Raw genomic sequence first — 71479 nt, forward strand, 5'->3', positions numbered from 1 at the left:
TTCTCTAGCAGTTTCAAAATCTCAAACTGAATAGTCTATGATTTGAATCACTCTTAAAATTTATTTATGTTGGTACCTACTATCAACAGACATTAGCTGTTGGCAGACTGCAATCATCCGTATGTAGATCTTTCTCATTTACAACTACCCGTGAGAAGAATGCACGAGAGGGTTTCTGTATCACTTGTTGTAGGTTGTTTGATTGTTGAGAAGTCATAATTCTCAAGCATGTGTAAGTAATTCTACTGTATAGGACACAAAATTATTCTAGCATGATCAAGAATATGCAAATCCCTTTACACAAATATATTCATTTGTGCTGATAGCTTCTTTGTACTTTTATGGCAAAAGTTGATCGTGTTCTATCTTCTTTTCATTAGAAGCACCAGATTGTCCATAACCATTTTTGTAGTATTTGCATTAATTCTGCAACTCCGTAACAGTAGAGCAGCTCATACTTGTAGAAGCTTGAAATCACTGAAAATCAGTTGTGGTAAGATATGTACTTGAGAAGTCATGTCTTTCAAGTGTTAGCAAAGTCCCAACAGCAGAAGTTTACAGTTACAGATAACATCTAACTCTGTCCTGCACTTAGGACTTCAAGTCCTGCAGACACCCTGCAGTGCCTGAGTTACTGGGGTAGCAATAGTCCCTACATAAGACAAGCGTGCAGTTAGACCAACATGTATCAAACACTGAGTTTCACGGTGATATTCACAAGTTACTTAGGCATGTGGTTTTTGTAACTTTGTATTTGTATTAGAAGGAAATGGTTTAGAAGCCTGCTGTGGTAAAAGGCTGTGGTCTAACTGTCCTCAGCTAATCACCCATTCTCATCGCAGCCCACCTCCTCTGAACCAGTTGTGACTGGTTCAGTTTATAGGGTTTTTCCACTAAATAACCTAACCTTCCTGCAAACAAATGCCCCAGCACTTAGAAGCCTTAAAAATCCACTTTTCCTTTTATTTGAGCTAAATAAATAAGAATTAAAATCTTAGTAGGAACAGTATATGTTTATATATAAACTTCAGGGACATGTGAGCTGTTGCAAGGTGTAAAACTGGCAACTAAGCATTTGAAAAACCCCTGAAACTGAGAGGTGACGGTTTAGGGTTGCATGTAGGCAAGGAGTTTGCTGTGGTTTTTTTTTCTCTGTTTTTCTGAACTGCATGGACAACATCTTTCAGTTTTGTGCAGAAGACACAAAAAGTAGATTTGGGTATCATATATTGAGAGATCTTGGTTCCTTTACACAGTCAAGCATTTGTCTAGCAGAGATAAATGTAGGGGAGATCCATGCAATATCCAGGTAAAATCCATGATGCTACTGAAATCTACAGTTACTGCATCCCAAAAATACCTTTGTAGCTGTTTTAGCTCACCTTAATTGGAACCAAATCTTAACAAATAATAGCATGGGATCCCAGGTATTTCTCAAACAGAGTTTTACTGAAGACTAGAAATCACATCTTTCTTCACATTGAAGAGTAACATGACATTGAAGGCAGTAATTAGTTGCTTCAATATGCAGATTCTAATGTAGTTTGTAAGGTATGCTATTAGTAAAACAGCTGTGGTTGTTAGAACTCAACTTCATATGTTTTCCTTCCCTTACAATGGCGATGAGCCCTAGGAGGCAGTCCAGTTGTAACATTTCCCCTCGGCTTGGCTTATCTCTGTTTTACAAAGCTTAGCTTTCTGTTTTATAACACAAAAGATGTAACAAACTAGCATTTATTGTTCAGTGTAAAAGTGTTCCTATTTAATACACTGAAAAGCAGAAAAGTGATGTTTTAAGGACCTTTGATTTCCTGAGAAATTTATATGAACAGAGAAATTAATCAGGTTTTCTAGACACCTTTGTACAGGCTGTGGATATGCTGGAGAACAAACACAGGCCTCATAAAGACAGCTGGAGGAAAGCTTTTATTGCCATCATCATTACAGACACAGTGAGTGTAAATGCTGCAGGGACATATCTCCAAAACCTAGAGCAGTGTTGCCCAAAACCAAGCAAGCGATTTATCCCAATATGTCTACTTCCTATTTTTCCACATAAATTTGAAAGGAAATGATTTGTGGAACTTGGAGATTAAGAGTTCAAAGTCTCCGAGAATTTTTCTTCCTTTGTAAAAATATTCTTTCAGAGGGTCACTTTTGAGGTTTTGCTCAGTTTTAAAAGGTGTCTTTAGACGAGGTGATGTTCATGATCATTGTGGTTGTTTTCTTTTTTTAAAATTACAATGTGCAGATTTTCAGACTGTGTCACAGTGCTGGTGGATTTCTTCAATTTCTTCACATGTGCACCTTAGCATTGCTTTTATTCTCGTCTGACTTCTTTATTCAAAATTCTTTTGTTCACTTTTTAAAGTTTTGTTTAATTGTCTCTTAAAGCACACCACTTCAGAATAATTAATTCCTGATTTGTTGGGTACATGAGAGTTGCAACAAATCACTGAGAGTAAAATGAACCAATACCTGTGAATTTACTGCGCAGGAATGCTCCTAATTAAGCCTTAAATGCAATGACAAAACACATCCATGCTTTATATGTCAAAAGCCCTGTTATACCCCTAAGCTTCTGGATGCATAGCTACTTTTGACATGGCTACCTTCTTCATTTTGCAACACGGACTTGGATTAAAATGCATTATTCCTATTGCCTATCTTTATTCAATCTTCAGAAAAAAATTAGGAAAACCAGACTGATATAAAAACACTAGCAGTAAAGCAAAATGAGCCCTTATTCGCTAATGCCAGAAAATTATTTTCGGATTTTTTTTTCCTGTTACCTCTAACACTGAGAGTAGGGGAGTCTATATGGGTAAGCATATGGCAAAGTAAATTGAAGATCAATTTGTAGCCCTTTCTTAAACCAGCATTTATGCTTTCTTTCCTTGGTACTTGGTTGAAGCCCACATTCTGTAGATGAAGAAGAGTATGAGAAGATAGTACATGGAGCTCTTCAGAAGAAGGATGATATATACTAAATATGCTGTCCTGTGCATTAACTGATCTGTAACAAATATAAGACCGAAAAGTCTTGTTTAATGTCAATATTGTATAGCCTCCTAAAAACTGGATAGAAATGAAACAATTTAGTCAGTTTACTGCTGCAATTACATTGACACCAATGCACAGCATAAATACGTACGATATCTGACTGTTCTTTAAATGGGTTTGCACTGCTAATGAGTTCTAGACCTAGTGGGTTTCTCAGCACTAAACTGACTCTCAGTGCCACTGGGTTATTATTCCTTGTAAAGGCAAGAGCATAATGGTAGTGCTTCCAGCACTTACTACGATGTTTGTTTGAATCCTTCTTGTTGCTTTTTTGAACATAAGTTCTCATGATTCTTCCTAAATCCCGTTCAAGCCAAAAAAATGTCTTTGTGCAAAGTTCTGGGTAATTGGTAGGCTGATGTAGCATCAGCTGAAGTGTTTAGCGTTTAGTACTCCAAGGGTTTAAAAAGTGGTGCTTAATGCAGGCTAGTAATCTAGTAGCCTAAACAGCATCTGTAGCATCTTAATAAAGCTACCTGGTAAAAGTAGGAGAGCACCTTATAAGGAGTTAGTTAAGAGTAGCGCTGAAGTGTTTTTGAGTTGCAGACCTCAGACTTGAAAAATTTCCTGTATACTACTAAGAAAGATAATTTTCATAATGTTCAGAACATATGTAGCAATATCTAACTATTGCATCACTTTCCCACATTTTAACACATTAAATTACCTCTATTAAAAACTGTTCCGCAGTCCTCTTCCTGAGGAGCAGTCTTCACAGAATCTAGTGGAAAGAGAGTTTAAATACCCCAATTAGGCTTTTCTTTAGTTTTAACAAACATGAATTGAGGAATAGGGGAAAAAAGAGGCTGTACAGGAACAAGGCTGGGGACATTGAAAGTTAGTATTAAATAACAAAAAACGAGCCTTAAGATCAGTCTGCAAAGCAGATATTCACAAGTAGGATTCATTTACAGAGAGAATTGGAAGAGGAGATGTGCTCAAAGAAGTGGCTGGGAATTTGTTGCCCTAAGTGGGAGATGTTTCTTTGCCCTTTCAGGAATGTGTCCATTAGGCTGTTCCTTGGCGAAGTCTCTTTGATTTGTAATGGGAGTCAGTTTGACCATCTGACCTTGTCAGTGAAGCAGCTGAAGTCTATTTGCCTACTGTTATTAGAAATGCAGAATAATTTACGTTGGAAGAGACTTCAGTTAATATGTTAGTGGTTGTTCAACAGTTCAACAGTGGTTGTTGATCATACAGAGGACTGTATGATCTTAAATTTCCCTATTGGGAATCCTGGTGCTGTTTTTTCTCTAAAATACATTGGTTTTGTTCCTGAAGTAGCAAATTTGATTTTGTTCTTGTTTATGTTCTTTGTGTGCATTGATATAAACATTAAAGACATTTATATTTCACCTCTACATACATGCTCCATCTGAATAAGCTTGAAGTGGTTTTTTGTCAGAATATATTTTGAAGGTTAAAATGTAATTGTTGTTTATGGCCATGCTCTCACTCATTTGGGTTAGGTTAATTTATAGTAAGATAAGCAAAGGTAGGTATGGAGAGAAGATTAATCTAAACCAATTTGGACCACTTTTCTTATAGATGATTTAAACAGTTTGCATTGAGTGTAAGTTACTTTTTCTTTAAAATTGCATTGTCTTTCAGATTTGGCTTTGCATAATCAATCCACAATTAAAAACAAAATCTTATTTTTATACATGGCTATTAAGTTACTATTTCTGGATTGTGGGCAAGTAATATTTTTAAACTTTGTTCTACACCCTCAGTAACCTCATTTTTAACTGCTTAGTTTTTTATAGCTGTGACTAATGTCAGGGGGTGTCAGAGGGACTTACACTCGTACACTATGGGATGTAATACTGTTTTCAGAAGCTTCTGTAAGATGGAAAGTAACAGACATGTTTCAGTGCAGATCTTTTGGAGCTGTGCTAGTTTACACCTGATGAGGTTCACTACTTTAAAATAACTATTATTTTTCTGTTACAATGGGATGCTTATTTGAGGACCATAACACAGGCTAGGTTACTTTTCCTGGGAAAACTTTTGGTGGTTTCTCCAGTTGTGTATTTTAGCTATTGTGCCTAGGAGCACAGATGTCTTCAGAAACAGTAATAGAAAGTATTACTCTAATTTTATTGTAAAGAAAAATGATGTTTATAATAGTACATCAAATTGCATTTTTAACATGTAGAATATACCTTGTGTTGGCAGTGAAGCCTTTTCCTCTTCATGCTCATATTTGCAGTAGTATTTCTTGTCTTTGTTCTCTGCTGGTACAGTTAACCAACTGGCAATTGAGTATTCATCCTCTTTCGTGGACTGCCAAGTATCACCTTTTACTACATTGTCTGTTACCTCCTTTTCGTCATCAGTCCATGTCACCCTGATAACTTCTGGGTAGAATTTCTCAATAAGGCAAACATATATTATCTGATTTTCATGTTTTTTCTGCAGGATTTCAGAGTTTGCTGGTGGAGAACTTCCTTTTTCTGGATGGATTATTGGAGGAAGAAAATTAGAAAAACAGAGATTTTGAAGATCAATAGTGTACAGCAAATAAATACACAGCCAAAAATACAAATTCTGAAGAGCAACAAAATAAATGCCTTATTAACAAATGTTAATATGCTCATAACAAATGTAAATGTTCTTTTGAGAAACATTAAGAAACTGAAATACTGTTGGATATATAAATAACTGCTAATCTCACTTGAAACTGAGTTAGAAATCTTCAGGTGCCTACACAAGAGCCTATATCCTGCAACCTTCCAAGCAGTACTGCTGTCAGAAAGTGTATCTGCCTGTTCAAGTCTCTGACAACTATTAAATAATAGCAATATTTCCTGAATAAGCTCATTTATTCAATAAGAGGAATTTAATATTGCTTTACAATATTTATGCAAAAACAAGTACATTAAAATTTTGTCCGCAGAATATTAGACATAGACCACCTACCTTTAAAATCCTAGCAGTCTTATGTCCCCAGTATAAGTCCCCACTGCTATATAATGAACATCTGCTATATCTATTAATTTTTTAAAAGCCAATATTAATTTTGTGATATTTTTTAGGGGGTGAGGGAAGGGAAGACAACAATGATTTATAATTGCTCTGGTTTAAAGACATTCCATGTATTTGCCAGGTGAAGATTTTTATCAAGACAGGAAAATGGAATCACAAAATGCCCTGGACACCAAAGGTTGGCAATGCCATTCTGCCGTACTAGGTCTTTTTAAATGATTAATTAAGACATCTGAAAATGAAAAACCAAAACTAAACTAAAGCAGAAGAACATGTTATAGCTGGATAACATTTTCAGATCTAAACAGCATATCTAGCCAGAGTTATCATTGATGTTGTGCTTTGGTAAACATGCTCAGTATGAACATACATGAATATATTTTAAATTAAAAGTGAGCTGTTTCCACAAGCTAATTTTATGTATTCTCCATTTCATTTGCCTCTCTGGATTAAGCCTGGATCCTCTCTGGATTAGGAGGAGACAAAATCATCCAGATTTTGTCCACACTGAGATGACATTTTGATATTATTTAAGTGGAGAGTAAATTTAGGGGTCTGATTTAGGTAAACATGAGCTTCTGCAGTGAGTGCATAGGCAGTGCTCACAGGCAATCATTTTTGCCTATGCTTAGCTGCAAGTAGAGGCTGGATACAGTTTTCAAAATTGACTTTTGTTACACAGAAAGTACAGCTTAATACTATTTTTTTAAGGCAGCAGAGGTGCTGGGATAAGGTGTTGCCTTATCCCGCTTCTTCCCTTGAATTCCTATGTAAATCTCTGCCATTGAATTGGTGCAAGTAAATGCATGGGGTTTAAGTTGTGGTGTGACTGAGTGGTGCAATTTTAATGCACTGGGAGAAAATACGTTACTGTAAACATACATTTTTTGCCAAAAATCTTCCACCTTTCTTTAAATGATCTGGCTGTTCTAGAGAAATCTTCTACATTGCATTCTCCCTAAAACAACTTAATGATTCTTTGAAGTATTTCAAATTTGGTGTTTAAAAAGAAAGATGACCCGTCTACCTTCAAAAGGGTGTCTACCTTCCTGATATTAAGAATTTCTTTCGTTTTAGAGATGTCATTAAAATGACAGTGTGGACCAAGCTCTGTTGTAACAGAAATAAAGTTGCTGACAACTTTATCATTCTCTAGCATTAATTTAGGAGTTAATTTGCATCAGTCCTCCCAAGGATGGAAGATTAAAGTAATTTCTAAAATTATTTATTTGTTCCAGAGTCATATATGTTCAGAAGACCATGAAGTAGCTCTTGCCCCAGTGACATTGCACTCTGCAAAGCTTCATGACTATTTTAGAGGTTTCTTTTAGATTTTCGAAGCTTAGTAAGTTGTTCTGACTAATTTCAGTACATATAATAGCTTAGTTTTACATTATTCTCTTAGGCTATCAAGTCTAAATAGAGACGCAAGAGAGTTTCTTCCAGCTGCTAGTTCATACTGCTCATTTTAGAGACTTCTGTTATGATGGAATAATTTCCACCTCTGGAATTGCTGATGTCATTCCATTTACTGTAAAAACACCCTAGGTGCATAGCTTACATGAAACATCTAAATCATACCACAATGCTGAGGAAACACATTGCTTGAGTAATTGCAGCTGTGTGCATGCATTTAAGAGTCTCATGTACATATATGGGTAAATGGATGACAGTGGAGAATGGAAACAAGTTTTGCATATATATATATGTGTGTGTGTGTGTTTGTATGTGAGAAAAAAATATTTGTATGCACGTTTCTGAAAAAAAGGATGAAAACTTGTAGAATTGGCTGTAGGGTTTGATGTATTTTCAGGTTGATCTGCAAAGTCATTGAAGTCAGCAAGACAGTTTACACTGGCTTTTCTGGGCAAATTATCTGATTCTTTCTGAAGAATTTTAAAGTAATGAACTCCTCCGTCAGTTTTGGTTTAGTTAAACATTGAAAAATTTTGTGGTTTACCTTGTTAAACAGTTTTCTAAGGCAGGTTTTAAGAGGTATATAGGTCTTACTTTTTCACATAATATATAGGTATAAGCAGATATTTCTTAAGCTATTTTTCTCTCATGTAACAATGCAGCAAGGCTGCAAAACATTGTTCAAACAAAATACTGGAGTTAGGTTCATAACCAATGAGCTATTAAAAAATTAAGCTCAAAATATGTGTTTATATAGATCAGCTGTCAAAAGTTTTCTTAATGAAACTCCTCTACAGTTTCTTTATAAGTATCTATAAGTATCTATAAATAAGTATCTATAAATAAGATTTATAAATAAGGTCACTGTGTTCTTAAACTGAAATTTTTATTCACACGACTTGGATTATACCACAAAATGGAGTAATTTTGTACTGACATTCAAAGCTCCTCTGTTCCACTTCAAGCCAGTGGGAGCTGAGGGCACTCAGCACACTCAGCTCATAAATAGCATTCTTGTCCTTCTTGACAGCAACTTCAGGGAGTATAACTGGTAACAATATAGTATAGTCCTGACCTATGGTGAGCCTTTCCAGATACCTTAAAGAGCTGTCAGCCTTCTTTCTGAAGCTTTCCCATTACAAAACTTTTAAAAACATGACTGTGAAAACACTTACTGGAGATGATGAGTTTTGCACCAGAACCAAATACCAAATACCCTCCCACACTGGTACATTCCTTTACTGAAGCTTCTATCTGAAGGATGGGATGATATACAAAGGGGCCTGGGCAAGCTCAAGAAGTGGGTCCATGGGAATTTCATGAAGTTTAACAAGACCAGGTACAAGGTGCAACCCCTGGGATCAACACAGGCTGAGGGATTAACAGATCGAGAGCAGCCCTGCTGAGAAGGACCTGGGGGTGCTGGTGGATGAGAGGCTGGACATGACCCAGCACTGTGCACTCACAGCCCACAAAGCCAAATGTATCCTGGGCTGTATCCAAAGCAGTGTGGCCAGCAGGGTGAGGGAGGGGATTCTGCCACTCTGCTCTGCTCTGGTGAGACCCCACCTGGAGTGCTGCATCCAGCTCTGGGGTCCCCAGCACAGGAAGGACATTGACCTGTTGGAGCAAGTCCAGAGGAGGCCAACAAGTTGATCAGAGGGATGGAGCACCTCTCCTATGGGGAAAGGCTGCGAGAACTGGGGTTGTTCAGCCTGGAGAAGAGAAGGCTTTTGGGTCACCTAATTGCTCCCTTCCAGTACCTGAATGGAGCCTGCAAGAAAGATGGAGAGAGAGTTTTTTACAAGAGCATGTAATCACACGACAAGGGGGAATGGCTTCACACTGAGAGCGGGGTTAGATTAGATTTTAGGAAGAAATTCTTTACTGTGAAGGTGGTGAGGCACTGGAATAGAGAGTACAGAAAAGTTGTGGATGCCCCATCCCTGGAAGTGTTTAAGGCCAGGTTGGATGTCGCTCTGAGTAACCTCATCTAGTGGAAAGTGTCCCTGGCCACAGCACTGGGGTTGGAACTAGATGATCTTTAAGGTCTCTTTCAACCCAAGCCATTTCTACAATTCTATGATTTTGGCTGGAAAAGTACCAGGCTTAACAACTATAATACGAACAATAAGATTCTCTTGATTTGGCTACGTGAATGTAGAATATTTGGATTCAATCTCAGTTAATCCTGCTACTCACAAAACCCCTTGTCCTAAGTCCTGGTTTTCTCCATTTCTTAGTGATCTTCAAGTTCTTAAATGTGAAGTAACTGCAACCCTTTTACTCTATTAATGAGTCAAAAGCCTTGTCCTCATAAAGAAAAAATCCTACAGAATTAGAGTGATGCTTGGAAAGAATTTATTTTAAACTGCAGATAGGAAACTACCTGATTAGGTAGGTAAGGGTTTTCACTAGAAACAACAAGCTTATCATGCCACAGATATTTCCACTGAATTATAGGCACGAATTACTTAGTCCTTCTGGCATAAATCATTAAAACCAATCTTGGCTTGATATGTTAATATAGGTTTATGTATTAACCAGGCTTAAAACACTTGGTAGCAATAGCTCCTCTGCCTTGTATTTGTATAGTTGTTCACTCAGGATTATGGCATTTAAAAGGCACATGTAGTGGGAAAAAATACTTTTGTCTTCCACTTCCTATTAAAATAAATGTCTCTGCAAGAAAGGCAAAAAAAGGATGACTTCTTCATTAAGCAATTATGAAGCAGTAATTCACCATAATTAATATGGAATAATTAATTAATTTGATAAGCAGTTATAAAGCGATGAGAAGAACATTTGGAGGTACTAATTTATTTCTATTGCCAAAGTATTGTGTATGTGACAAAATAATTATGAACAAGTTATTTCACTTTTACTAGCCTAATTAAAAAAGATTTTTTGCAATGACCATTGCATACTGCTCTTTGTATCTGTATTAGAAAGAGGTGTTCTTTTTTTATGCTTAATTCTCAGCTGCTTGATTCCCTGCTAATTCCTTCAGTACAGCTGGAGGAAAGAGTGAGGTCTCTGAAAACTATTACAGACCGTTTTCCACCAGATTTCTAGAAGAACTATGATCAAAAGTGGCTCACAATAGTTCCTTTTTAGACATGTTTATGATCCTAAACCACTGCATTACAAATACCACAAGGCTCAACGTAGGAATGGTGAGCGGGGTAGGAAAATCCTGCACAAGGAATGGTGTTGACTGAGGCTCTAAGTGGGCTGAGTGCCCTCTGAGACAGTATAAAACTCATCTAGGACCACTCCAAGCTCCTATAGCTTATTGTATGAACAATATACATACAACTTACAACATACCACTTACCTGAGACAATGAGTTTTGTACCTGAGCCAAACACCTTGTTGTAATAACCAATCACAGTGAATAAAGCCTTTACAATATCAGTGCAGCTCAGTTGTGTTTGCATGGGTAAATAGTACTCTTTATGGAAAATCAGGTTTGCCATATAATCAATTTTTAGACCCTAGGATAGTAAAAAAAGGAGCAGTCACCTAAAATAAAATTAAAAAAAGAATGGAAAAAATGTGGAATTTTTGGAGGGCATATATGTTGTTAAATGGACAGGATTCCTCTCAACTAATTGGTGTCTTCTGAAAGTTTAGGTGGACGGTGCAGATGGAGCACTTTCACTCCATCTCTGCTTTCTGGAAACAGGCAGCATCACCATAAGATCTATTTGATCAGATGCTGGTGAGGTAATTTGCTTCTTATACACCCACATAAGATCAGACCTAGAACTGGTGAACATTATGCAGAGATCTGAGAGCATGAGACTATTGACCAATATTTTCGTTAGCACTAACATGAAGCAAAACTGCATCAATCGGAATCAAAACTCCCACTAACAAGATACACCATGTTCAGCTGGTCAAAATTAGGCAAACTATTTCCATCTCAGATGCTTAGTGGAGCCAAATTGTAGGCAAGTATCACAGCACCTAGGGTTTACTTGAAGCAAAATATTTTGAATAGTAGTAATAACTGATAATAAGCAGTTTCTGCAAAAGCTAGGAAGAGAGAACAGCCTTTCAACTACGCCTATCTTAAAAGGTGCAACTTACTGTTCTGGGCATATCTCAAATAACTCTTTCATTTGGTATAGTCAGATACAGCCTCACCACCTTCACAGTAAAGAATTTCTTCCTAAAATCTAATCTAATCCCACTCTCAGTGTGAAGCCATTCCCCCTTGTCCTGTGGCTACATGCTCTTGTAAAAAAGTCTCTCTCCATCTTTCTTGCAGGCTCCCTTCAGGTACTGGAAGGGAGCAATTAGGCAACCCAAAAGCCTTCTCCAGAAGATTCTTTGCTTTTCAAAGAATATGTGTAACACAGAGGTTGGACATACTACTTTCAGAATGAATTCGGAATATCACAAAGGTCAAATGTGCATATTTAGAGACAAAAAACATCTTTCTGTTCTCCAAATGCTTTCTTTGCCATATTTAAATTCATTTTTACATAGAAAATCATAATGGGATAAGTTATAGGTCTGTGCTTCAATAGCTGTTGTGTTTTCCCCATTTCATGCATAAATACAGAACAATTACACTGTGTTCTGCAAATGGAAATGCTGTTTAAGGGGGAAATCCTGCAAAACATTCAGAACAGTTAGAATTAGAGAGAATTAAAATAGCAGAGCATTTCATGCCAGCCAATATCTAGCTGTATTGAAAAGCATTTCAGAAGTAGTCAAGTTTTACATTTTGTACTTACTTGAAACTATAAGTTCAGTTCCACTTCCAAATATTTTGACATCAGGATCCCACAGTCTGATAATGCTTAGCAATATCTTCTGCACTGCACTTTTCTTGCATAGGCTACAGAAAAAGTCTCTCTGATTTAGAGGCTGGTGATAAATCTGACTGAGTGCTATAACTGAATTTTCAACATTGACTAGAGTGTCATTTCTAGAAACACTTTAATTTTTGTAGTGAGTAAAAAGTTCTGAAAATTTTTGGTCAGAGGAATGGATAGAAAACATTTTAAATTTCTCTGTAACTCTCCTCAGCAGTTTGTAATTTTACGTAATTATAGCCACCTTGATAATGTCTTGTAGTTTCTGAGTAACATAGTGTAGGCATTGATATATGCTTTATACTGAAAACAGCATTCATCCTATTGATTTCATAGCTTCACCAAAATTAAAAATAATACAAATGCAAAAGTAAACCAGTTTCTTTCAGTAGTGCCAGGAACTAGAAATTTATTACACTGAGGGAATTTTTCTTCCCAATCAATTTAGACCAGACCACTTCTGCCATTAGGAAATTTTTTCATTTCTCACATGCTGTTCTGGGAGTTAACTTTCAAGAAGTTCACTTTTATTTCCTAGAATAGGATGAAACCATCCCAGTATTTAAATTTTTCACCCCTCCTCATTTTTCCATTCCTTTATAAGTATTCAGCATTTTTTCCAGAGGCAATCTCTATTCATGAGGTTAATATATTTATTGATGATCTACCTACCCAACTGGAGCACCATGCACAGTTCACAAACAAAACATGATTTATCAGGGAGAAATTAATTTTCCTCACAGTCTTTCATTCTTGATTATCTGAGTACCTGAATGATTCTGTGAAAATCATTTCAGTGATAATGGTACTTACCAGAGACAATGAGCTTTGTTCCCGTGCCAAAGTATTTAATCCAGGTGTTTCACACTATGTTTTGACTTTACAATAAGCTGGCATGCTCTCTTGATATAACACTGATGAAGAAAATCCAAATTTTTCTCAGTCATCCCTGGGAGTTTGCATGAAGACCTGGTCCTTGGCTGCTGGGAAGTTGTCAGGAATTTCAGATGTCCATCTTGATGTTCAGCCAATAGCTAATGTCCTTCAGAGAAAATCTGTTTCCTGAAGTGGTACAAGATAGCCCCTCCACTTAATGTCTTAGAATTTGATGATGGTTTTTCTTCAATTTTAGACAACAAATAAGAACACAGAGTTCTGAATTAAAAAAAACCACGTATCTTCAGGTGAAAATCTTGCTCTTTACCAATGGTGTACATCTGCAATTACATGACATCAAGTACTACTAGCATGAAGTTCATTTCTCACTGTCTGAACACAGAAGAGGGAAAGGAGGGAGAGCCAGCACCAAAAGTATTGTGAAAGTGTCTGTGTGCTGCAGGTTGCTTTTTCTTGCCCCAAGTACAAGGTTATTGCCTGCCCATCTCTTGGAATTGCTCCAGGCTTTGCTACAGCAGCTCACTGGCAGCTTTTTATATACTAGCTGGTGGGAGAAGGAGGCTTTTCCTTGCGCAGATTTTTCTTATAAAACAGCCCAAGATAACATCAGAGGAGTCACCACTACTGTCAATCAAACAGCCTGCATGCTTAGTTTGGCATTTAAAATAAATTGAGTTAGAGTACTTCTGGGATCTCTTGTAGCATACTGACTGCAAAATTATGTTGAGAAATTACTATTTGCGTCTAGAGGGAGGAACGAGAGGGTGAAGGTCTTTCTGCTGAAGTAGGTGTAAAAAAACCCAGTGGTCTACTTCGTAGTCTTCTGGACAGAAACATCCTAATCACAACGACAAATCAAGGGCAGGAGTGATATAGACAGAATGATGCTGACTGGTGCTTTTCCTGCCATGCCCTTACACATGCAGTGAATGAAACCACCTGTCTGGGTTCTGGCCAGACAGGATTAATTTTTGCAGTAGACAGGAGAGTGCATGGCTAGGACACGCAAGTTATTCTACACCACCTCACCTTATTGCTGGGTGTGGGGGAAGGGAGTGTCTTCCAGATGAGAAGGGGTTCCTTCTGGTCAAATACCAGATGGTCAAATACAAATGTGGTGGAGTGAACAGTTGGATAATGCTGGTTCTGGGCCAGAGGTAGCAGTCAGCTAATGCCAGTTCCAAACAATCACGTGGGAATTGTGTTGTATGTTGCACACTTCATTATTAACATTGTTGCTGTTACTGTTTGCTTTCTTATCTCATTGTTGTTTCCAGTAAGTTGTTCATATCTCAACCCATGATTTTTGCCTTTTGTGCTTTCAATTCTCCTCTCCAGCCCTCCACAAGGGAGGAGGGGGAGCAAGCAAGCATAACATGGTTTGAAGAATTTCAGTGGGAGCGCTACAATGGGGAGTACCATTCCTAAACCATGACAGCCTTATTTGGTGTCCAAATGGAATATGAAATGTTGAGAAAACAACAGGTCTGTCCGCAGTCGGTTGAAAACAAATTTTGATCCAGGAGATTCTTATATTAAATATGAAGTCACTGGTTACCATTTTGCTTGATCTGTTCATGTGGCTGTGGTACCTAACCCTGTATATATTCCTGTATGTGCTCCTTGCAGTGCTCTTTTTCAGAGCAGGGAGAAGGATCAGGGTTGCTTTGTTGATGTACTGGCAGATATCAGCTAATGGCATGACAACGTCAAGGGCGATGAAGGATTTGTACTCAGTGTTGCTCTCCTACCCTTACCTTGGGTGGAACCTTTGGGAGTCTATTAATAATTGTACTAGCTTGAAAACAAACCAGTGGGGGTTCACAAGTCAGAATGATAATTTAATAGGAAACTTGAAATCAATGCAATAGCAAGAACACTGACACAATCAGGATACAACCTGGTACTCTGTTAGTCAGGGTGGTGGTAGCAGTCCAGATTAAGTGGTTGTGTTGAAGCAGTGATCTGTAGAAGGGTCTGGTCTTCACCTGAAGGTCCAGTGGTAGCTCTTGTCCTCTGGGAATCCAGTAGGCAAGGCTGCTTGTGGTATTCCAAAGGGGGGAATTCTTGGCTCCTCCCCCTGGGCGGAGCATCTCAGAGCGGGATGATGTAATTCTATGAGTCGTGCAGTGGGTCCTTGATGGCCCATTAGCAGAGATAGCACCCAGCGGGAGTTATCAGGGCTGTGTCATGGAAGAAATAAAGAACACTGTCCCACCTGGTTTTAACAGATGGTGATAGAATACTACTTTTGGTTGCATTTTACATTGTAACCTAAGACAATAATCATACACAGTTTGTGGAAGAAAAAGGAGAGGATGGTCTTCCCAAGATTTTCACCCCTTTTTCCTGCTTCAGGCCTATTACAACAGCTTTCGAAAATTTTGAATTTCCCTTGGATGTTAAGGAAAGCATGTTCTTGTTGCTAAGTCTGCTAGGTCTCCTCAGAGTGGCCCACACCATGTTTAGAGTCAGGACAGAGATATATAGGGAGGTTATTCAGAGATCTAACTCGAGGGTGGAGAGTCGTGAGCGCCATGGAATGTAGGAGAAAATGGGCTAGCTTTTGGAGGATTATTCTGCTCCAATATTTTGGAATTTCACCCTGAACATCTACACGACCCTGGCAGGGGTGTAACTTACTGCAATGTGCCCTGGCTACTCTTTACTGGATACAGTTCAATACTACACAGCACCCTCAGGAGGAAGAGGAGGAAAACAGACCAAGAGGCACTGTGGCCACTCAAACTGCAGCTGAATGAGAGGAACAACCCATGCTGGTAGAAGTTGCCCCCATACAGAAGAAGAAATTCAAGACAAAATCAGTTTGTTTAGTGAGGGATGAATAAGAATAGGGCTCTTACAACAGGAGGAAGAGGCAAGGCCAGAGATAAACACCTAATCCCTACCCCAGGTGAGCTGTGAGATGTGCAAAAAGATTTCAGCTGCCAGTTTGAAGAGCCCCTTGTGACCTGCCTGCTCTGATGCTGGGAAATCGTGGCCCACAGTATGAAAGTAGATGGTAGTGAAGCCAGGCAATTGGGATCCCTGTCCCGGGATCTGGGCATTGACAAGGGGATTGGGAAGAGGACACTTTCAGCTTCTGGAGGTGACTCCTGTCAAGCATGAAGGAAAGAATTCTTTCATTGTCTCAAGGATGATCTAATAGGGTACCCAAGTAGGTGGGATGCCATGGAGAAAGGTATCCAGTACCTGAGCAAATTAGCTGTGCTGAAGGTAATCTGTAGGGATTCAAATAACAAGCAGTCCCCTGTCCAGTGTACCCAATCCATGTGGCAGAAGTTTGTATTGAGCTCACCATCATTGTACACCAAGCCTTTGGCATCCTTTTCATTGATGTCAATGAAAGAAGGAGAAGAAACATTGCTTCAGGTGATTACCTGAATCTGACTATATGTTCATCTATTTTCCTCCCTACCAACCTGTGCCTTGGCTGTGGAAACACTGCCCAAGACTGTGGACAGACTTGGAAGATTCAAGCATGTTAGAGAGGAAATGCCTTATGTCCCGCCAGTATGGACCACAGTCTCTGCTATTGGGAGCATGCACTCTCCTGCTGGAGAGAGGGGTACATACCACAAGGTAACCTCGAGGTGGTTTTACCTGTGTGACCACAGAGAGGACATGAGGAAGCACCTCTGCCCTAGCAGCACAAGTACATGAGTGTGTTGGTTTAAAAAACAGCTGGAAGAGTAAACCCTATTTAAACTTCTCTTTTCTCCCCCAACCACCTCCGAGTGAGAGAGAGACTAAAAGCAGAGATTCTGAGTTAAGGACCATTTACTTGAGAAAAAACATGGAATGAAATAAGAAAAATGAGCAGTAACACTATTAAAGTACACAAAACACAGGTGATTTACATACCGAAGGTTGTTCACCAATCAAGGCCCTGCACAACCTGAGACAAAGAAGAAAGTGGGACCTGGCCCCTCTTCCCATGTACTGGGCCACACAGGACGTGGGAAGTTAGTTAGTCTGAACGGGAGCTATGCTGCTGAAAAACACTGGCTCCATCAGTTGCAGCAGAGGTCCCAGTGCAGGGGTCTCCCTTTCCTCAGGGCGGTGATTGTCCCAGTGGTGGTCCTGGTGGGCACTGCAGCTTGCAGTGGTGTTCTCGGCAGCTGCAGAAGTAACAGCAACAGCAGCAGCAGCTGTGGCAGTAGGAGCATTTATCCTTTTTGAGTTTCCGATGGCCATGTGTTTAATGGAACAGTTTATTCTTTCCCATGACCGAGGTAAGATTGACTGCTTCCAGCTTCCGATGGCTCAGCATTTTCTGCTGAAACCAAGCTCCCGCCATGATGTGAACAGTATGGAATTAAACAGTGTTAGAAACTCCACCCCTCTTTTTTTCTTCTGTACCCAGGACAACCTCTGCAGGAAATTCCTAAAGGATAAATGCCCCTCCAGTTTACAGTGGGCAAATCCTCAGACAAAATAGGAGGGGTGATGCTACTTCTGATCCTCTTGAAGGGACCTCCAATTCATGATTACAAGAACTAAGCAACGAGTACCATGACCAGAATTAGAGGGGCCTCTAGCCAGGTGGAGGAAAGGGACAATCAGATCTATTGGACTGTGTGGATCTGATGGCCCAGCACAAGAGTATGAAGCTTTAAGTTAAGGTTGACACTGGTATGCAATGTACCCTGATGCTATCAAGATCTGTAGGGACAGAATCTATTTCTGGGAGATCCCAACAGCTGACAGTACTGGAAGCTGTAATGAGCCTGACTGGGAATGAATGGCAAAATCACCCCTTTCTGATCAGCCCAGAGGCCCTGTGTGTCCTTGGCATAGATTACCTCAGGAGAGAGTATTTTGAGGACCCAAGAGGGTATCGCTGAGCTTTTGGGATAGCTGCTGTGGAGACAGAGGAAATTAGACAGCTGAATACCTTGCCTGGTCTCTCAGAGGACCCTTCTGCTGTGGGACTGATGAGGGTCAAAGAACAACAGGTACTGATCACTACAACAGCGCATTGTCAACAATACCGCACCAACCAGGACTCTGACTCCCATCCATAAAAAGATTCAGGAACTGGAGACCTGGGGAGTGGTCAGTAAGACTCGCTCACACTTTAATAGCCCCATATGGCCAGTGCATAAGTCCAATGAAGAGTGGAGACTGACAATGCACTATCATGTCCTGAATGAAGTCATACCACCACTGAGTGCTGCTGTGACGGACATGCTGGAAATGCAGTATGAACTGCAGTCCAAGGCAGCAAAGGGGTGCCACCATGGACATTGCTCATACATTTTTCTCCATTCCTTTAGCAGCAGAGTGCAGGCCACAGTTTGCCTTCACCTGGAGGGGTGTCCAGTACACCTGGAATGGACTCCTCCAGGGGTGGAAACGCAGCCCCACTATTTGCCATGGACTGATCCAGACTGTACTAGAAAACAGTGAGGCTGCAGAATATTTGCAATACATTGGTGACATTATTGTGTGGGGCAACACAGCAAAGGAAGTTTAAACAGAAGAGGAGGAAGAGGCCCCACCTTATAATCAGCTACCAGAAAATGAAAAGTGATACCTTCTCTTTCCTGATGGCTCCTGCTTATTGTAGGGATACACTGAAAATGGAAGGCTGCTGTATGGAGTCCTACATGGTGAGTCGCAGAAGTTATTGAGGGACAAGGTGGATCGAGTCTGTTTGCAGAGCTGAAAGCTGTCCATCTGGGTTTAGATATCACTGAACGAGAGAAATGGCCAGTGCTCTACCTGTACCCTGACTCATGGATTGTAGCAGATGCTCTGTGGGGGTGGATGGAGAGATGAAAAAAGAACAATTGGCAGTGTGGAGGTGAATGCGTCTGGGCTGCTGAACTGTGGCAAGACATCACTGGCCAGGTAGAGAAGCTGGTTGTAGAAGGACATTGTGTTAGATGCACAAGTGCCCAAGAATTGTCCACAATGGACAGGTGGAATAGGCTGCCAAAATTAAAGTGTCTCAGATGGATCTGGACCGGCAAGGATGAATTATTTCTGGCTTAGTGGGCCCATGACACCTCAGGTCATCAGGGAAGAGATGCAACATACAGATGTGTTCTTGATGAAGAGGTGTACTTAATCATGGACATTATCTTCCAGATTATCCACAGCTGGGAAACATGCGCTGCAATCAAGCAGGCCAAGAGGGTAAAGCCTCTGTGGTATGGGGAACCATGGTCGAAATATAAATGTGGGAAGGCCTGGTAAATTGATCGCATCACACTCCTGCAAACCCACCAAGGCAAGCGCTACATTCTTACAATGGTGGAAGCAACTACTGCATGGCTGGAGATATGCCCTGTGCCTCACACCACTGCCCAGACTACCATCTTGGGCCTTGAAAAGGACGTCCTATGGCAACATGGCATCCTAGAAAGAATTGATTCAGACAACGTAACTCATTTTAAAAATGGCCTCACAGACAGCTGGGCCAGTGAGCACAGTATTGACTGAGTGTATCATAATGTCTGTCATGCACCAGCCTCTGGGAATATTGAGTGGCACAATGGACTGTTAAAAAGCAATAGGTAGGGGGACCTTCTAACATTGGGATCTATGTTTAGCAGAAGCCACCTAGTTAGTTAACACTAGAGGCTCTACTAACTGAGCTGGCCCTGCCCCTTCAAAGCCGCCACATACCAGAGAAGGGAATAAAGTCCCCATGGTACATATGAGGAATATGTGTTAGGGAAGACAGTTTGGATTAGTCCTGCCTCAAGCAAAGGCAAAGCCATCCATGGCATTGTTTTTGCTGAAGGACCTGGGTACATGTGGTTGGTAATGCAGAGGAATGGGGAAATGCTATTTGTTCCTCAAGGGGACTTGATTTTTGGGTGAGAACAGTCTGTAATGTTGAATTGTATAATATTGGTTGCTGAATGACACTGCCACTGTATGCCATAACCAACCATGGACAAGAACTATGGACTGCTCCAGATACACCAGTTGTGAGCTCCTGATGCAGCTTGCAGCCACCCAACAGCACACCAGCCCTTCTGCCCTAGGAAGACACCTAGGATGGATAGAACCCACAGTCATGGACTAAATGAACTCAACAGGCATCTTGGAGGGACGGCTATTGACTACAGAAATGATACTCACGCTTCTGTATATATATAGATATGTGTATATATGTACGTAGCTGGAAGGTGTAAGATCTGAGTATGATGTAGATGGTACAGAATAAGGAATGGATATCCTGGTTTCAGCCAAGACAGGGTTAATTTTTGCAGCAGTCAGGAGGGCCACCTGTATTTTATACCACCTTGTGTCACTGCTGGGGGCAGGGGAAAAGGGGGAATCTCTTTTGGTCTGGGTAACATGGCAATGGCTCCATCTGGCGAGTTCTCGTGTATGAATCATTTGCCTCTTTCTTGTACACTGTCATTAGTATTGTTGCTGTTACTGTTCCTTTTCTTATCTCATTGCTGTTTCCAGTAAATTGTTCTCATGTCAAACCATGAGCTTTTCCTTTTGTGCCTTCAGTTCTCCTCTCTAGCTCACTGCAGGTGGGAAGGGGAAGGGGAACTGGGAGTGAGGGAGCGACTCAAGGTTTGGAGTGTTTCAGTGGGAACACTAAAGTGGGGAATACCATTCCTAAACCATGTCAATTCTATTTGTCTTAACATGAAATGGAGGAAGAGGATGGTTATAAGCAGCACATCATCAGCTCTGGTAGACAAGAGACTGTAAATCTCTAATTTAAATTGGTCTGTGTGGAATTTTGTAGTAACTAAATTAGGGTAGACAGGGCTTACAGTTTTCCCAACAGTTTACGGCAGGGAAGATTACGGGGGAAACTTTTTCTCAAAAGTGTTAGGCAGTGGCAAGCATATCATTCCCACCACCAAGGTAGTTCCTTCAGCACACCATATTTATTTTCTGCCTACTCTTTCATGTGGGAGAAAAGTGGCTGGACTGGAAGATCACTGCTTCTCTGTTTGCTCCCCTAAAGACCACCACTATGCCATGGCTGTGTAAACCAAAGGAGCAGGTGTGTGTCCAGTATTTATTTGCTGAGTCTTGAGGCAGTTAAGACTTCCTTTGACCTTAAAAATTGTAGATGTGTGTTGAAGACAGGAGTGCTAATGACAAACCAGACTTTGAGAAGGACATTTATGCAGGGTTACCTGCTCTTTTGGAGTAGCAGAAAAAGGCTGGGCCTTTCAGCAGCTCACTGAGATGGAGTGAGCAGACTGGTAGAGTGGCACAGTTACAACCTTGTGGTTCAGATGTTGCAGGTGGTTTTTTTGCCTTGATGATCTTTGCGTTTCTATCACAGTGAGGATCCCAGTAGGCACAGTAGTAAGTAGCAGCATCATCTGGAATGACATCTTTTATTGTAAGAACACACTGCTTCTGGACAGAAATTCTTTCAACCATGTATCTGTTTGCTTGAAAGGCACTTTCAGTGGTCACTTTGCCTTGTGAAAAGAACAGGAGCCTCTCTGGAGCTTCTCCCTCCTTCTGCTTATACCAGTGTATGACGATGCCATCAACATTTTCCTTCGATGTTTGAATTTCACATGTCATTCGTGCACTTTTTTGGAACTTGGTGATGGATATAGGGCTCTGCATGGGAATTTCCTGTGCAAATCCATCTAGGAAAGAGAAAAGAAGAAATTATGTCATTAGCTGGAATTCAGGGATTCGGAAAGATGCCTATTAGCAAAGGGTACCTGTGAGGAAAGGTAGGAAAATAAGGAAGCACTTACAAGACCAAGAGGCTGTGGCCACAAGCACTACCAGCAGCAGCATGTTTGCTTGTCACACTTTGCTCTCATTGAGATTCAGAGGAGGATGAAAGGGACTCCAGATGTGAACCACGTTGTGTGGAAGAAGGAGGTGGCTTTCCTGAATGGTCTTCAATGATGAATCTTCTGTGTGCAAACAGATGGGGTGTCTTTGCAGAAAACCCTCTTCAGGCTGCCAAATATTAAAACTGGTAACAAGGCTGTAGTCCTTTCAGCTTTTCAAGTTAATGTGGGAAATATTGATAAATCCAAGGATTGTGGCCCTATAAAACTCTAGTCAAAGTGACTGAGAAAAGTTTGCAAGAATGAGCATGTCCAGATATGTATGGTGGAGTGAAGGTTTCAGCCTGGAGGTTACCCTGGTGGTCAGTGAGCTCGTACCTCACCTGAGGGGTGCAGAGACGTGCGCAGTGTCAGAGCAGGTGGGGACTGCCTTTTGCTGCTTCAGATTAGTCACCTAGATGCAGGGTGCATAAGTGCCCAGGGTGCCCCTGTGCTGGTACTGCCCTCCACCAAAGCAGCTGAAGGCCATCAAACCGCAGTGACTGTGGAAGCTCCACTGTGGGGACTTGCCTCTGCTTTGGTTTAGGGTGTGGGAGGAAATGCACAGCCGTGGGATTTCAGTTTTATAGCTTAGCTGAGATACAAACACTTCTTGGAAAAAAGACTGGAAAATAAAAGAGAACAGCTGTTGTCAACAGCCATTGCAGAGAGACATCTTGATTGAGTCTGATGCGGTGGGGGACTCCTCTGTGACTGGTGAGCCTGGGCTGTTGGTCGATGGGAGTGAAGATGAGTTGCTTCATTCTCCCTCCTGCTGGCAGTTGGCCACATGCAGCACACTGGTGGTTTGCCAAGTTGCTAAGTGATTTGGAAAGGTGCATGTGAATGCAGAGCTCTGAGGAGAGTCAGGCAAGAAGAAACAATTGCCTCTCTGTGGTGGAAAGGATCCCCCTTTTCTCAATAAATAACTGTGGGAAAGCCTGTTTAATTTTCCATCAGGCCACCCTGAGGTGAAGGGATGGAGAGTCAAGAAAGAGATCATTTATCCCAGCAGTCTCCTGCATGGGCAACTATAGCTAACCAGAGTGAAAACTGCATTGGCTATTGTATGTTGAGGACCTGAAATCAATGCCCTGTTGCTAAAAACTACCATGTATGAAACAGTAGCAGTACATTGCTATTCTTCTGATCATAAAGCAGAAATCTGTCAGGCACCCGATTCCAGATGAAGAGTAAAGGAATATGTCAGTGACTGGGTCTCACATGATTAAATGCCTAATTTACAGACACTGTCTGGGTTTTGTACTGTAAGCTTTCTAGCACAGTAAGTCTCCAAGTAGGAATAATTATTGTATATAAATAAATAATTATTTATAAATAAATATTTATATAATAAAAAATATGATAGTGTCTATGCCAAGAAGACACATACAGTGGCCAGAATATTGTTTTATGAAATACCTTTCCAGGTTCAAATTATCACTAAATAGACTTGTCGCTGATGAAATGGCCAAAATCCATTTTTCAAAGAGCTTTGTTATTTAAATATATCTAAATAACTTCCTCCTTGTACATCAATGCTGGCTAATCCTGATCACCTTCTTCACCTTCCTGTGTCTGTAGTGGTTTGGTCCAAGATACTCATTACTGTTTATCTTCTGTGAGATAAGAATTAGGAGAAATGCAAAGCAGGCACCAAACTTGAAAGAATATAAAGAAGTTTATTAACAGACCTAAAAGAGGAAAAAAATTATACCACACCTTCAGAACTCTCCTCCTCCCCCCACCTTCCTCCCTTCTCCCACTGGCAAAGTAAAAAGACAACCCTTGAGATGTTCAGTCTGTTTACCACTGCCATAATAACCTTGTTCAGTCCACTTAGAAAGAGAAGTCTCTTCTTGCTCGTGCTATGAAAACATTATCACAACGAGACAGCCACCCACTTCCAAATATTGTTCAGCCCATTTAGGAAGAGGAGTCTCTCTGCTCGCATGCGAGTCCCTTCCCCCAACTTGCAGCTTTTCCCGCAACTGCTTTCGAGGGTCCACTCTTGAAGTTTTTTGGGGTACAATTTTAAGGTTGAGCCGTTCAGAAGCAAAAGTTCTCTTCACCCATCTCTGGGAGCATTTAATCTCTAAGAACAGAGGCCCTTCTCCTTCCCTGGGAGCAAAGGGTCTTCCTCATCTTCATCTTTAGGACTATTTCTGAGAGCATCTCTAGGAACTGAGGCTTCTCCTTTTCCATTTGGAGCCAAAGTCCTCATTGCTTCCATCTCTCCCTGTCCAAACTTCTCATGAAATTACAGCTGCGTCAGCATCTGCCTATCTCAGCGCAGGTGCTTTTGCTTACGAGTTGAACACTCCACCCCCCATATCTTCATGAAATTACAGGGGGTACTCTGATATATCATAGCTTCACAACAGACTTTCAGATTTAAGCATCTCCTCTTTCTCTTCCCTCAGGTTTTCAGCTCTTCACAGCAATAAAAGGGTTAATCTCACCTCGGCCTTGCAGCTGGAATGTGCCTTATCGCTGTGGGTCACCTGACCTCTGCCGAAGTGGGGTGGTTCCGAGCCGCTCTGGCTGCCCACAGCCCTGCTGGGGGGGTCATCCTGGAGCCATGGCCCACTGGCCCCTGCTCGGGCCCCGCAGCCACCTGTGCCAGCGCCGGAAATGGGAGAGACAGACTGGGGGGGAGCTTGTCTATTCTTAAGTGTGTGTCACAGAGGCGGTCACAACTTTAAGTGGCTTAAAGAATTGTCCATATTCAAAGTGGCCATCTGATAGGTTCTGTCAGGTCATAGAGAAAGCTGTAGGAAGAACATCACTTCCGAGACTTAGCTTGCTAACCTATGACAGTGTCTGTAAATGGTTTCCAGGATTAGTGGCTCCATCACCTTCCCAGACTGAGATAGGGCTAACCTGACTGTAGTTCCCTATGTCTTCCTTTTTCTCTTTCTTGAAAATAAGAGTGACGTTTGATTTCTTCTAGTCTTCAGGAACCTGTGCTGACTGTTGTGACCTTCCAAAGGTAAGTAAGAGTGTCTTTGCAAAGGCACTTAGCACTTGTGGGAACATTCCATCAGGCACCATGGACTTAGGTGTGTGCAATTTAAGTGCTCACTAGCTTGATCCTCCTCCACCAAAGGCTAAGTCTTTCTTATTCCAAACTTTCCATCTGGTCTCAGGGGCCTGGGACACCTGAAGGCCATTCTTACGGGTGAATGCTGAGGCAAAGGAAATACTGAGTACCTCAGGTTTTTCCATGTCATACATCACCAGTTTCCCTGCCCCATCCAGCAGCTTTCCCTAGTCTTTCTTTTGCCACTGCTGTATTTGTAGAATCCTTTCTTGTTCCCCTTTACATCATTTGCCAAATTCAATTCTAGCTGGGTTACTGCTTTCCTAAGCACATTCCTGCATGGTTGAATAGCAGCTCCACACTCCTCCTGGATCACCTGCCCCTGATTCCACCTATTTTATACTTCATTTTTATGCTTGATTAAAGTCAGCAGCTTTTTGCTTATTCATGAGGTACTCCTGCTGCCTCTACTTGGTTTTCTAGGTGTCAGGCTGGACCTTCCTTCAACTTGGAGAAGATTCTTGAATATCAACTAGCATTCCTGGACACTTCTCTCCAGCGTTGTATCCAATGTGGTGCTTCCAAGCAAGATCTCTGAAGAACTTTAAAGTCTGCTCTCCTGAAGTCCAGGGTTGAGGTCCTGCCTTTTGCCCTGCTGCCTTCTCTCAGGAGTCTGAATGCCACTGGCTCATGGTCACTGCAGCCAAGGTTGCCCTGACCTTTCCATCCACAAGGTCCTTGTTGGCTGCCCAATCACACATGTCAGAAGGTTGCTGCCAACTCACTCCTGAAACCTCCTAGACTGGTTGTGAGAAATTCTTAGATTCCACAATACAAAGACAAAAGGCAGGCTGACTGAAGTTAACATCTGTGGTCACATGTACTACAACCTATTTTTCAAATAGCTGAGGAGGACAGAAAGTCCATAGCAAGATGTTATATACTCAAATCACATAGAAACTTTAGCAAAAAAGGTGTTCAGAGCCTGTGGAACTATAACCCCATCACTGTGGAGGTATTTGTGCTCATTTTTAAGGTCCAGATGCATTAGAGGAGTATCTCAAAGGATGCTGAACATGTGCACTCTAATTCAAGAAAATTTAAGACATAAAAGTATCTCAGTGTTCTGACCTAGCTGTCAGGAAAATGCCAGCTTTCCTGGAACCAGTCTGTGATTGTAGAATCTGATTTCTAAAACTCAGTACATTTAACCCAAAGGTTCTGAGAGTCTCTGCTTGTCAGGATTTCAATTTATGTCTTGGACATATCAAATGAGGACAATAAAATTAGGTTTTCTGGGCTGTTGTAGGAATTTTTAGTGACTGAAATGCAAAGGAAGGAAAAAGAAAAATATGAAGGAGGATGTGCAAGATCACCTGGTTTTCCCTCCTTCTTCCATATTCATGTCTTTTTTTCAAGAGAACATACTGAGGGGATGAAGAAATGTTGCTCTGCTTGCTAGGATTCTAACAGAGAAGAGAAATTTATAACTCACACACAGAGACAGACTGTGTTCACTGTCAGGTGAGTGCTTTCAGTAAAATCTAACCTTCATTTTAAGACCAATGTTTCATACATTTATCTTAAAGTGACAGGAAGGCTTCACTCTCTGGATGTTGCATGTAAATCTGAGTACTGAAATGATATACTGATCGTCAACATCAGATATTTAACACTTGTCATAACACATTGTTGTTTTTCCTCTCCTGCTGCAGAAAACCATGAAAGGGGTGGAATAAGGAAGTATTTGAATTTTTAGCAGAGTTCAGAGCTTGCGGTTCAGAGCACAAAAAGTCTTTTTGTAAGGCTTATCTTTGCCCAACTAATGCTGTGGTGCCTTGATAAAACCAGTACGCACAGTAATAAATGCCAGAATCCCTCGGGGTTAAAAAATTTATCGTGAGATCATATACAAGCTGAGTAGGAGCAATCCGAACTTGAAATCTATTTCTGTCGTTTTTGTCCTCATAAACAGGCGTCCCTCCGGACACATACAGTATCCTCTTCGGTGGCTCTCCAGGAAGCTGCCTGTACCAGTGCACGATGGCTGTGGCCCCCAGTCGACATGACATGCTGGCAGACATGCCCTTCATCTGCTTCTGCAGCTCTGGAGTTTGCACTGGCACTGACTGCATGTCTACACCTGGAAGTGAAAGCAGAGAAATTGCATGAGGGGAGAAACTCCTGGAGTTTGGAATCAGGCCTGTGTTCACTGTAGATGGGAAGGAGAGAGGAGAGGAAAAAGGGCTTACAGGACCAAAATAAAATTGCAAGAAGGACTGGAAACAGCAACATACTGCCTGTGCAGATTAGACCTGAAAATGAAATAAATAGAGACAGAAATGCTATAAAACTCTTCAGGTGGACAAGCCATCAAATGACTGGGAGGAGGAAATTACTCATTCAGCACATCCAATGATTATTCTTCAACTCACTACCACAGAGGGTGTTAAATTTACTGACAAGCTAGACCACAGCAGAAACAGCGTAGAAAGGACAAAAAATACTCAATCTGAAAAAAAATCTTCTTCATCTGTCTACCTACTACACTTATATCAGACTTACCTACTGAGCACACATATAAAAAGCTCAAGTTTTTCAGCCTGGCCCTTACCAAGGATGTTCTCCTTAGATACGTCAAAGCTGTCCCAGAAGCATGTTCCGCCAGCCCTTCCTTAGAACTTCAGAGAATCATAGAATAATAGAATGCTTTGGGTTAGGAGGTGTGGGATATGCCCAGCCCCTGCCCTGGAGGGATGTCTGCTGAGATAAAAGATTTCGCAATCGCCCAGCAGGACTCCCTGGAAAGGAAACTTTTGGGTCATGGCGAGGAAAAGTAGACCCACAATCCTTTGGGGGGCCCTATGCAGATCATTCTGTAACCCGTTGGTCTATCCCAGACCCTCTGTAATCCATTGGTCCCCTTGCTGATCCCCTGTATCCCTATAAAAGAAGACCAATTCGCCTCTGTGGGGGAGAGAGCTCGTCCCTGGCTCCCTCCTTCGCCGGAGGGGACCCACAATAAAGCTACCTTCGTGCGGAACCAGCCACACGGGCCTTCTCGTCTCTCTCTGGTCTGGTTTGGCCTGGAGGCTGCCCTGCAGAGCTGAGCTGAAATCACGAGCTGATATCACTAAAGAGCTGACAGCTTCTGCAAGGGCTCCTCTGCCAGCAGCTGAGAGGAAGACACCGGACCTCGGGCAGGCGATTCCTTTTGGGACCATCTCTCCGGACCGGTCATCTCTTCCTGGGTCACAGCCTCGGACCCCACCACCAGCTGTAATAAGGAGGGATCTTAAAGGTCATCTAGCTCTCACCTCCATTCCATGGCACCCTCTAGGTCAGGTTGCTCAGGGCCCATCCGACCTGGCCTTGAACACATCAAGTGGTGGAGCATCTAGATCTTCTCTGGGTTGTCTGTTCCAGTGACTCACCACTCTCAGAGTAAAGAATTTCTTCCTAACATCTACTCAAAAGCTCTTTCAGTTTGAAACTCTTCCCCCTTCTTCTATCACCATCTAGCCATGTAAAGATTTGTTTTTCATAAGCCCCCTTTAGGTACTGGAAGGCTTCAATAAGGTCTCCCCTAGGCATTTTCGTGTCCAGGCTAAATAGCCCTAGCTAGGCCGTAACTAGGCCAGTCACTAGTAGTGTCTGCCAAGGTTCAATACTGGCCCCCGTATTGTTTAACTTGTTAATCAATGACCTGGATGAAGGGGCAGATGCCTCCTCAGTTCACTGATGGCACAAAGCAGGGAGGAGGAGCAGTGGCTGATACCCCAGAGGGCTGTGCAGCCCTTCAGAGGGACCTTGACAGGATGGAGAGATGGGCAGGCTACTTCCCACCTGAGGGCATCTGCCTGCAACAGTGTGGCAAATGGTCGAAGTTGTACAGCGTTGCTTTAAGTCGGCGTGGAATTTATGAGGCTGGTTGCGGATAACATGAGCTGGGCTCTGTGCTGCCCTTACACCTGGCTTGAGCAAGGTCTCACAACCAAAGGATGCCTGGGGCGAAGTGGAGGTCTCACATCCCCGTGTTGTTTCAGTGAGGCACAGAGGAGCACCTGTGCCTATGTACCAGCCCTTGTCCTCACTCTCCCTTCACCCTGAAAATTGAGCTTTGTTGTAAATCTGGTCTGCTGAGGAGAAAAGGCACACAAAGACTCTCTGGAAAAGGTCAGACAGCAAAGGCTGCCTCAGACATTGGAGGGGGGCCAAAGTGTTTATTTTACCTCTTGTGTCAACTATAAATTCTGACCAAAAGTAAGTGACACTTTAACTGACATATTTAACTTTCATGCCCCTTGGAATGTAAATGAGGAAAGAACATGAGACATGTAATACACGTATGACCAAAGTTACAAAACCCCATCTACAGCATGTGATTTTTCCATCTCATTGGAAAGGGCCAAAAATTTATAGTATAAAAGGGGGGCTTTGGGGCAGAAAGAGGTAGAGGAACAGAAAAGAGTTTGCCTGCTTCAGATTGGTCGATGGACTATGTCTCTCCTCTCCTGCGGGGAAGACTTTTGGTTAGCTTTGCATCTCCAACTGCACAGGAACAGGCCCAGGAATACTTAATTATATTCGTCTATCTATCTATCTATCTTAGAAAAAACAGGCAGCTGTTAATTTCACTGTGCATCAAGAATTACAGATACATAAAATGCCATGTAAACATTTGATTGCACTGACTAGCCATGATGCATTTTTTTGGAAGATCTTTGCATTCCTTTAACTCTCTCAGGTTGTTGCATGAAATAAGGAGTTCCTCAGGCAGTAGTGTCTTGCCAGCGGCACGGTGGTTGGACCCTGTGCAAGTGCCTGCCTTCCTTGATAATGGGGTTGTAGCACCAAATAGGAAAAATACAGCTGGTGGCTCTATTACAAGACAGCCTCAGTGGCTGTGGCAAAACCAGAGCAAAGCATGCATTTCTATCAGCCAGGTATTTGCTGCCCCTTGCTTTTTCTTGTACTTTCCCTAATTTCAAAGGCTGCAAATGTGCCCAGCAAAGACTTTATAGCAAATGGTCCCTTGGGCAGCAGCCACCATACACCATGCTCTTCCCTGAGAAAAAATTTCACATTTTATGACCCAAAAGAGAGAATCCTCTGGATCTTTTTTAGGCCTTTGTCAATAGCACTGTATGCAAATAAATCTCATGTTACAACTAGTACAGAAAGTTCATATTCTTCTGTCGTCCTTGTGATAAATACATGAGTTTGTGTCAGGTCCTGTAGTACAGATATATCTACAATGAAAGAAGAAAAAAAGAACTTGCATGGACAGGGGTTGTGAATACCCTTGCCACATGAGTCAAATTTCACTGCAGGTCTCCTCACAGCTGTCTGGCTGAGCAGTGCTGTATCACGACTTCTGTACATTCCCTGGTTTAATCTGCAGCTTGCCTTGTAAATGGTCTTCACAACTCTTTCTTGGAACAGTCTTTTCAGGTGTTGCCCAGTGTAATAGATCCTTGCCTACAAAAGTCATTGTCATCATAACCGTTAAGATGGGAGTGACTACTGGTAAGTATAACCTGTATCTGAAGCCATCACCTGTATTTGAAGCCCCCCAGGCTAGATCTTAAGTGCAAATATCTGCCTCCTATGCTCCCTCCCCAACATTGCTTCATTTTTGCTTTCTCAGACTCTGTTTGGGACAGTGTCTATACTATTCAGAGATGATCTGTGTTACTATATAGTTTAGCTGCAATGCCATCACCCACAGGAGTGCTCATTTTCACCAGCACGGTGCATTATACCACCTAAGTTGTAGCACATCTTTGCTTTTCCCCTTGTCTGATATTCATATAAACATACTCAGCATAAACATGTTGGGGTATTTTAGAGGCAGGAAAGTGCAATTACGATTCTCTGCATTTGACAGAAAACCTGCCCCTCAGAGCACAGGCAGCTTTCTGTACAGGCTGCCTGTCACCTGCTAGTTCTGTGGAAATGCCAGTAGGCACAATAGTAGGTACCTTCATCACTGGAATTGATGTCACTGATTGTGAAAGTGCAGATGTTTGTACCTTCCTTCAAAGAAGAATACTTGTTGCTATAGAAATTGTCATTATAAGAAACTGCACCAGGTCCGATATACAGAATCCATTCTGGAGCTTTGGAGGGTACCTGTCGGTACCAATGTATATATGCAGACTGGAAATCAGGAATATCCTCGGCTATACAGTCCACTGATGTAGTGGTCTTGTGCCCTTTGGTAACGGATACTTGTCTCTGCTTTAGAAGCACTTGTGCTTGTCCATCTAGAAAGAAAGAGAGAAAACAGAACAAATACTCTTAGCTTGCTATTCATTCACACACATAAACATGGGATGCTTCCACTACCCTGTGTCATGGTGACAAAGGGAACCTATGAGACCAGGCTGCAGCCAGGGCCAGGAGAGGAAGCAGCAGCATCCTGAGAGCTCTTGCTTGCGTCTGCCCTCAGGAGGAAGTTAACAGCACTCCCAGCAGGGGCAGAGAGCTGCAACTGAGGAAAGGAAATTACTCACTTGGGCCTTTGGAGAGGTTGTCCTGGCAGCTGTTGTTTGAGATAAAGCAGCCTGATTGAACCCTGCTATTTCAACAGTCAGATTACAACTTTACACAAGCAGCAGAAACCTCTCCCTCTCTCTCCCTCCCTCCCTCCGATTACTTTAACTCATCTACCAAGTAATTTTGTAGTCTGAAGCAAATTTTTCCACTGCTTTTAGATTAATTGAAAGCTTCTAAACATTGCCTGGACTTTTCCTTGGTCTTTTGGACCAAGGAAATGGACTTTTCCTCAGGTTGGCTGTCAATAAAACATAAAAAATAAAACTCAAATCATGGGGCTTAATGAATTGGAGGGGTCTGAAATTACTGCTCATGACACAGATTGAATGCTGAAGACTAGGAAAATGCACAGCAGATATTTGGAAGGTCAAAAGCAGGATTGTTGTGTTTGTGACTGTTTCTTGTCACAGGTAAGGTGAGATGATACACCTCAGAGTGCCTTCTTCAAATGCTGAAAAGAATCACAATGCAAAGAAACATAAATGCTTTGCAACCCACATAGGCATAGTTTAAAATAAAGACCATTAGGTCAAGCAAAATATAGAAATTATTTTGTGCAATTCAAAGTCATTTTTCAGAGGCAAGGTCACTTCTAGTCCCCTTGGAAAGAAAACTAAACCAATTCCCCTTTTCTTGTTGTTGTCATGACATTTTACCTACGTTAGCCAGCTTTTTCTTTTATTTTTTTTCAAGAATTTTCACACAGATACTGCTGTCCTACCGTTGTGCCAGGAATCTGATCTTTCAATCTCCTGTGAAATGCAACTGCTGCTCAGTGTGCTCTGGAGACCCCATACTGGAGACTGGCAATATTGGGTCCTTTGGATTAGGAACACAATAGTCCTGTGACTTTATCTATATGTTGTTTGACCATAAACAGAAAGAGCTGAAATAATTCATAGGAATATCTTTCTGTTTGCAAAAATGAAAACATCTGTTCTGTAGTTGCAGTCTTGCTATGTAGGATGAGAAGCCCCACTGAAGTCAACCAGGAGACTTGTGTTTCAACTTAAATGAAAATTTGATCAACTCCAAAGAGAAAACAAAGATAAAATAAAACCAGATTCTCTACTGACAGAGAAGTATAAAATGGGTATATTGCATCTGCAGTCTTGACTGGTGCTTCAAGTTTATTTTCACTTATAACCTTCTATTCACTTATATATTCACTTATAATCTTCTATTCAAATGACAGAACTGAGGTTTCATTCCTATGATATAGCTTGAAGGGTAGTGGGGATAGAAAGACTTTTCCTGCTTTTAGCAGGAGCCTGCTTTTAGCCAAACCTGTCATCCTATAAACCCCCTCAGAGGCAATCCATCCTGACCCAATAAAATGCCCTTTTTGTTGGCAAACTGAAATAACAGCTCTGCTGGTACTGTCTGTAGTGTGCATCTGCAAAGCTCAGCAGCATTTTTGGTATCTGGCTGTCTGTGCAACCTGATTCAAACCTGTTGGGAAAAGTAGGGTGGCAATGTTCCTGTTTGTTGTCAAACACTTCAGGCTCTTATCTGGAAAGTAGAACATGTCTTTGTGCAGGTCCCCTGTGGCTTTCTACTACTGTGCATCCCACTTAGCGCAGTAGTAGGTGGCAGAGTCTTGCAGAGTTACTTTGCTCAATGTCAGGGTGCAGACAGATTTGCTGGGATCCTTCTCAACAGTGAACTTCCCCTCATCAGACTGGTTTTCAAGGAAAAACCTGGAGGACATGTAGGCAACACGCTTGGGAGCTTCATTGACCTTCTTTTGGTACCAGTGAATAAAAACGTTGCTAAGATCAGGACTGGAGACATGGCAGTTGATTAGCACTGTTTTGCCTTCTGGCTTGGTGATAGATATAGGGGTTTGCTGCAAGTCTTGTGCAGAGCCACCTGTAGCAATAAAAGAGAAAAAATAGAGAAGTTGAGATAAGAGAGCATCCCCTTTTCCACTGGTGAATATGCAGGCAGCAGGATGAGCAGGTATGTACAAGAAAAAACAGTTGTCAGGAAGAAAGTGCTCAGCAACCACATCATCACTGCTCTACTTAGGGCTTCCTTACAGGGACGGGGTCAGGGCCAGCCTCAAGAGGGGGTGAAGCAGATATGAGAGGCAGAAAACTATCCAATGAGATTGTGCCAGCTACAAGTGTGTTAAATAATGATGCATGAGCCATTTCCTTTTGGTTAACTCTTAAACAGAAGGGAAAAAACCAACCACACGTCTCCCCCCACCAAACCCAGAAAAACTGCCTTCAAAACCCACCCTTGTAAGAAGAGAGCTCACTACTGAGAAAAACAACTTTTTTCCTTCTTTTTTATTTCAACAGGGAATTTGCCTGGATGATGAGTAGAGTCACCTTTTTTTTCCTTTCCTTGGTGTATTGTGAGTCCTGTTCTCCAAGATGCATTGGTACTAGACAGAGATCAGCTTCATTTCTTACCTCTCTTACAGACTGAGGTTCTGTAGGATGATTTTTTATCCCATGACAATACCTCCAAAATGCTTCTTCTAACAATTTGTCCTATTCATTTTGAACATTGAACATCAAATAGGATGCTGTAATATAGCTTCTACTGGAAATCCCTCTTGCTATAGCCATTATTTGGAGTTATCCAGTACAGCAAAAAAAGTCCCAGTGTTTTCAAACTTTTACTGATTACTCCAATGATTAAAAAATCATAAATATACATCAAAAGTTTGCCTGACCAGCAAACATCTTCCATTACCTGGCCCTACAGCTGCTCATTTTCACATTACTCAATAAGTGGGATTTCTCTCTGCCTACCAAGGCCACTGTTTTCATAGTCAGGCTTTTCCCATGGTCTTGGTACCCTTACAAATTTTAGCGGGTTGAAATGTAAGTTTAGCTCTCTAGCTTAAATGGAGATGTTTTGTACTATAAACTTACATGACATGTCATCAGTAGTAATACACTAATTTTCATGTTCTTGTGTTCTGGAACCAGTAAGAGAGCCCTTTTTAGACATGCTTTCTATGCATCTGGTGTAGTTTACTATAGCGTGCCCTTCCAAAGCCAAGTGCAGCACATGGGCCTAAGTATTTTTATATCAGTTGGCATTAATCAAATAAACCAGAATGTCTTTTAAAAAAAGGCTGATACTGAGACCTGAAAACCTGCTAATGAACAGCTGTCTTACATAGCTATCTCCCATCTCCACTGCTTCCTCATCCAGATCATCTGAAAAAATGTATGAGAGTTGCAATACTGTTGCTACTTGTGTTCTTTGTTTTTAAAGTAGAAATTAATTGCTTACACAAGATATAATTTTTCCAGCATCATGAAGTAATTCCCACACTTCCACACTTCCTAATTCAGCCACCAAATTGATTTGAGTTTCACATTCAAAGTCCCAGGGGTCTTCCTATGTGTCTGCTAAGAGTGTATATTTAAGTCCCGTATTTCTGTAAATAACTCTTGTTTGTACTTGACTTTTATCTGATAAACAAACCACAGCTTAGCAGCTTCTCCCTGCTGCTTATTAATTGTGTAGCTTACCTCACATCACTCAACAGCCTTGGAGGGAAGAGTCAACAACCTAGGGAGGGACAGACAGCACCATGCAAAGTAGGATACTTTGTAAGATACCTCTCATTATCTCTCGGAAAGACTGCTTGTATTGAATTGCTCTGGAGTAGCAAGAGGAGGCTGCAGCAGCCAGTGCTATGTGGCTCCTAGAATGGCCCCTTGGAAATCACAGGTATATGCAGTCCCTTCTGTCTCCCGGATCTTCACCTGAAGATAGTTGGGAAAGACTCTCAGTTAGAGGTGGGTTTCTCTCATAAGGATTCCCCAGCATTTACTTTGCCCTTCCCAATTCAGACCTGGACATGATTTTCTTTTTCCATCTCTCTGGGTTTTGCATCTGTAAAGTTGCTTATCCTGGGGTAAAACTTGGAAACTGCCACAGGACATGTAAATTCAGCAATTTCATGCAAAATGCCCTCTTTCCCCTTAGTCATTTAGGGTTGCTCTTCTTCCTTTCTCCTTCCCCCCATCTTGGATGTTCCTAGTTCCACATCAAGCACTTCCTGACCTTTTTGCCTGCTGTTTTCCCATGTCTAGACAAAGAAGCTGGCATGTCTCCATGCAAAAACCTCATGGCATTTTGAGATGATTCTTCTGCGAACACATTACAGCTGCAGTAAATGGCAGAGGTTAAGGGAATGGTTGTGGGTACAGTCCCACACCATGCAATGAGTGATAACACTTGCTGAGTTGGTTGTCCAGCTCATGCACCAGTAGCATGCAGGTGTCTGTGTGGGTAGATATTTCTTTAGGAGGAAATCTATGATTCCAATTAATATCAGACCCAGAAAGGGTGATACAGACTAATCTCCGTGTGTGCAGAGGGGGTCCCAGTCATCATTTGGTACCAGTGGATGTAGGTGAACTGTGACCACCAGTTACTTTGCAGATAAACTTGATAGTGTCCTCTGGAAGTGACTGAGCTGTGTGATGGAACACAGAACAGGTGAAGGGCCCAGAGCACACCAGGAGGGAGAGCAGGGAGAATGCAGCAGTGATAAGGTTGCATTAAGAAATCCCCATCACTGGCTTCAAGGAGGCATCCTCAAATAACAGGAACCCCATCCTTGAGGAAGAGGGTCTGACCTTTACTCCGCACTTCCACTGTTAGAGAGTGCTGGAAATATGAGGACTGGAATCTAGAGACTTTGCTTAGTGTGGCACGGAGCATTTATAGCAATTGGGGAGAGGGAATGCAAAAATTAATAAGGGTGGTAAAAGAAGAAAAAATAAAGGAAGACGTGGGCAAGGTCCACCAAGACAAGGACCACCCCGACTAGGAAGGGACCAGTGTGCCTTGTACAAAACCTGGGCATTGGAAAAACCAGTGCCCAGAAAAGAGAAAGGGTGATGAAAAAGAAATACGACCAGAGAGGTGCGGGGGTGGTTGCTCATATCCAAGACTGGGCGCTACCCTAGGGGACCCTCTGGTTATAGTTAAACTAGGGAACGAAGAAAAGAAAGTGGAATTTTTAGTAGATACAGAAGCAACATACTCAGTGTTGAATAAAGCTTTGATACCCATATCAAGGGGTTATTTTGTAGTGACAGGGTCAACTGGCCAATCTGGAAAGGCATACTTTTGTAAACCACTGAAATATAAATTGAGAAAACAGTGGGGAATTCACCAATTTTTATATATGCCTAACGCTCCATCTGCACTTTTGGGCAGAGATCTGCTAGAGCAGCTGGAGGCAAAAATAATATTTAAAAATGGGGAAATCAGTTTGGAAGTAAAAGACCAACAATATCTAGAGTTGCTGAGCCTAATGCTAATAACCAAAGAAACGGAAATAGCGAATGAAGAAGAAATGATTAAGAAGATAATGGATCAAGTATTCCCTGGAGTGTGAGCCTCTGGTACCCCAGGGAGGGCAAAGAATGCCCTGCCAATTCAAATCAAGCTTAAAGAAGGGAAACGGCCTGTAAGGGCCAAGCAATTTCCCTTGAAAAGGGAAGACAGAGAAGGGATCAGGCCAATTATTGAGAACTTTTTGCAAATTGGATTGTTAAGGGAGTGTCAATCTGATTTTAATACTCCAACTTTACCCGTGAAGAAACCTGATGGGTCATACAGGTTAGTACAAGATTTGAGAGCAGTCAATAAAGTGACGGAGGATTTATACCCAGTGGTTGCTAACCTTACACCTCATGAACTCGTTTAACACCTGAACTAACCTGGTTTACCGTTTTAGATTTGAAGGATGCTTTCTTTTGCCTCCCTCTCCATGAAGCCAGCCAGAAAATTTTTGCACTTGAGTGGGAGAAGCCCAAGAGTGGACGCAAAACTCAACTCACACGGTGTGTATTACCCCAAGGGTACAAGAACTCTCCTACTATATTTGGAGAACAGCTTGCAAAGGAGCTAGAATCCTGGGAACCCCCGCCGGGAGAAGGACAGCTGCTTCAGTATGTGGATGACCTTTTGGTAGGCACCCAGACCCAAGAGGCATGTATGAACTGGACGGTAAGCCTCTTCAACTTTCTGGGCTTGCAAGGGTATCGGGTGTCCCAAAAGAAGGCGCAGATGGTAAAGCAAACAGTTATTTACCTGGGCTATGAAATAAGTGCTGGACAAAGAACCTTTGGATGAGAGTGCAAAGAAGCGATATGCCAGATCCCAAAACCCCAGACAGCAAAAGAGCTGAGAAGTTTTCTAGGTATGACAGGGTGGTGCAGGCTGTGCATTAATGATTATGGGTCGCTTGCTAAACCTTTATATGCATTGATTACGGAAGGAAACAAGAGCCTGCCGTGGACAAAGGAAGCAACACAGGCTTTCGACCAACTGAAGAAGGCCTTCATGTCAGCTCCAGCCCTGGGACTTCCAGACGTGAGTAAACCATTCTTTTTGTTTTCTCATGAAAAGCAAGGGATTGCCTTGGGAATACTGGCACAAGACTTGGGCCCGTATCGGCAGGCAGTAGCCTACCTTTCCAAACAGCTGGATGCAGCAGCCAAGGGATGGCCAGGATGCCTCAGAGCTGTTGCAGCAGTGGCAATAAACATCCAAGAGGCATGCAAATTCACCCTGGGCCAGAAAATGACTGTGCTAGTGTCTCATACAGTATCTGCAGTCCTGGAGGCCAAAGGGGGACATTGGCTTTCCCCTCAGAGATTCTTGAAGTACCAGGCCATACTGGTAGAACAAGACGATGTTGAAATTGTGGTGACTAACATTGTGAACCCAGCTTCATTCCTCAGTGGGAATCTGGGAGAACCGGTGATCCATGACTGCCTGGAGACAATCGAGGCCACTTACTCCAATCGCCCAGATCTGAAGGACATCCCTCTCAAGGGCGCTGAGACCTGTTTCACTGATGGAAGCAGTTATGTTATCAGTGGAAAAAGACCTGCTGGGTATGCCGTTACCACCAGCCGAGAGGTAATAGAGTCTGGACCATTGCCAACCAACACCTCTGCACAGAAGGCTGAAATAATTGCTCTAACCCGAGCCTTGGCATTGGCAAAAAGAAAGAAGATTAATATTTATACAGACTCAAGGTATGCATTTGGGGTGGTTCATGCACACGGAGCCATTTGGAAGGAGAGAGGACTGTTAAACTCACAAGGGAAGAGTATCAAGCATGCACCAGAAATACTGAAGTTCTTGGACACGGTTCAGTTACCTGAGAAGGTAGCTATCGTGCACATTAAAGCACACCAAAAAGTGAGTTCTGAATTGGAAGAGGGAAATACGCTGGTGGACAGAGAGGCAAAAGACGCAGCCAAAGGTGAAGTACCCAGCGAAAAGGTAGAGGCAACATTAATACCAGATGGAAAGATTTGCCTTGAAGGTAGGCCAGAATACAACAAGAAAGATAAGAAACTTATAAAAAAAAGGAAAGTGCAAGTTATAATCAGAGGGATGGGCTTTAACTAAGAATAACGAGCTCATAGTACCTTCTTATTTGTTGGGGTCACTGGTGCAGAAAGAACATGAGAAAACACACTGGGGAATGGGTGCTTTGTCCAATTATTTGAAAGATAGGATTATGGCTAGGAGATTGCAAGGTGCAGTGATACAAGTAACTCGCCAGTGTGGTCTTTGCCTCCGAACTAATCCTAAGAATATTCCAAAACCTAAAGCTGGACAAATTGGGAAAGGCTGCGGACCTGGGCAACAGTGGCAAATTGAATTACCCAGAAAAGGGGGGTATCGATACCTATTGGTATTAACAGAGACCTTTTCAGGATAGCCAGAGGCCTTTCCTGTAGAGGAGTTCCTTGTGGAGCGGGGGCGTAGGATACCCCAGGAGAGCTTGGGCATCCCAGGGCTGTTGCAGAAGTACCCCTGACAGGGCCTCAGGCTGAAGACAGGCTTGCGAGGCACCTGCTAGCCAGCAGCCTTGAACAGCCTTGGGAAAAGGTATACACTAGTCAGCTCCCCCGCTGCATAGAGGCTTTCTCGTGGGAATGGGGCGTGAACTTGGCAAAGTATAACTTGGTGTAAGTAAACAATAAAACTGGAGCACAATGCTAAAATCATATCGGTGTCCGTATCGTGTCTCTGGCGGGATTCCCCTGCACCCGGGACCCCCCCTGCTAAACTTTCCCACTAGGACGGCTAAAGCATGAGAGGTGACCAAAGCGTTGTTGCAAGAAATAATACCCTGCTTTGGAGTTCCAGCCACTATGTCTTTGGATAGAGGAAACAACTGAGAGAAATTGAAAAATATGTGGCTGGGGCCCAAAGCAGAGAATTAGATGGGCCAGTACATGATGTACAACCTGGAGATTATGTGTATGTAAAGTCTCTTGCAGAGAAGATTTTGGAACCGCAGTGGGAACGACTGTTCCAGGTGATCCTCGCCACCTTCACTGCAATCAAGATCAAAGAGCAGAAGGCCTGGATTCGTCACTCCCGGGTGTGCAAAGCCCCTGAGGGAGTTTGGGAGGTAACGCCAGGCGACAACGAACTGAAGCTGAAGCTGACCCAAAAAGGCGATGGATGAATTCAGTTATGATGGACATTATGTGGAAAGTTGGGACTTTACTAATTATTCTTACAATCGTAACAAGCGTTAAAGTAGTACTACTGCAGTCTAACGCGACTGAAATATCCCGATGCCAGGGGAAGGCATATGATCCTCACTTTCGGAAGGCTTTGAACAAAACGCTCAAAGTCACAAACGCAAGCCTGTGGGAAGGAAGGGATGTTTGAAGATGTAAATATGCATTTGTGTAGGATGGGTTTCATGAGGCTTACTGTCCGCCCATGAAGCTTATCCGATTTGGCCCTGAATGCTGTGACAAATGCTTGAGCAATTAAGTTTCGACTGAAAATAGAGGGGTGTGCAACAAAAGCATATGATGAACAAACTGACCGCGGTAAGGAGTGACTTAATTAAATTGCAGCAACCGTTGCAATCCTCCTTGCTGGCCCTGGGTGATAAGCATTGGAAACTGTCCAAAATATTACCAGATAGGGAAGATACAGAAGAACAAGACCATGAATTGAACTGTATTTTACCCCTCTGAACACAGAAGGCGGGCACGAGAAATTAAAAGCCAGTGGCAAACCATTAACCTAGAGCCCTGCTCTATGAGGGAGCAGTTAGGGTACATATGTGGAAGGATTTTAGGTAAAGACATTTGTTTGGACACAGACCAAAGCATTTGCCACTTTGAGGTGCATTCCATTAACCAAACAACGCGGCTAGCGTATACGGAAGAGGTTGCATCTGCCTCAGGATGGCATGTCCCACCATAACGATAGACAATTTAATCATAAATGACAACCCAACTTAATTTGTGTATTTGGAATTTGACGAAAATTGGAGAATCACATCAGTATATAAAGACAAGCATGATTACTGTCCAAGAAGTCTTGCCTGTCCCTATAGGAATGAATCTGACATTTGTCTCATCACTGGTGGGATGTGCTTTTCGGATGGTCACCGACAGCAACTGGTATACTCAATGCCTTCATTCATCCTATTATTGTATTGCTCATTTTAGTTAGTGCAAGTTGGATTTTATCCGTGGTGATGCTTGTTTGGTATTGGAAGATGCTGTGGAGAATAGCAGCCTTGACATCACTATGCAAAGCGTATGGTATAGTCTTGAATGAGAAAAAGGCTGACCACGCCGCTTGGATAAAGGAAGAGGAAATCTGCGTACTGAGTAAAAGAATTTACTCGCTGTTAAAAGAGAAGTGGGGAATGAAACATAGATTGAGAAGAAACATCAAGATTTTAGTTGTAGGCTAGCTGTGTTGAGATTAGTTGGAATAGGAAGAACTTGGGCCCAGTGAGAGTTAATTAAAATAGTTAGGAGAGCTGGACCTGAAATGGGTTTTAAGGTGTTAGTAACTGATTGCCAAATAACTGATGATCTGTCATTTGCATGTTTGCTTAGCTGTGCTTAGAATGAGGAGTAGAAACATTGATAAGTTGGTGTAGGGAACAAGGACAGTTACCAATTTCCTCCCTTGGTGGGAATGAAACATAGATTTAGAGGAAACAGAAAGATTTTAGTCATAGGCTTGGGATTTCAGTTGTAGGCTTGGGCCCAGTGAGGGTTAGTCAAAATAGTTAGGAGAGCTGGACCTGAAAGAGAGTTCTAGATGTTAGTAACTGATTACCAAATAACTGATGATCTGTCATTTGCATGTTTGTTTAGCTGTGCTTAGAATAATGAGCAGAAACATTGATAAGTTGGTGTATAGAATAAAGACAATTACCAATTTCCCCCCTTGGTGGGAGCCCATCCAAAAGTCACGCAAGAAGAAACTTAGAGGTCACTAAAGTAATTAGAATTGTTAAAACTCAGAAAGGCATAAAGGTCAGAGTGAGGAAGATGAGTTACTTCATCTTCCTTAGGACCACTGACCCAATTCAAGACCACCGACTCCATTCAGATCACACACTATGCATGCTTAATGACATGTAAGCTCATTTCCATACAAAGCGGAGAATGGGAGGTGTCAACACTATGAATATGCATTTTGTATTTTGGATATTCATAATATGTGGAAATAAAAGGTATCATGTTTGCTTGTATCAGGGCCTGCGACTTAGGGAGCTACCCCACGCAAAAATAAAACATACACTTTCTAACTCTAAACTGTTAAGAGTTTTTGTCCGTCTCAGTTGCATATCGATATTCATATTTTGGTAAATCATAGTTAGCATAGGAGAAAGGCATGCTTGGTATGTACCTGTGATAGTTAGGGCTAGCTTTTAGTTTTGCAATGTTATTACGAAACACAGATACGGTCTTGGCCAGTTGCCCCTCGTTTCGAAAAAGGCCTATAAAGGGACTTTCTGAAATAACTGAGATGAGATCTCCCCACGGAAAGAAGACAAATCTATTGGCAGCAGACCACGAGGACTTCGTCTCATCCGTTGGTAGCCATTACCCCCCCTTTCTTCCTCTCTACTCTTTTACTTTGTTTTTCTTTATCTCTCTCTCTATCTCTTTCTCTCCTCTATCGCATTACCGTGTTGTGGGTACTTAACAAAGGTGCACTGTTTTGATTAAAACTGAAATCCCTTGTGTCCTTTTGCACTCTGAGATCTGTAAACAAACCATCACGACCCTTACTTGTATTAACGGATCGTGACACATGTCCAAAAGAAAAAATCACTGGAACAAAAAGAGCAAACTGATCCAAGGTGAACTGATCCACGGTGAAAAACAGAAGCCTGCGAAAATCTGGGGGAAAAAAAAAAAGGCAACTCACGTGCCCGATTCACAGATGCAACTCTTGCAAAACTTTTGAAGGCAGTCTCACTCCCTCTGCTGAACAATCAACTGGAGGAAATCCCACTCCAAATCTGTGGGAAACAACAAAAGTGGTGCAACAAGCACTTCATAGAATAAAAACTAAAACTCCACCTGAATAAATTAATGCAATTAACAACTTGTTTCACCTGGCTTTTTTTTTTTTTTTTTTGAGGAAATTTGTTTCTTTTCTCTTTTCTAAGAATGTCAAACATCCCTGCATTGACGATAAAGAAAGCAGTTTGAGGGCAGAGAAAGTGCAAGCAGCAGAATCACACCTAAATGTGATAACCATTTATTCACGTGGACGCTATCACTTTTTAATAATCGGTCTAGTGGGCCAAATTTTCACTTTTTAAGAACCTACCAACACATGGGATGGAACTGCATGAAAACCAATGAAATGTAAAGTGCTTGCATTGTCAGTTTCTTAACGTTTGTAATTTAAGAATTTATGCATATTTGAAATCATACAGATACGTTCTAACCTTCCCAGTTCTGCCTCAGAAGACTTCAAAATTATTATAATTCAGCTAATTTTTTTAATTTACTATTTAGTGAATTAAAGAATCTTGAGAAAACACAAGCAAATGCTACATAAGAAATGGTTAAATCCCCCCTCCTAAACCAGGAGGGTTTTTTGCAGCCATAGACTGCAAATAGGACATGAATAAAATACAGAAAAGCCTTCTACCAGCTCTCAAACTAAAGTGCTGTTCAATCTCATGCCATAGGTCTTAAGAAGGTATTTTAGCTTTGCCTCACTCCACCTATTTATAGCACATTCTGCAATCTCAGACGAGGGTGCAGAATGTGATGAAGGCAATTCAGTCACTAAAATTCAAAGAAAAAAAAAAGGCTACTTGGATTAATGAAACTAATTTTGAAAGAGAATTAATTTCTTTTTAAAAAAAGCCCCAGTTTCTAGTTTGTGTCAAGATTACATTACAACAGTGCTATAATTGGTCTCCTAGAAAACAGAGCATAGCCCTGATGGAAAGATATGTTTGCATGAGAACATTTTGTATGGAAATGTTTTGTGTGTTGATTTGTATCCTAAAAACTAATCCTTCATAATGTCTAAAATTATCCAGCAGAGTAAAAATATTAATGGAACAAAAACTGTCTAAAGAAGCTGCAACCAAAGAAGCCTCCCCGAAGATACCTGACTAAGACTTGAAAGTTTAAGTTAAACCACTAAGATTAGAGAAAGGGAAAACCCATTCCTTAATCATCTCAGGCCTAGGAAAACAAACAAACAAACAAACAAGGCTGAAAGAGGAGAAATACCCATAGATAATGAAATAACAGATCAAGTGATCCCATTAGTAGGAGACGTTGAAATTCCAAAGAAATCAAAACGGGCTTCCCCACTCATTATTGAACGCCTGGAAGGGGCACAACCAGTGTCAGTTAAGCGATACCCTCTAAAGCATGGAGCACCAGTAGAAATAAAACCAATAATTGCTACATTTATTGATCAAGAGTTGTTAAGAGAGTATAGGTCTCCCTACAATACCCCAATTCTACCAATACAAAAGCCAAATGGAAATTATCAATTAGTTCAAGACCTGAGAGCGATAAATACAATATCAAGAACACTGCATCCTGTAGTAGCCAATCCTTGCACTTTACTTACAAAATTACAAAGTGGCTGGGTGTGGTTTTCAGCTCTAGATTTAAAAGATGCTTTCTTTTGTCTGCCATTCCTTGAAAGCAGTCAGGAGATTTATGCCTTTGAATGGGAAAACCCCAAAACAGGGGAAAAAGCCAGCTTACACGGACCCTATTGCCACAAGGATTCCAAAAATAGCCTCACAAGAATTGGAGATCATTAGCTAAAGAACTGGAAGCCTGGAACACCGACACTCTGGGAAGGTACACTTCTGCAGTACATTGATGACCTACTAATAACAACAAGAACCCATGAAGACTGCAAGGAATGAGCTGTAAGTCTTTTAAACGTTCTGGGACTAAGCGGATATAGGCTCTCCCCTGAAAAGGCTCAGCTAGTCCTCCAAAAAGTGAAATACAAACTGGCAGGAGGAGAGAGAGCCTTGGAAAATAACAAGAAAGAGACCATTTGTCAGATGCCCCAGACAACTACAATAAAAGAAAACAAAACTAAGAACTTCTCTGGGAATGACAAGACAGTGTAAGTTATGGATCTACAGCTATGGACTAATTGTGAAACTCTCCTAAAAGAAACGGAGGGGACCCACCTATGCTGGACACCAGAGACTAATAATGCACTTGTAACTCTGAAACGTGAGTTAATGCAAGCTCCGGCATTGGGCATACTGGATGTCATTAAACCTTTTCTGTTGTTTTCACATGAAAGGCAAGGACTGGTGTTGGGACTTCTGGCACAGAAGCTAGGACCGTACAAAAGGCCAGTGGCTTATTTCTCCAAGCAGCTGGACATGGTCAGCCAAAGATAGCCCACCTGCCTGTGTGCAGTGGCAGCTGGGACCCTGAACATAGAGGAAGCCCTCAAGTTCACAATGGACCAGCAGATAACCATTTTTGTCTCACATACAGTGTCAGCAGGGCTCACGCAGAAAGGAAATCACTGGTTAAGCCCATCTCGCTTTCTCAAACACCAAGCTGTCCTAACAGAATCGGAGGACGTGACTATCCAAGTAACTGACATCTTCAATCCAGCAGCTTACTTCCAGGGCAAGGCCACTGAGGAGCCTGTACAGCATGACTGCATTGAAACCATGGAGGCGGTTTACTCTAGCCACCCAGACTTGAAGGACTCTCCACTAGAAAATGCAGACAACTGGTTCACTGATGAAAGCACCTATGTCAAGAATGGTAAGCGGTTTGCTGGCTATGCAATTACAAGCACAGGCGCTGTCCTTGAAGCAAATCTGTTACCTGTGCGGGCATCAGCTCATAAGGCTGAAATAATAGCCCTAACTGGAGCCTTAGTATCAGCTGAAGGAAAACCTATCAACATTTGGACTAATTCAAAGTATGCTTTTGGAGTAGTACATGCTCCCAGGGCTATTTGCTGTCGAGAAGGGCCCCGGCCCTGGCCGCGCCAGTGGCAAGGTGGCTCCGCAGCCCACAGGCAGCCCTGGCGGGGCAGGGGAGCACTGCGGGCAGCCCCGGGGCTGCGCAGCCATCCGTAACGCGCAGTAGGAGCCGCCGGGAACTATTTTACACCTCCCAGGGGGCTGGGGAGGCGCACAGAGACCACACAGCAGGTCGCTGCCGTTAGGGAAAATTAATCCACGATGCCTGAGGTTTATGTCCGAAAAGGAGACAGAGGAGTCCTGCAACATTCTTCGACTACAGGGAGAGTCCATGGGGCTTTTCCCATGGGGTCTCTCAAACGGTTGCGGGATGCAGCCCCCTTTTGATGCCAAGTTCCTGGCCACAACGCCCTCTTCCTTTTCCCCACTGGCTGAGGTACTCGGGAGATACAGACTTCCGGAACTGCCTACTCTATGCCCCCCTCTAATATGCGCCCCCCTTTTGGCATCAAAAAGAAAGAAAAAGAGACCATTCCGAATTCTATTAAGTCTTTGTTGCCTTGCTCTAGGTTCAGGAATTTAACACAGCCTTGATTAATCAACAGTCCCTGTTGATTAGTAACAGTTCTAGAGAACTAATAGTTTCATCTGTTACTTCACTACCCATAAGTTCCTAGCCTTGTCCAGAGGCAGATTCACACGGTCTGTTTGTAAAGACTCATCCACCTCATTCCTTTTAATCCCTCCTCTTTTTATTTGATCTGTATTTGTCTTTACAAACCTTAATTACCATTGATTTAATTTTTTCTTCTTGAGTCTTCTTGGGTTTTGCTATTATTTGCAGTGACATCCTTTTCTGTCCTTTTGTAGTCATTTCTGGATCAGGTAGGCATGGCTGCTACCAGCATCCCCTTGACCACCTGCTGAAAGAGCTGCACCCAGCATGGTGTCACGCATGGTAAAAAGATTAGAGTTGCCATAAGAGCATATAAGAGGAGAAATCGTATTCATTTAGCCCATAGCTGGCCAGTTAACCATGAAAACATGTCCCATTACCATCCTTTCAACACTTGGACAGGTCCATGAGCTGATGTTATTTCCTTTGTTATTTGTTTGACCACATTTCCGCTGTCATCTGCGTGCAAACAGCAGCTCGAGTCATTTAATTTCCCACAAACTCCTCCTTCTTCTGCTAACAGATAATCTAATACCATCCAATGTTGAAATACTTGCTTTCCTCATTTAAGTGGCTTGGTCAGCAAGAAGGTCAAGAGCTGTGGCTGGCTGGTTGGTTATTATTTCCTGTTGGGGAAGATGAAACAGGAAAGCCTTATAAATATGATTGCCTGACAAAAGATTTTGGGAATATGAAAACTACAGGCGATATCGAAATGAGAGCCACTTTTGAAATACCAAATCTTAGTTACTGAACAACTGGAAAACAATGGTATGGCCAGCTGAAGGTAATCCCCTCTTGATTGAACAATACCCTCTGCTTGCAGGCAGGTCCAAGGGTCAGAGCAGACCCTACTAGCTCAGCAGAAGGGGTCCAAAGAGTAGTTTTTAGAAGTTAAGATGTAACACTCTATGGTAATATAAGAACTCTTATAGGCTGTATGTAAATGCTATAGGATTTGTATCTTGTATTAGATTGGTTAGTGACAATTAGAATATTCAGTACAGAAGATGATTTATTGTATTGTAACCAGGACTTCACCACTCCATTCCTCTCTTACTCTTCGCACACTCTTACACTCTCTCTCTCTCTCTCTCTCCTTACTTACTCGCTTACTCTCTTGCTCTCTTGGGCCTGCTCAGAGCTGCCAGCTGCAGCTCTAAGCAGTGCCCCTATACCCACGCCCTTTGCAATAAACCGCATGTTCCAAGATCTGACTATAGAGATCTCTCGTCACCGTCCGTCCCGACCGTCCGAACCCACACCCCAAGCTCCCTACAATTTCCGAGACAGCTTGTAACCTAATTATCTCATTCAAATGATAAATGGGTTCCCAGGCATCTGGGATTAATTCCTTAGGTTTCCAAGTGGCTGGTCCATCGTGTTGCGTAACTCGTTCTGGTGGCCATTCATCTTTTCCCTGTTTTTGGGTGCTCCCTCCAGCCAGGGCTGCATCAGCTGACTGCTTTTCTCTAATTAAATCATCACAGATTTTGATTCCTAAGCGATTTCCCTGAACTTGTAGTAGCAAAAAGAACGATGGTCTAATATATACACCATATCCCTGACCAGTTTGGAGGTAACCTGAGCTAAGCATGTTGGCCACAAATCCAATAATGTCCTTTCAAAGCCCGTGTTCCATTAGCAAAGGGGCCTTCCTACCCTTGGTCATCAATTGGTGGGTCAAAATACAGCAGGATTCCCGGGCCTAACGGTCCTCCAACAATAGTTGCCCCACCATAAGGGTCACAGTATTTGCATTTCCAAGCTCCCACACAGGGTTCCCATCTACATTTACATCTGCAAGCTGTTTGGTTGGATTTGGAGCAGAACTCACTAAAAGGGTTTGAGTTCCAATCCGGTGTTGCCATTCCCACTGATAATCATGAACAACATGTCTTCTACTTGTGGAATTTTTGTGGGGACAGCTTAAAAATAGGTGGTCAAAAAAACCCCTTGTCCCTCCCCATTGCTTTACAGGCTTCCAAATATTTTTGGTAAGTGTGGTAAGAACACCTTACCCAGCTACCATTAGTGAGCTGAACAGGTATTTGATTGCATTTGTCTTGATATTTGGAACAATTGTAAAGAGGGCAATTGCGGGTCCAAACCCAATTGTTTAAACCCAGAGGGAAAGTCAATTGACAAACGCCTTTTCCTACATAGACACGCCCCGTCCTGTTTAGGCAATAAGTGCCTGTTGGAGAAGAATGAAGTGGCCATGGACTTCCTTCTTTGGCCCAAAATCCCGTCCTATTATGGACCTCATGTCGGGTGTTGACCCACCATTTAGGTTCAGCTGGCCAGCCATAGCCACTCTTCAGATCCTCCTGGCCCTCCACAGAGCCAGCAATTGCTAAGGTTAAAAACTTTTGCTACTTCTTGTCCTAAGGCTGCAAATTGATTCTCCCACTCCTGGCCTAAACTTAGCTGACCATATAAAAGTAGAACTATTAAGGAAAATATTTTAATAATGTGATCTAATTAGCTAGAATTTTCCCGTTGTCTTCTGCACCACCTGTGGCAATTGAAGACACAGAAACCACTTAAAATAAAATAATCCAGCAAGTATTAGCCCCCCAGTGAGTGGAGATTCTAGAGGAGGGATGCCCATACGGACTATTTCAGCAAATGGTCTGTGGGTAGGCACGCAGGGCTTCCACCGATGTTGAAGCACTGGCTACTGCTCCAGCCCACTCCTGCAGAGTGTCAGTCACAGCCTCCCAGCCTTCTCCTCCAGCTGAGATGTCCAAATCTCCAAGGCTTCAGAGACCTTGACCCAAGTGCTCAGCTGTCTTGATGGCTGTTTCTGTCGTCAGTGACACTTGGAATGGACCACACCATTTCACCACCACTGGCACTTCTTTCTACTCCTTAACTAGGACTCAATCTCCTGGTTGGATGTTACAAGCAGCAAAGTCCAAAGGCAGGGCTTGTGCCAGCTGAGCTTCCTGTTGAAGGGGTTTCACAAGAAGCAGTATCCTGGCCACAGATGGTTTTAAATATACATCACTTACCTCTACCCCCCACTAGGCTGACACTTACCAGGGTAATTCATAACAACGACTGAAAGGGAGATAACTGAATCTCTCTTCTGGGTCGGGCCCTCATTCTCACCAAAGCCAATGTCCAAAGCCCTACCCATGGCATCTTGGTTTCTATTACCAGCTTCAAAAGTTGTTTATTTCTCTATTCATTGTTTTCTACCCGAGCCGAGCTCTGGGGGTGCCAGGGCCTATGGAGGTTCCACTGTATTCCTGAAGAAGCCAAAACCCCTTGAAGGATGTTTCCTTCAAAAAGAATGAGTTCCCCTATCTGAGTCTATTGCTTCTACAACGCTGTATCTTGGAATTATTTGTTCCAAAAATGCCTTAATAACTGATCCTGTCGTTGCTGAAGCAGTTGGAAATGCTTCTGGCCACCTTGCTAGCTGACATACTGTCTTGGTTTTGAAAGACAGGTGTCTGCTAAGGAAGGCAGAAGCCTCCCTTGAAGTGGCAGATGTAACCCCTTTCCCTCCGAGTTATTATAATTTTGAAATCAAGGGCCTTTAGGCAAAGATGTGGGAAATAGGAATAACAGTTCTTTACTATTATATATCTATATAACCAGTCAAACAAAACAACAATAACTATGGCAGTAACAGCAAACAATCACAAACCCAGTCCCAGCCTTCTCGGCTGTCGGGCCCTTTCCCCTCGGGTGCAGTTCCAGTCACAGCCGGCAGGGGCGCTGGCGGCTCCCGGTGAGCAGGGCAGGTGCGATGGTTCCCCCGCGGCTGCAGGGGGCGCTCCGGAGTGAGCTCGGGGAGCACGCGGCACTGGTGGCCTGGGATCCCGGGAAAGGATGGAACAAGGGCTTCACAAACCCCTGGGCAGCTGGCCCCGGTGTCCGGCTGGAGCTTTGGCAACAGCAGGCTGGAACGGCAGGCTGGAGCAGCAGGCTGGAGCGGCAGGGATGAGCACATATCCCGGAAGCCAGACGAGATGTATCCAAACGGAGAACCCCCCGGAGGTCTAGGCAGGCAGGGCGAGCACAGCTACAACACAGCGAAGGCTTGAAGCAACAGCGGGGCAGGGAGGCCACGGCCTGGCCTCCAGTGGGGCAGGGAGGGCGGCTTTGGGATCCCGGTGTTGTTTCCAGCAGAAAGCAAAGTAGCCAAAGCAAGCAGATTCCTCTCTCTCTCAGACGCAGAGAGCAAACTGACCCCACACCCAGGTGAAACAAAAGAGTAGCCAGGCCCACCCCACCCCCAGTGTGTAGCTCTTTGTTTTCTTAAGTATCCAACGATCAGCTATTTGTTACGTTAGCAACATGTATGGGGGGGGGAAAATTCCTTTAACAGAAAAAAAACCTAGGACTAAACTAAAACCCCAACACATACGATTACTGGAAGATATTAAGCCTTCCTACTTGGGGCATTGCAGGAAAATCCACCTGGCATCTTTGGAAGGGACATGCAGCCCAAGGCCTCCCTCCCCTGTCAAGTTACTTTGTAACTTGGCTGTTTGCTTTAGCACAGATCAAGCAACCTTCAACAGCTCGTTTTGCCAGTCTAAAAAGACCCCCAGCAACATACATCATGAGGAAGGCTTCTGCCAATCCTCAGGAAGTGCAAGGACTCCCTTCACGGAGTTGTTTTAATATTGGTAGGGCCAAAGGTTCTGGAATGTCTTGTTTGCCATCCCTTGTAAACCAATTATTGCCTTTTTTCTCTGCCACATGACTTTTAACTGTATCTCGAACTCCTCTTGTAGAAAAGACAGCTTCCCGGGCAGTGCTTTCCCCTCACTGCTCTGGCCTTGCCTACCTCTCCCTTGACTTGCCCACAATTGCCTGCACTTGGTTTGCAGTGCCTTGCCTGCATGGAAGGCAAGGTAAAGAGTGGTAGGCAGGGCAAAGCAAAGCCAGCAAGTTGTAGGTAGTGCGAGGCAAGGCAGACATAGGCAAAGGAAGCAGAGCAAGGGTAGCTTAAGAAGAACTAGACAAGGTACTGACGGCAAGGCAAGGCCAAGAGACTCGGAGTGCTTTTCCTTGGGAAGGCAAGGACATAGTGCCAGTGTTGCTGGAGCAGATGTTAAGGTACCATGGGGAGGAATAGTCCAGCAAGACATTTCTCTTCTGGCCCCTGTGCGTGTAGGGGCAATTGTTGGACATACTCAATACTGGAGGTGGATCAGTCCCTGGATGTGTTGTATTTTGGAGGAGGGGATGCCGTTTCTTTGGAGATGGGCTTGTAGTTGCTCTCTTTGGCAAGGAAAGCAGGTTTGGATGTACACATGAGGTGCTCTTAGGGATTTTAAAGGCTTTTCCCAACAGGCAGAGCTCTGGGTTAGAGCTGTTGAGCTGTCAGTGGGAATGCAAAGGCCAAGCTCGTGAGCCTTTTGTCCTGGTGCCTTTAGTGTGTGAGCAGTCCCTGGTGCCGTTGTCTTTGGATCCTGACTCTGGGAGAGGGAAGGCTTAGGATGGTACCTAGAGCTGAGAAGGAAAGTGCTGAGAACAGCGTGTGTGCTGCTAGTTTGAGGGGTGCAGTTGAAGTTGTAGACAGCAAGATCTTCCTCAAGCTGGCACTGCTTTGAACTCTGTTTTTGCCAGATGGTTTCAAGTTGGTGGGTGGAATCTGCGAGAGGGAAAAGATTTGTTTGGGCCAAAGAGGTTTGTCTGACTCTTGGAGTGTGGTGTAAAGAAGAGTCTGCTCTTGGAAGGGGAAGATTAGGGAAATCTTTTTGTCCTGACATCGTTGATTTGAGTGCAGGGACGTTTGCAACTTGCCTCTGCCCTTGGGGTGGTTTCGAGCAGCGCCAGGTGCTTGGCCTTCTTTTGCAAGTCCTCAGCGCCATCGTGTGGTTGTTTCGATGAGCGCTGACAGTGCCGGGGAAAAAGCCAAGCGCTTCGCTGGCGTGGCCCCAGTCGTGTGGGAGCAGTTGGTGGAAGAGCTCCGCTGTGCATCCTGCCTCTTGGAGACATAAAAGAATGTGATCCTGCGCATAGCAGGGAAGCAAGAGGAACCTTTTCATTGTTGGCTGTGCAGTTTCTAAGCGGCAAAAGTAAAGGCACTTCCAGCATGGCCTCTTTCTTTCAGTACCTTTTCTGTGCCATCATGAACATGCTCAGCATGTAACTCGCACCCACTGAACTGCATCAAAGGCCCTGGAGATACGCACTTTCCTTCAAGCTCTATGTACCATCCTACCCTCCACCTCTCGCGGATCCCAAACCCCTTCCAAACATCCAGCAGCTGCATGCAGAGAACAACTGCTAGAACAAGGCGTTGGCCTTCATAGTCCCTCTAAAGTCTGTAAACTAGGCGAAAAATTCCAGTGACCTGCACTTTCCTTCGCAACTATATATAGAGCATCATCACATTCTCTCAAAGTGGGTAAGTCCACCCTTGCAGCACAGCGTTTCCAGCCACTGGACAGTTTGGACTGAGAGATGGGCCAGGTGAGAAAGCATTTGTTGACTATCCCTCTTCTCTGGAAGACTTGATACTCGCAGTGCAATCACGTCCACACACCTTCAGTGTGGCCAAGTTCAAGCAGCTAGAGCTCACAGAGATGGGAGAGTCAGGACAGAAGACGTTCCAAAAGTACCGTGTAGTTACAGCAGCATTAAAACTGTGCACAGCAGTCTGCAGCACTGTAGCTTCCTCTCCGACAGACGTGCCATCCCACTGTTGCCTCTTGCAGCTCCATTGCTAGCTGCTATCCTGAAGAAAAGAACTAGAAGAAAAAGCCAATGCTGCATCCCCTTGCCTCACGTAAAGCCACCTAAACGCCCCGTTGCACTCCTTACTTCCCCACTCCTTGGCATCGACCACTGTGTTTTCTGCATCTCGGAGCCTAAAGGTAAGCGCCAGTGTTTCCAGGGATGGTTGGAAGAGGAATAAGTAGTAGCACAAGTAAGTCGCTGTTGTTGAACTTCCTCCTTCCCAATGCTAACCTGAATTCGGCAGGCAGGTGAGTGCCAGCTACGCTCCTTTGTCAGATTCTATGTTGTGGACACGAGCCCGGTGCTCTGCGCCTTCGTTCGGCCTCTTTAGTACCGATGTAGCACTTTCATTCTGCCAGAGTCGAACCGTCATCTACTTCTGGCACAGGGCACTGTGCCGGCAGCGAAATGCTCCAGCCAACTGCTTCTGCCGAAACATGCCTGGGCTATGCACTTTCCATCACGCTGAAGAACGGCAAAGGCATTGCTGGGCTTCAGTTCTGTCCTAACCGCAGAAGGCAAAGAACGAAGCAGCAGAGCACCGGGCTGCATGTACTCAGTGGAGCGAATTTCAAATGTCCAGCCAAGAGCTGCTTCACAAGCAGATTCAGCTGAGAATGCCCTGGCTGCTTCAGAAAGTAAGGCGCAGCCGTTGCACTCCTGGACACAACCTGGCCAGAAGCAGGTTCTTACACCTTCAATGCTGCAGAGTGCATGCAGCTTGAGCACACCCAGAAGGAGGCGTCCAGAAAGAAGGCGTTCTTCAAGTACCCCCCTCCTGCAAGTAGCCTTGAAACTGAGCACAACACGCTGCGCCTCGGGGAGCTTCCTTCTCAGAGAGATATGCCGTCACATTATTCACTCTCGCAGCTCCGTTGCCCACTTGCAGCAGCTGCTACCAAAGAAAAAGGCTCCAGAAGTAAAAGCCACTGCTGGGCTGCACTTTACCTTTGCCACACGTAAAGCAACAGAAACTGTCCGCTGCACTCTGTATTTCCATTCTCTGTCTTCCTTGTCGTCCAAATGTAAAGGGAAAGATTCTCGGCTACGTTTGGCACAGAGAACAGTGTTAGGTCAACAAGCTCACCCAGAGCTTACACTCGATGCAGGGAAACCTGTATTTGCACCACATTCCAGTGGCAGCCCTCTTTCTTTTACAGCCTGCACAGTGCAGTCAGACTGCGGTGCTCTCTGAACCTCCACCTCTTCGTTGCCCGAACTGTGGCTGCGTGCAGTGCTGTGCACAGATTTTCCTCAGCTCGACGGACAAGCATTTTCTTGCTGTTTCACAGAGTCTAAACTGTCCGTGTAGCTCTCGCTCAGCGAAATGTGTCAGGAGAGAAACACTTGCTGGAGTAGCTTTTCGCTGGCCAAGATTTTCAACACAGCACCACCATTCGGGCAAGGAGGAGGAGAAAGGAAGAACATCTTTTTGTCCTGGCACGTTCTTCTGTGCGAGACGCCTATCCGCCTCTTCGCTCCCTGCAAGGCTGTAAGCTTGGCGGTGGTACTTGGAAGTGGGAAGGCAGGTGCAGAGTGCCCCGCGATCTGCCGGCGCTGTGCAGGCTGTAAAGGAAAGAGGGCTGCCACTGGACTGTGGTGCAAATACAGGTTTGCACGCGTCGAGGGTAAGCTCCGCGTAAGCTTGGTGACCTAAAACTGTTCTCTGTGCGAGACATAGCTGAGAAGCTTTCCCTTTGCATTTGGACGAGAAGAAAGACCGAGTACGGCTGGTGTATGTCGCTGCGAGGGAAAGTGCATAGCCCAGGCGTGGTTCGGCAGAAGCAGTCGGCTGGAGCATTTCGCTGCCGGCACAGTACTCTGTGCGCCAAGTAGACGATGGTTCGACTCCGGCAGAATGAAAGCACGACATGGTACGAAGAGCATAAGAATGAAGGCAGAGCACCGAGCTGCTGTGCGCATGGCACAGGCTGCAAGAGGAAGCGTGGCTGTCCCTCGCTTCTTTGCGGATTCACGTTAGCCCTTGAAAACAGAAAGTTCAACTTGCAGCTCCTTGTGCTGCTACCTATTTCTCTTCCAGCTTTCCCTGGAAAGAATTGTGCCCAGCTTGATGGTACGAGATGCAGAGATGACAGTGGCAGATGCGGCAGAGAATGGAAATACAGAGTGCAGCGGACAGTTTCTGTTGCTTTACGTGAGGGAAGGGTTTTGGTTTTATCTTTTATTTTGTTTTGGTTTTTATTTGTATTGTGTTTTTTCTTTCTTTTTTTTTGTCTTTTTACTCTGTTTCAGTTAATAAACTGTTCTTATCTCAACACATGGGTTTTACAATTATCTTTCCCATCCCCCTGGAGAGGGGGTAGTGAGAGAGCAGCCACGTCGGACTTAGTTGCCATCTGCATTTAAACCACCAAACAAGGCTAGACAGACTGCTGAAGCTGGATAGTTTTTCATATAGAAATGCCTGGACAAGGATGTAAGGGCTCCTAGACAGGTAAATACTGAAAGTCTAGACTCCAGATCGCATCTCACCAGAGGAGAGGGAGAGAATCTTCTCCCTTGCCCTGCTGGTCTCACTGCTTTTGATGGAACCTGGGATATACTTGGCTTTCTGGGCTGTGAGTGCACCCTGCTGGCTCATCTCCAGCAGACCTCCAAGTTCTTCCCTTCAGGGCTGCTGTCAATCCTCTCATGCCTCAGCCTGTGTTGATACAGAGAATTGCCCCAACCCAGGTGCCGCACCTCACATTTCATCTTGTTAAAGCTCGTGAGGTTCCCATGAGCCCACTTCCAAGCTTTTCCAGGTCCTCCTGGATGGCATCTCATCCCTTGCACATGTCAACTGTAACACTCAGCTTGATGGCATCTGCAGATTTGCTAAGGGTCATTGATTGAGACAGTCCTTGTCTCCATAAGGACCCCGAGGGACACCACTTGTCACTGATCTCCATTCAGCTGCTGACCGATACTTTCTGGATACAGCTGTCCAGCCAATTCCTTATCCACCAAACAGTCCATGCATCAAATCCATCTCTCTCCAATTTAAAGAAAACGATTTTGTCAGGGACCAGGTCAAAGGCCTCACAGAAATCCTGACAAATGACAGTCACAGCCCTTCCCTTTTCCCCTGATGTAGTCACTCCATCACAGAAGTCCACTAGGTTGGACAGGCAGGACTTGCCCTTGGTAAAGCTGTGCTGGTTGTCCCAAATCAGCTCCCTGTTCTCCACGTGCCTTAGCATGGCTTTTAGGAGGATCTGTTCTAGGATCTTCCCAGGCACAGAGGTTGAGGTTGGTAGGTCAGTAGTTCCCAGGGTTGTCTTCTCTACCCTTTTTAAAGATGGGTACAGTGTTTCCCCTTTTCCAGTCACCTGGGACTTCACCTGAGTGGCATGAATTTTCAAGTATTATGGAGAGTGGCTTGGCAACTGCATCAGGCAATTCCCACAGGATTCTGGGATTCATCTCGTTATGTTCAATTCTTATGGACATTTGTTCGATTTTTATGGACATTCAGGTTCTGCAGGTAGTCCCAAGCCCAATATTCTTTTACAGTGGGAGGGACTTTGCTCCCCCAATCCTGCCTTGCAAGGTGTGAGAAGAGAGATTTGTCAGTGGGGACTGAGGCAAAACAACTGGACTTCAGCCTTCTCTTAGTCTGTTATTACCAGTTTCCCAGCTGTGTTCATCAGAGGAGTACACTTTCTTTGACCTCTCTTTTTTGGCTGAAATACCTATGGAAGCTCTTCTTACTTTTCTTACCCTTGCCAAGTTCAGCTCCAGCCAAGCCTTGGCCTTTCTGACCCCATCCCTACACAACCAGGCAGCATTCCTCTTTCTGTATTCTAATAAAAATCTGGGACAATAGTAGAGTAGTTTATTTTGGAACTTTTGGACCACTAGTCCAAATATACCACCTAAGCAGATAAAGAGGTCCGCATGTACTAGGTAAATTGATAAAAAACTGTGTATATGCCTCAATGGCTAGCTTAGTTCTTTCTAAAGGCAATAAAACTAAACTGACAAAAGTTTCAGTTTGTACATTTTTCTTGTCATACAGGGATCAGTTATATGTGGTCAGTTTCAGCATTTATAAAATTGCACAAAATACTGTAATACCTACATCATCATCTGATATACATGAACTGGAGTTGAAAAACAGAGGAAAATACTTAATACCTTGTCACGTTCTATCTGTTTCACCTTTTTTTGTTTTTTACCACTCATCTATTTCAAGGCAAAATTAAAACAATACAAACCAGAAGTCTGTAAAAATAGTGAGCTTCCTCAGAATGACACAATAAAGATGTTTCTTCCCTGTAATTTAAAGCATATTTGGGATTTTTCTTTTGTTTTTGATAAAATATTCAAATATTCCACCATGAGTTTACTTGAAAAGAAAAAAAATTTGAATCTTTCAAATGTGTTGTGAATTTTTCACAGCAAAACAGATGTGGAATTATCTGGAAAAACAGGGTCAGCACAGCTTGAAGGAAGTCTCCATCCCACTGGCTGCCTAGCAAAACACATGAGAGGTGAGGGAGGTGTCCATCAATGCTTCCCCTGGCAGGAAGCCCCAGATTGAAAGAAAGAAACATCATCTCTTGTGATAGCTGGGTGACAGAGGCTTTTCTCCTAGCCTGGGTAGATTTTGAATGCTGTCCCATTCAGTATCACAATGGAACCATCATTTCTCAAATGAAAGGGTAGAAAAGACCATCTGTTGCTCAAAGCAAGAGCAGTAAGATGCTTGCCTGGAAAGTTATGAGAGAGTTTTAATGGTGCTCTGTTTTGTTCAGCTTGTCTTGTAATCAACCTTCAGTCTCCTATCAAAAGCAAGTGTCCTGGTGACCAAGGCTCTGAGCTCTTCTAGAGTCTCTTGTCTTTTCCACTGCAGAAGCTGTATTAGCTATTCCTTGCTGATAGGAAGGGCAAAACAGAGGGACATCGTTGTAGCCCGATGACTGTAGTGCCTCAGTCTTTCCTTTATGGCTGTAGTTTTTAGGAGAAGCTCTATACTAACTCTGGGAAATAATCCCCATTGAAATCAGCATGTGAATCCCCAGCATAGCATCTTTCATGGAAAGAAAAGTGTAATACAGATCATGTTATGTGTTTAAGTGGAACTCTGAGTGCTTTTTTTGTATGGCATAAAAAAGATATAGCAATATTCTCATGTGTGTGTACTGCACTGGTCTTACTGGTCCTGCTGGGGAGCAGTCTGTATTTACTTATCTTTGATATAAATATGAGGGCTTAAAAGCTCTCTGACTAAAGATCTCACAGATGATTACCGCAGACTCACAGTATAGCTCTAAAATAGAAAGCAGCATGTGACTGTTCACTCTGGCTTCCCAGGCTTCCGCTAGCAGCAAACAGCAGCTGCAGATAAAAATAGAACATCGTAAGCAACCAGGATCTGTAGTTAAATATAGAAGTCACTCTCCATGACAGTAAGGAGTTCAGGACAACAATGAAGTCTCTCCGATTCATTAGTGCCGAAGCATTCGTGTCAAATGCAGAGTTTGCCAGGAAGAGTCTCGGTGCTGTTGCCCATGATCTTTTTCCTCTTCTTTTTAAAGCCAGCTATTTACTGGAGCAAGGGGAAGTGATTCACGACTTGGTAGAGAACTGGCCACTTTTTGACTTTAACATGGGAAAACTTTTGGGAGCTACTCTGGACTACCAGGAAGACCTGAGCCATAGAACATGCTCAGTGTGCTTGGAAAGCTGTCTGACAGGGCTGAGGGACTATGTGCTGAATCAGTCTTCTCCCTACGTGAAAAAGTTGAAAGTGGTCGACCTGACGGGTATAAAAGATGTTGAAGTTCAGTTCTGTAAGTGCAAGAAGACAATGGGCAGGTGGGCCAGGACACAGCTGCTCTCTAAGCTTTGTTCAGAACTGCTGGTTTACCTGCAACAAGCACAGTGCAATCCAGGTACCTTTGAAATCAGTATCAATGTGCTAATTGACTTGTTTGTTACAGAGCGTAACTATGAGCTGGTCGTGCAGGCCCTGTTGAAGAAATGCAGTTGTCCACTGAAAATCTGCTGTGTGGCGTTCAGATCTGACAACCTGACCTTGCAGAAATTCTTCTATATCATAAAGCTCACTGATCCCTCCTTGTTGTGCAAACTGGAAATAGTTCATAATGTTCACCTGGAAATGGAACACTTGGAAATACTCTTCAACAGCATCCACTTCCCTCTACTGATGTCCTTGACCTTGCCAGCACGAACATTTAATGTGCGGAGGTTCACAGCTACAGATGAACAGATGCTTTCTAACATTGGAGAAAAGATGGGTGAAATGACGCAGCTCACCGAGCTAAGTATGTCGTTTTCTATACTCACTGGAAGAATACAGAAACTTCTCAGGTAATTTGGTCATCCTGCTTTCACTCGCACTGTAAAAAAGAGCACTTTGTGCCACCAGCAAGCTGGGAATCTCTGAGAGTAAGGGAAGTGAGTGTATCTCAGTGTGTGTGGGAAGGGGCAGCAGGAAACTGGGAAAGATTATTTGTTGGGGAGAATTGGCAGCCAATGTATACCTGATACACTTTGAAAAGCTGACTGTTTTGATTAGTCTTCCAGAGTCCATCTGGTGAGAATATACTTTCAGCTACCACGTAAGAGAGTGGTACACCCAGACATTTTTTTATTTGAGCTTCTGTATTAATCAGCTTGCATTGGCCTTTGGTGCAAATCCTGAGTCATATTCCAAGTATTTTTTACAATATATAGTGAATTTTTGTCTGCTAAAGAACAGTAAGTAAATATACGTTTCCACAGGTACTGTATTTTAAGGAGGGCATGGGAATAGTAGATTTTGATTTGAGACTTTGGTTTCAGTTGCTTGTTGTGTCTCTTGTCTCAAGACAAGAGAGATCTTATGTTTTTCTGTACTGCAAACTAAGCGGATACATGAATATTCATTATGAATTCCTGTGGAAAATTGGCAATTTGCAAAAAGCTAGCAAACTACCAGTGAGCAGTATTCATATTGGAACAGGAAATAAGTTAATGGTAAGCTTTTCAGAGCATCTAGAAGTAAAAAGGCAGATAAAAGTTTCATCCAGACAAATCACCTAAAATTCTTCCTGTACAAGAAGCCATTTTATTTAAAATTTGTGAATAGCATACTGCTTATGTTGATTGATGCAATTTAAATGATTTGCAACTTTCTAAGGTTGATCCAGCTGAGCCCTGTGGCGGAAGTCTCACTAAGATGTAGTAAGTATGAAAGTGATCATCTTTCAGATCAGATAATCTCAGTTACACTTCTTCCAACCTTCTTCATCAGAAGGTCTCTTTGCAACTCCAGAACACTACAAAGTGTAAACCTCTTGGGCATTTAAAAATGTAACAGAAAAAAACCCAACTAGAAACAAAAGCAGATATCCTGTCAGAATACTGATTGGCTTTCATATTGGAATTAATCCTTCCTTAATGGAAATTATCTAAATCACTGGAATTATAGCAGCTTTCTACAAGAAGCAGCTACCAATGCTCTTACGATAGTAGTGATCTGCTATTAGTTCAGCAAGTCACTTGCAGACACTTGACAACATATAACTGGTTACAAAATAGATATATAGAATATTAACAAATTAAACCCCATTAAAATAGCACAGTGGAGTCATGTAAAGAAGGAGATAATTAATGGTACTACTTTCAGGAGGAAAATATACTTGTTATTGTTGTCACATGCTTCTGTTTCTCAAGAAAGGTTAGAAATAATGTGGTAGATGACTGCATTCACAATGTGGCTAGATGCATGAAATTTTGTAAATGTAGCTTTTCAACATTTTGTACCTAACTTTTTTCCTCTTTAATTCTGCAGCCCACTAAAAACTCCACTGAAGATGCTGGATGTTTCTAACTGCTCCTTGAACCATGCTGATATGGCCTATTTAGCCAATAGCTTCCATGCCAATCACTTGGAAGCCCTGGACCTGAGTGGTCACGATATACCTGAGCTTTACCCATCAACATTCTTTAAGCTCCTCAGCCATTGCTCTTCAGTCCTCAGGAGTCTTACCCTGGAGGACTGTAATATCCAAGACACTCATGTCAACATGTTGATTTTAGGTTTAAGCCCTTGTCAGAAACTACAGGAGTTTAAGTTCATTGGAAACCCACTGTCATCCCAAGCACTTAAACACCTTTTCACATTTCTCTGTGAATTGCCAATGCTGAAAAATGTGGAGTTCCCAGTTCCAAGGGACTGCTACCCTATTGGCATCACCTACCCCATTGATGATGCCAGTCTTTGCAGGTTTGATCACCAAAAATATGAAAGGGTAGCAGAGGAGCTTAACCTCATTTTACTCCAAGCAAACAGAGAGGATATGAAGGCTTCAACACCACTCTTTGGGAGTTACGATGCAGCTGTTCAGGAGACAAACAATGAACTGGGAGCTTACTTGATCAAGTCCTTCAAAGACACTTTAGAGAAGTTCACTACTTCATTTAACAAAATGAGTTAAAGTTGTAAAACTGTAGTGATGAGATGATCTGCCAAAATCAGAACTTAATTTAGTCTTTTTTAGAACTGCACCTTCAATCATCAGTTGTGAATTTTGTTTAATATGTCGGCTGAATTTACTATTGTTTGAATAGCCTCTAATCACCTGAAGCATTGTAACTTATGCTATATCTATTGCATACACCTTACACAAGCTCACAAAAGATGAGAAGACACTGAAAAGCTCATTATTTTATACAAATGCACTTTTTCTGAGTAAATCAAATAGGTGTTTAAGCTTGGCTGATTTCTTATACAGGTTCCCTTAGATTTGTCAGCTGGTCTTGTAGCTCTGCAGAAAAACAGGGAAGTCCTTTCCCAAGTCCAGCAGGATGTTCCAAAGATTGTGTACATATCCTCACGTGTGGCTCCCTAAATTAATTTTTTTTTTTTGCTCATGACCTGAATTCACCAATCTGTGTTTTACGCAGTAGAGGGGGGGGAAAGTGTAACAGCCTCCATGTCCCTGTGTCTCTTTCTTCTGCAGAGGCAAGTGCAATAAACAGAATTTGTCTTAGGAATTCTCCTTGGTTGAGGAGTAAAATTCCATACTGAGGAGGCAGCAAACCAAACGGTTGGCTGACAGCAGGGGATTTCACCCCACTTACCCCAAAAATATTAAAGCAGTCTGTGGGGACTCTGCTGATGTCCTTGCAAACTGTATTTTAGAAAGGCAGACCAGGACAGTGCTGCACAGCCCTGGTTGTCATGTCAGCTGCTCAGTGCCTCAAGCCGCTCCTTCCGGGAATCAGCTTCTTGGCTGGTAGAATGTACCCTGCTCCTTTCAGCTGTTTTAAAGAAAGTCTAGGACTGTGTTAATACTGAAAAAAAGACTAGTGTTGAGAAGACATGCAAAAAAAATATTAATCCAATGCCAATTTAAAAAATGTGGAAAAGGGACAAGGCTGGTTGCTGAGTAACTAGAAGTTCATCTGTGTAAAACACTGCCAGCCTTCTGTCAGGACTGTGTGTTCTCTACAGACTTACAACCAGTATCAGGAAAAATCTCATTCAGTTGTCAGGCTTAAGTGCAAGGAAAGTATTAGAGTGACAGAGTAAACAGAATTCCAGACTCCACATACATGGTGTTGGAGCATAGGTAAAGGGCCAGCTGGATGTCAGGACAGTAAGGGCCACAAGACACACATCTGGGGAGAGCACTACAGTGGGGCAGGAAGCCCTGAGTGGTAAATGAGTGCCATAGTCTACTCAGCTTCTCACCTGTAAAACTAGAGACTTGGTTAGCTTCTAGGTAATTAAAAAAAAAAAACCAAAAAAACCCCCCTCAGGTTAATGCACAGTAAATACACTTTAACAGTTCATGAAAACTTGATCAAACAGGAATGAAAGTGAATGTTGTAGAAGAGCTGAGGTGTCACTGTAGTACTGAAGATTATTATTAAGATAACCAGGGCAGTTTATTTGAAATAATACTGGACCTCATCATCTGAGGGTAAGGAAAAAACTTTCTTCATTTAGGCAGTGCTGGTTTGTCAAGATTTCTGTTTATTCACAGTAAGAATATGCAAGCAACTTTTAACATAATTTATTAAAAAAAACCCAAAACAAACCACAAATTAATGGACCGAGTACTAAGCAGAGCTTATAGGTTCCACAGCATGCATTTAAATGTGGTTTGTTTTTTTGTTTTTGTTTTTTTTTTTTTATGTCAACTTATGTTCTAACATGTTTTATTGATTAAACATATGATGGTTAAATTGAATGATCATGACCTGTTTATGTCTACAGAGCACTTAAAAAATAAAAAGGTAATCTAAGTTGCTAAACTAAGGAGTTGTGAATAAGAAGTCATAGAATTTGGTTCCATATGACCTTGCTTATATTTGGACAGAATTCCACATGCTCCTTTGTCCTTGCCTCTACCTTTTCTTCCCTCTGACCTTGCCATTCTTTCCATCCCAGACTTGACCCATGACTTCTCACCCAGATGTAAGTTAACTTGAATTTTGCTATGCCAAATGTCTACTCTTTTGGGATGAGTAGTGGCACTTTTGCTGGGAGAGGACATGGTACTGTAGCTGCAAATGTGTAGTGATTCTTCCCCCCTCCAATCTAACAGGTTGTACCTGGAGGTGAAGGCTGGCCATTTTGGAACATGCTGTGCTACAACAGCCAGTCCTTGCCTTTTTCAGTACACACAAAATAGACAGCTCTTATTTCAGAATAATTAGATGCCTTATAAAGTCTGGTGTCTATGCAGCTCTCCCTCTGCTTTCTTTTTGCCATGGTTCACTCCTTTATTTTATTTCCTCCTTTTTCTGCACCCCACAAACTCCTGCCTATCTTCCACTTTCAATCTCATGTCTATATACTGGCTCCTGGGCCAGCAGAAATATGTAGATGACATAGCTTTTGTTTTGGTGCAGAGTGAGGTTCAGCACTATGACTATTTTAGAGCTTTAGCTCTCAGATATCCCACCTTTTTCTCTTCAGTTTCTTTCTTAATTATGGTTGTTGTTGTTGGTTATAAATACAGGTCAAGCTTTAGCATTTTGGTGTTTGCCTGACTTACTGCAACAAGGATTTATGCACTCTCTCAGAAGGGTTCCTGCATCTCTTTTTGGCCTAGCAGTGTGATTATGGTTTGGACCTGCTCTTTCTTCCTTTTTCCATGTGTGTGGGACTTGGAATGCAGCTATTAGAGAAGAAGGGTAATGCTACAATGACCTAACTATATAAAGTTACCTTATACTTTCAAGTACAGACACTGATTGAATCCTGTTTGGTGTTCCCTTTTCTTCCTTATGGGACTCTTGTCAACTTCACTGGGTTGAGATCTGAGTGGATCTAAGTCCATTTGTACTGTCTATCTAGAAAGTTGTCTAAAGTCTTAACTACATACCACCTTGAGGTGGAGACAGTCTTCTAAGCTGCAGCTAAGGCTGCCCAGAGAGAGGACAGGAGCTACCACAACAATGAAACCACACAGCTGTCAATGGAGTGAAGATGTCTGATGTGTTGTGAATGGAGTTGTATTCAATTCCCTGATACCACATCTGCTCATGATGTTCCTTTAAGTGTCTGAAGAAGAATATTCAAAGTCTCTTGAGGTTTATTTGTGAAAGACACAGAAGAGATGCATGTAGGAAAAAAACCCCTGAAAAACAAAACCAGGATAAAAATGTGGGGTATGCCCAGCCCCTGCCCTGGAGGGATCTCTGCTGAGATAAGAGATTTTGCAATCGCCCAGCAGGACTCCCTGGAAAGGCAACCACTTCTTTGGTCACGGCGAGAAAAGACAGACCCACAATCCTTTAGGAGACCCTATGCAGATCCTCTGTAACCCATTGGTCCTTTACCGATTCCCTGTACCCCTATAAAAGCAAGCCCTCTGGCCCCTGTGGATCAGAGAGAATTCTCATCCCTGGCTTTCCCCTTCGCCGGAGGGGACCAACAATAAAGCTACCTCTGTGCGGAACCACCCACATGAGTCTCTTCTCTCTCTCTGGTCTGGCTTGGCCTGGAGGCTGCCCTGCAGAGCTGAGCTGGAATCACGAGCTGATAATCACTAAAGATCTGACAGTCTCTGCAAGGGCCCTCCTGCCAGCAGCTGAGGGAAGACACCGGGCTTCGGGAAGGCGATTCCTTTCGGGACCATCTCCCCAGACCGGTCATCTCTTCCTGGGTCAGAGCCGCTGACCCCCCATCACCAGCTGTAATAACTGGCGCCCGAACAGCCTTGGACCCCGGACCTGGCCTGAGCTGCGTCTTGACACGCCAAGACAGAACCAGCCGTTCGTGTGCTGATCCTCTGAAGATAGACCTACATTTTAGCAGGCCTTTTGGACGGGGACAGTTCGAGACCCTCGCCTCCCACCTAGGACTGAAGTCCCTGAGGATCGAACTGCCAGACCATCACCCCAGCAGACCTTTCTAGGAGCCAGCCTCACCAGAAAACGGGATTTGTAAGTTTAAACTTGGGGCTCTCCTCCTCTTTCTTGTGCGCAACTTTAAGTAATTTTGGGGTTTTTTCTCTTTTTTCTGCTGAGGGAGAAACTAAGATGGGACATAGGCAAGCTAAACCCAGCCTTTCCCAATCTGAGAGAGACCTATACCCCTTTCTTCTAACCCTTCTCTTAAAACCTGACTTTAAAATCTCTACAGGTATTCTTTCTAAGAAAAATTTCAAATCTTTCACTAATTGGATATCTCGAAATTTTCCTGATGCTACCACCGACTCTGTCCTTTCTGCTCCGTTCTGGGACAGAGTGGGGAACAAACTGTATTCCTCTCAAGCCTTGGGAAACCTCTCTGTTTCCAAATTCATTCCTTTATTTCATTTATTGGTTAAAATGTGTTGTGCGCGAAGGGTTGCGAAATCTCTTATCTCAGCAGAGATCCCTCCAGGGCAGGGGCTGGGCATACCCCACATAAAATCAAAACCATTATCACCCTATTCAAACAAATGTTCTAAATACAAAGTGCAATAATGAGTATCACAGAGACACTAAAGGCTGAATTTTTAGTTCTAATAAAAAGAAAAGGACTGTTAAATTTGTATTTTATTCACCATGCTTTATTCAGTACCATGTTTTATTCACCATATTGTATTTTTTTATTCATTAGCATATTTTCATTTCAGTAACTGGGACATATTTTATTCAGCAGCCGTCGCTTGCAAATCTTTCTCTCTTGCAGGGTAAGAATTGCCAGAAGAGCTTTCTGCTGTTGAAATGCTAAACTCCCCTATTCAGTAACTGTACTGAGTTCAGTGAAATACTTAGTACATAGGAAATAATTACTCTCCTTTGACAAACTTCATGAAACTGAAATACAGGTAAGAAATCTCTATAAATGACCTTTGCTACATCTGATCTCTTCATAATTTAAGTCATATTATGTTTTCGCCACACACAGAGCAGTTGAAAAAAGCAATGGGAAAAAAGGTGATAGTAAGATTCTTACTGTGGAAGAAGCAGCACACCAGCTATGTTCTTGGAGACAGCTACCTGAACAACATAAAAGACTATCAATAGAAAAAGGCAAATAAGCACTACTGCTGCAAGAAAGTTGTCATATATGAAACTGAAACCAGCTTCCCAATATTTAAAAATGGCTACACCTTTTAAACTAATATTCTTAAACTCAAAATATATGGGCTACAGGTCAATTCTTCTGAACAAGTATGAACTTTGCTTACTAAGCTCCTCTTTCTCTCCTTAAAAAATGCATCAGTCAACAACAGAGCAGGACTGTATGAACTACCTTGCAAAGAAACAAGGGAAGGAACATTGTACCTTCTCTCCATATTGCCTTCAAGTAAAAGTACCCTGTGTGAACATTATTGTGTGTAGGATAATCATTTATGAGGGAAATTTAACACCTGTTTCAATGAATGTGTGGCCAAATATTCAAAGCTGCCTCTGGTTAATCCTAAAAGCAGCAACTGTAAGCATTATTTTGTAGGGTTTTTTTTAATAGTCTTATACCTAGACAAAGAAGCTTTACTTCTGAAGAAAACATGTTGACTGTGACTGATGATTGCATTATTTTTTAAAAGTCTCTCAATAGTACCCAGCCTGACCTTCTCTGTCATTCTTCCAGGTACTGAAGTTAAAGATAGTTTGCTGTCTAATGTACAACTGCATTGATATTGCTTAATTTTGCCCAAGAAATTTTTATAAAATAATCCTAAAGGTAGTTTTAATCTGAAGTAGAATATGCAGACTTTATTCAACATAGGATCACAGGATTTTAAGGGGAGCACCTCTTGTCTGTCCAGAGCAAAGATGAATTATTTCTCTCTGTGGAAGATGAGCAAATCACCTTGTTCTCAGCTTTCAAGTATTTGAAATTCCAGAACTGAGAATATTCACACATCTAAAGACACATATCTGTTCTGGGAATTTATAATGAAAAGAAGATGGTGGTAATTTTTTTCTTCCTTCCCAATATTTCAGTCAGAAGTGCTTTATTTCTCCTATTGCCTCTGCTCTGAACTATGGGAAATCATGCACTGAGCTGCTGCCTCTTCCTTCCCCATGCTCTTCTTCACTGGGCTGAAGGTTTCTCTTAGCCTGAGACCCACCACACAGCATTGGTTTTACTTGTTAGAGTTTTATTTGTTTGCTGTAGAAGTTTTTACACACTGAAAAGACAACCTTGGTTATGCTTTCCATTATTTTGCTTTTTGAGTACCAGCTAACCTGCTCCTAATGAAGCAGAACTATAAGCTTCATTAATGCTTAATAAAAGTTGTATTTATTTTTTGTTTGTTTCTGTTTCCTGCAGTGGTTTGGTATTTTGGCTCTCTTGCCCATTGCAAGCTTGGAATGGAAGGGAGCTCTGCTATTCCTTTGGCTCCATTTCCCCAGAAGTTCTTCCTTGTGCAAAAGAGCCTGTGCTTGGAAGAGTTCTAGACTTGCTGCACTGTTCACTGCTGCTGCTTCCCAGCTCTCCCTGTGTCCAATACAAGTGCAGGGCAAGCACTAGAGTGCTTTTCATGCATCTCTGGCCAAGATACACAGTGGCAGAGCACATTTTGGAAGTCAAAAAGTGTGCTTGTCATTGATGCATGACCTACTCTGAAAATGGCACCATGCACTTCTTCCTTTGTGTGTGGTCGGTATCAATCCTCACTCATTCTTTTAAGTTCTCATTCTCTTTCATAAATCAACATAAAGTCCTGTTTCCACTTGGAACCTTTTGTGTCTTTGAAAGTGCTTTTGGAGCTGTTTTCTGCAGAAGCTTGATATTTTGGTATGATGTATATAGAGGCAGCTGTTCACCAGTGCAACATGTACATTGAAGCACACTGATGTGCCCTAATCACAGCTGACTGCTGCATGAAGTTCTTTAAATATTTAAGTCCAGTGCATTCTACTGAGTTTTTAAAGGAATATGCAGTGAGGCTTGGCCACTTCTTCTATTGTGATGTTGTGCCCTAGGGTAATTCAAAATTAGGTTCATAATGCCTGATTCCTGGATATCAGAACAGAACAAGCTCAAAACCTAGCTTCTTAACAGAGGAGGAGACAAAATTTAACTTGTAAGTATTTCCTTACATTATTTCTGGGCTAAATCTGTTTACTCCTGGGGTGGGGTGTTTTTGTTTTTGTTTTTGTTTTTGTTTTTTATGTTTGCACAGTAGAGGGAGCTGAAAGTTTAAAATGTATATTCAGTATGTAACTGTTGCCTGTAAAGATGAGAAATGTGGGTGGAATAACGCATGAGGTTTTAGCATTGTAGTTCAGGAAGATCATGGACATTTATTCCAAGCTACTAAGTTAAATGAGTCAGAGGATTTTAAGTCAGTGGCATTAATGGTCTTACCTGGAAGCATTACCATGTAGAATGTAAGACAGCAGAGGCTGCTCAACCATATGCTTTGCAGCTGATTTTATTAAACTACAGCTTACCTTCATGCTGTTCATGTTCAGAAATACTCATTTAATGGAAAAATTTAAATATATATATTTCGTTACCTTTTTAATGCTTTGAGAATTGAGAATTGAGAAATAATCTTTTCAGATTCTTCAAGTGTTGAGGTTTTCTTTCAGTTGCCATCAAATTGGTTTCAGTTGAGCCTGAGATTCAGTCCAATGGAGCTCCCAATATAAAGGCACATGTATTTGTCCTTCAGCCTGTTTCTGTGAACACAGTCCATGTTAACCTCTCCTTCTCCTATCTCCATTAGATTAAACTATTTATGCTAAGCCCATTTTGATAAAACCAGGCAAGGGAGTGGCTGCATTTTTAGGGGCCTGGTAGATTTGGAAGAAAATGTAAACCTGTGTTATCTTTTGCCTTCCCAAAGCTACAGGCACCATGCACGTCCTAATGAAAAGTCCCTCAATCAGTGTTTATTTCCAACACACATGGGAATCATCAGGAAACCCTCTAAAGAATAAAATGCCCCATTTTCCTTGCTGTCCTTTGACTATATTAGAAAAATCACCTACCTCGCAGCAACCCTACTTGATCCTCCTGTTTCTGGGGCATCTCTGAACACCTTCAGAGAAGCATGGAGCAGCACCTCTGCTCTGCTGAGGGCAGAACTTCTTTTGAGCAATTTGGCTGGGGCCCGGCTGCTTTCTTAGTTGCAGAGAGGGGCCAGTTAACATGCTGCCTTTTGAGGCACATCTGCTGCATGGCCTCCCCTGGGTGGAAGCAGCAGAGGAGCTGTGACCTCAACAGGCAGCTTGGGTACATCATGAGGCCACACCTGACCAAAGCTGCAGTGACCTCTGTGGCTGTGAGTTCTTTTGGCTCTTACAGTCGGGAAAGCCTTGATTTTCCTCCATATCCTTTGTCTGGGAATTAGAAGGTCTAGTGTACAAATGTAAGCGTACAAGGTGTACAAAGGTGTCAGCAAAAGGCAGAGGAGGGGAGGGCTTTGAAGGTTCTTTTAAGTGAAGACAAGAAATTTGCAAAAAACAACTTTAGGCAGTAGGATTTTCTTAATGTGATGAGATGCCTGGCACTGATGGCAAAAAACGTTTATTGTGAATTTAATAGAGGATGTGACAGAATGAGAGCTCTAGCTGCATGGACAGTCACATCTCAGGCAAGGGGAGAGGAAGGCACGAAAAAGATCAACACTAAGATTTGTGAGCTTAAAGATGAAGTTAAATTTGTGAGTGGCATTTTGGAAACAGAAATTGCCACTTTTACATCAGATCTTTCCTGTTGTTACCTGTATTATTAAAAGAGATGGCTTTATAAGCAATTGTTTAATCCCTGTATATGATTCATCCTGCTGTTTCTTTGCAGATGGCTGCAGGAATGGCAGTTCAGGCTGTGCACCACGGGGTGTCTCTCCCTGGTAGAGTATGGCATCCTTTCTGCTGTCACCCACATCCTCTCCCCGCCGATAATTACTTTCTCTTATCTGATGAAGAAAATTCCCTTCAAAGGATTTCTTTGATTAAGGAAATTCATTAATATGATGTCCAGATAATATTAATGCTTCCCTGCTTAAGTCTTGTCATTTACTGTTTGATCAGCACATTATTCCATAGAAGATCAGCATCTTTGGAGTTTAATGGAAGCTCTGCTATCAATTAATTAATATTTTTTAGGTTCCAGAAAAAAAAAATTGAGAAAAGTAAATCCATGTGTTATTATTGCAGGAAACATCCCTGCCCATCTCCTACACATACAGATTTAATGTAAATCCTTGGGAGTGTTTACCTGAGGAACAATCTCCTGCTTGGGCTTTCTGAGATCATCTCGCAAACTGTCATATTCATACTCAGCAAAACAGAGAAATTAAATAAATGTTTAGGAAATTAAGGTCCTTTTGACGCTACGAGCAACAGCTAAACGGTGTGATTGTTCACAGTTCCCACTAGATGGCTCCCGAGGTTCAGAGGTGATGCAGTGACGAGCACACAGGATTTGATTAATGACCAGCGATTCTATCATGTCATAAACCACTGCTGCAAAGAACAGCTTTAGCCCAGGCATCACCACAGGGGACGTGTGCATAAAGAACAGTGTTCTATAACGGGCCTGTGAGCACACATGCAGAGAGCAAATGAAACAACGTGGTGACCAGCAACAATTAAACGAATTCAATGGTTCCTTAAAATTTGTTTCAACAAGCTCTGATTGGATCTGTTGTTATCTCAATCCTCCAGGCCCTACATTGGGCACCAAAAATGTCTGTTTTGGTTTAATCCCAGCCAGCAACTAAGAGCCATGTAGCTGTCACCTCACTACCCTCACCCCAGTGGGAAGAGAATTGGAAAGAAGAGGCAAAACTCATGGGTTGAATTGAGAACAGTTTA

The 71479-nt window shown here is 42.7% G+C and overlaps 3 protein-coding genes and 2 gene segments (V, D, J or C); 2 read left to right on the top strand and 3 right to left on the bottom strand.

Annotated features, from left to right (window-relative positions):
* Positions 1-1907: 1907 nt before the first annotated feature.
* On the bottom strand, positions 1908-22346 carry LOC104689249 (immunoglobulin kappa light chain). Its single transcript, XM_019285590.3, has 6 exons — positions 21926-22346; positions 21497-21811; positions 10805-10849; positions 5229-5519; positions 3731-3784; positions 1908-3016 (listed from the first exon to the last, which is right to left on the bottom strand). The coding sequence occupies exons 1-6, from the start codon at positions 21966-21968 to the stop codon at positions 2883-2885; spliced, it is 882 nt and encodes a 293-aa protein (XP_019141135.1). The 5' UTR covers positions 21969-22346; the 3' UTR covers positions 1908-2882.
* Positions 22347-26857: 4511 nt separating this feature from the next.
* Positions 26858-27442, bottom strand: LOC120409773. The segment is given in 2 exon segments: positions 26858-27192; positions 27302-27442. Coding segments are annotated over 2 exon segments (378 nt in total).
* Positions 27443-33168: 5726 nt separating this feature from the next.
* Positions 33169-33642, bottom strand: LOC120409774. The segment is given in 2 exon segments: positions 33169-33482; positions 33581-33642. Coding segments are annotated over 2 exon segments (360 nt in total).
* LOC120409739 lies at positions 33476-40917 on the top strand. The gene has a single exon (XM_039549731.1). It carries the CDS (start codon positions 37803-37805, stop codon positions 39021-39023), a length of 1221 nt encoding a protein of 406 aa, XP_039405665.1. The 5' UTR covers positions 33476-37802; the 3' UTR covers positions 39024-40917.
* A 17488-nt stretch (positions 40918-58405) lies between these two features.
* Positions 58406-64877, top strand: LRRC14B (leucine rich repeat containing 14B). Its single transcript, XM_010398600.4, has 2 exons — positions 58406-59578; positions 61044-64877. The coding sequence occupies exons 1-2, from the start codon at positions 58674-58676 to the stop codon at positions 61687-61689; spliced, it is 1551 nt and encodes a 516-aa protein (XP_010396902.1). The 5' UTR covers positions 58406-58673; the 3' UTR covers positions 61690-64877.
* The last annotated feature ends 6602 nt before the right edge of the window (positions 64878-71479 follow it).

The sequence above is a fragment of the Corvus cornix genome, chromosome 2, assembly GCF_000738735.6.
Source record: "Corvus cornix cornix isolate S_Up_H32 chromosome 2, ASM73873v5, whole genome shotgun sequence".
Taxonomy (NCBI): Eukaryota; Metazoa; Chordata; class Aves; order Passeriformes; family Corvidae; genus Corvus; species Corvus cornix.

Bases quoted from the DNA above. Each gene is read 5' to 3' on its own strand.
- LOC104689249 (XM_019285590.3), bottom strand. From the start codon at position 21,968: ATGCTGCTGCTGGTAGTGCTTGTGGCCACAGCCTCTTGGTCTT. The intron at 5,520-10,804 runs GTAAGTGGTATG...TAATCCATCCAG, and splicing joins TACAAAACTCATTGTCTCAG to AAAAAGGAAGTTCTCCACCA. The intron at 3,017-3,730 runs GTAATTTAATGT...TATTTGTTACAG, and splicing joins CGGAACAGTTTTTAATAGAG to ATCAGTTAATGCACAGGACA.
- LOC120409739 (XM_039549731.1), top strand. From the start codon at position 37,803: ATGACAGGGTGGTGCAGGCTGTGCATTAATGATTATGGGTCGCTTGCT.
- LRRC14B (XM_010398600.4), top strand. From the start codon at position 58,674: ATGAAGTCTCTCCGATTCATTAGTGCCGAAGCATTCGTGTCAAATGCA. The intron at 59,579-61,043 runs GTAATTTGGTCA...TTAATTCTGCAG, and splicing joins AGAATACAGAAACTTCTCAG to CCCACTAAAAACTCCACTGA.